Raw genomic sequence first — 72,089 nt, forward strand, 5'->3', positions numbered from 1 at the left:
GTGGTCTTGGGATAATTCTCCATAATTTGTTCACCATTTTTTCTAGTCTAGCAGATTCGAAATGCTATGCTCTTCTTTTTCGTCCAAGTACTCTCAGGGCCTAGTGTGCATCCAAAAGCTATGAATGACAGGGCTCGTTTGATGAAGAAAGTGTCTATCTACAGAGTAGATCGAGCAAAGTAGAGCTTTTCTCTCCTTCTTCCAGACGACGTGATCTCCAACTTCCCAAAACTGAAATTATCCCTCCGTTTTCGTTATGTTTTGTTTTCATTTTCGGTTTTTTTTTTTTTTTTTAATATACATGTTAGCCGATTTCCCAACGGTTGTGCTAGTCGGTGGTATATAGAAGAACTGGTTTTAGAATAATGTTATTTTCTTAAATTTGTGCTTAAAATGAATCTTAATGCATAAATATGTTTCTTTGTAGGATTTGAGAGTAATTTGGATCAAGAAAAAAGAAAGAAATCACAAAAGAAAATCGTAAAAAGTCTAAGTTCGAAACGCACTAGAAGACAGCCTGGACAGACCTTAATGTTGATCTTAACTTTCTACTCACACATTCGATTGATGGGATTCTTGATATGCTAAAAAACTATCTTAAAGGGATACAAATTTGTATCTGATAAGGATGTCTAAATTCTAACTATTGAAGCACGTACGCGGCTATCAATCTGAGCAATTTTTTAGGCGAGAATCAAGAAAACGTTAAGGCTTCTTTTTTATACCGGAGAGAAGCGTATCATTGGGGGAATTGAGTGGAAGGAGGCAAGGAATAATTTTAGTTTATTATTTTATTTTCTTTTATTGATGGATTGCCAAACACCTTGCTAAGGTGAAGGGTATAGCTCAACCATCTTTTGGTATGTTCTTAATAATCTGTTTATAGTTTTTATGTTTAACATTTGACTTTTTCTGATTGATTTACCATTCTAGAAAGGAGATTCATTCTATATAATTTCTTGATTTATCGTAGACTCCGGACACGTTGAATGCTTAGGATTCCCTGTGCATAAATCCTTTAGGTTTGTTTTGCCTAAAATCAATCCAATTCATGAAACTATCTTTAAAAAGTAATATGTGCTTTATTGGCTAAATCATCCGACTAAGATCATCATTCGTATGAATTTTAGTTGAGTTATAAAATAGATTGTTAAAACTATCATTAGATGCATTGCGTGTGAATCTCGAAACCTTAGTGTTTTAAGATATTGATGTTTTTCTCCATAGTTTTGGTTTTTTTTTCAGCAACCCAATCAACCCTTGATAATCTTTTCTATTAAGTTTTCTTGTTCTATTTGATTTTCTTACTTTGGATTGCAAATCTACACCCTTCCCTGTGGATTTGATCTCTGACCCACCGAGTTATTACTATGCGATAATCCTACACTTGGGAGCATTATTAAAGTTGCAGCAATTTCAATGAATAAGTTATAGCATTATATATATTTAAAAAGTTTTTATTTCACTAAATAAATTATAGCACTAATATAAATTTCAGTGAACGTGAGAGTTTTTGTTAAATATGTTTTACTCAGATAATTACAAAACTTAGAAGAGATGTATATTTTATTTAATTTTAATTTTTTAAAGTAAAATAAGAAAAAAAATTAATTACCATAGTTTAATTTTTCAGGAATAATTTTTTTCCAGAGCCTTGGGGCATGGCCACCTGAGCCCTCCTCACCTCGTCAGCCCATCCTCACCCCGTCACTGAATACGAGGTAAGTAGCATGATTGTTCGCTTTCATACTAAATAAACGAAGTCTTTTTAATTACTATAGTATCTAAAGTCCATTCTTGAGAGTCCCATTTTAGTAATATAGTAATAAGTTATGTTAATCGCATAGCATATGCTTTCTAATTACGAAGGCATGTTATTTTATCATTCACACTATTATGCTATATTGCCATGCTATGTTTTGATGTCAATTATTACTTCGTTATGCCATTTATGTTTTAGTCACGTCATTACATGTATTATATGATCAGAAGCATTTCATATATCATGCTACATATATATCAAGATTGAAAACTCTCACGTGATAAGATATGCCAAGATAAGAATAAGAATGATGAATAACTCGTTTGGATATATAATTGGAATATCTCAAAATAGTTGTGAATAATAGTGAAATAATTTGAGTTAAAATGTTTTATTGGATTTTGGGAAATGAGAAAAAAAAAATTGAATAAAAATTTATATGTTAAAAAATTATTTGAATATATATTTTTAATGTATTTTTTTTTTAATTTGAAAAACTTGTATTGTTTTCTTTGTATTGCTTGGGAGTTTGAAAAAGTTGTAATGATTAGATAATAAATAGATGAAAAAGTTGAAGATTTAAAATTAAAAATGTTTATTTTTTAGTGATATTTGGAAAGAAAATATCCGAAAATATTTAAGAGTATCTGAAAATGCTTGTGTTCTTAAATACAACCCAAGTGTTAAGAAATGGCATATGACATGCATGGTACCAATGCAATTTAAAGATAGATGCATGTGCAAACCACACAAAGCCCTTAGTTAAGGTTGTGGTCCACCAGAGTGTGCTATAATAACTTAAGCGGTTCCCTTTGTGTCCACAGGCAATGAGATTAGTGCACAACTTTGCACACTAGGTTAACGTGGGTTGGCCAATAAGATAACAATAAAATAAGTGAAAGGCTAGTTATAATTAAGTTATGCATGAATAGATTAGTAGGTTAATTGTGAATTCTATTGCATATGTTTTTTAGTTACTGTATGATGTAAGGAATGTTGATCGAACATTCATGTGTTTGAAAGAAAACCATGTTTAAATTACGTTTACATGTATGGTGCATCAGTTATTGCATCTTTCATTTCATTTTAGTATCCTTTTTTAAATTATCCAAGTACCTCTGATTATTTACGTTAATGCTAAATAATAGCTATTAGTACGGATTAGTAACCAATATAAAATATTAAGAGCATTAACACAATAATTTGGTTACGGAGAAAAACTATTTGAAGAACTTCTCAAAAGTAAAACCCTACGGGGCAACCAAACCCAAGAAAACCAATTTTATCAATTAAGAGTATTACAAGTAAAACGTTTACAAAACCTTTGTAACTAGACACGTTTACTAAAGACACGCAACCCGCTTGGCTTCTACCACAGTAGGTAGTCAAAACCTCTAACACTTCAATCTTCTTCTTTCCTATTGGAACCTCCAGTGGTTGAACTCAAACATGGCAACTCTCCCTCAGAGTATGCTCTCACTCAATCCCATGAATTGAGCTTTTTCAAAAATCCTTCTCTCAAGAATTTTTTCTTGCACGATCTCTTGAAGTTCTACCCAGATCTTCAAGCTCTCAATATTTGTGAATATGTGTTGTTCAAGTGTCTTGAAACCCTCAACCAACTCCTCTACAAATAGGCAATGATGTGATTGATTTTGAGAAGGATTATGCTGACAGGTTTATCCAGAATCTCAATCAGATACGTTGTTCACTATTTGCGAGCATCTCGGACTGGGATCACTTCTTCTAGATTGCATCGAGTTCTAATCAGTTTCAGTTTCTTCAATAAAGCTTGCATTTTTATCTCTTCAACTAACTCTTAAACTCGTAACATACATATGACTCTTGTAGACTCTTTTCTTATAATATTAACAATATTTGTTAAGAGTTGCAATTCAAACACTTATCCTTATCAGATGCAATTCTAGAGTCCTATTTAAAATTACATTCATCCATAATTCGATTTAAATACAGAGTCATCTAATCCTAGCCAAACATAAATTACATTTACAATATCTCCCTTTGGCTGACTGATGACAAAATACATATCGGATGAATGTGATTTAAACCCGCAAAACCAACTGACCAAACCACCAACAAAGATCTCATATAGAAAGTCATACTTCATAAAAAATTCATCATAGGCAAAATATTTGAAGTATCATAATGAGTCTTAACATAACCACACACATGTCAGTTTAATGTAGCAAGTGAAACCAAAATAATAAAAGCAAATAATTGTGCAATATGCAAACCAAAAGAAACTTTTCAAAAAGAAAAATTAATAAAAGGTGGTGGTGGTGGTGTCTGCAATCTGTCGGCACTGCCCTGCTGCTCCCTGTGTTGACAGATTCATCCCATCTCCCCCTATGTGTTGTCAGCATCAGTCAGAATTTGATTTTTCTTCTTCTTCAGGTGTATTTACTATCTTCAGAATCTGATTCACGTCCAGAACAACTTGTTGCAGCCTATCATTCACCTTTTCTGACTTGTCCTGCAGGTTTGCTAGCATTTGTTCCATTTTTCCCATTTTTTCTTCTCATTTATCCACAAAAGAATCAAATTTTGATTGCAACATCTGAAGTTGTTCAATCACTTCGGTGGATTTTCCTGGGGCAGGATGGGAAGATGTGGATGCCTCAGCGTGGCTTATTTTCTTTCCACTAACCACAACTTCTGACTTGGTGACTATTTTAGAGGAGATCTTCTCATACATCTTCACTGTGACCTCTGTGCTCCTTAAAGGAACTTTAGCATTTCTGGCCAACTTAGTGATGAGTCCTCCAAATGGAAGATTGTCCTTGTCTGTCATGTTAGCCCTGGCCTTGGAAATCACATCAATAATATGGGAGGGAAGATCTATAGGTACACTTTTAACTAGAGCATACATAAACTGGACTTTTTCAATTGTCAGCTCAGTATGCCTAGTGATGGGCCAAAATTTATCAATACAACTTTGGCAATAAATCTATATTTGGGAAGCATTGACTCCATAGAGAGTCTATGAATCTTTGAGGGTCATGTTGGTCCGTTGGACCCAGAAAATAAATATTTCATTTGGGCTTTTGATGGGGTCCCCATACCCTTGCATGGGAAACCTAGGTTTTCCACACTAGGGAGATCATAGAACTTTCTAATAATCTCAGGAGTTATAATCATGTCAACACCCCTAACAGTGGATGTAATGAAGTTGTTGTCCACACTCAATAAAGCGTTAGCATAAAATTGCCTAACAATTTCAATATAGGGGGCAACGGCTCCCTCAATAATTTCTCCCATCCTCTGTCAACAAATATGTGAGTAATAAATTCAAACGCAGGGTCATTCACATCACTTAGAGTTACCTCTCGTTCTCCAAGAACATTCATCTTGGAGAACACAATCTTGTAGATTGTCTCTGCCTCCTCACTTACAAACTTTGGCGGTTTTGGTCCTTTGGTAGGAGTCTTTGATGTACTCCCCACTCCTTTTGAAGGGACAGATCCTTTACCTGCCGCCTTGGATTTTTTAGGGGAGTTCATTGGAGTTCTCATATGAGAATCAGATTCCTCCTCGTTGGAGGAATGTACTAGAGTTGCTTTGCTATCAAACTTTGTTTTCTTTGCAATCGACTTGTATTTCATCTGTAAAAAAAAAAAAAAAAAACTTTCTATGCATGATAAATACACAATGTAACAAAGTAACCAGATTCACTTTTCTCCCAAAATATCGACGTAACAGGGCCAAGAATGTGAAGATAATTCAAAAAATAATAATAATCCAAGCACACACGTGTTTCTAGAAAATTATCCGAAAAACACATAAATGTTCAGTGATTTTTACCAGTTGCGAAAAATATCTAGACCTAAGCACAGAATCAATGTAGCACAGGGTGGACGACAACGACATTGAGAAAAATAGCCAAATAGACTCACATGCAGCCTTTGTTCGTTATCTTCTCCATCAATTACCAACCTCGAATGCTTTCAAAGTCATGTTTAACCCCTTCAAGAAGGTGTTCAAGTTCTAAGCCAACTAGGTTTCCAAAACCCTAAGGATTTCAGATATTTTTAAGGAATCAGAGACTGAGAGAACCCTAAAAAAAGTTCTAAAGCAATGAAAACTTAAGAAATACATTCTAAAGAGAAGACTTACCTTGATTTTGTGCGGAAGATAAACCCAAATTTCTTGAGATGTACATATTGAAAAAGATGCATTTCTCTCTAAGAATGTATTGGAAAAGATGATCAGAGTGAATGGAAGAGAAAATAAAGGTTGAAGGGTGATTAAGAGTGATTGACGTGCAATTAATGATGCAAAGTAGCTTTTTCATTTCCCACCCAAGGCCTAGAACGTGCCATGCACACGGACCCCTCTTTTTCCAACACGTAGAGCATGTTTTAGAGGTAACACCCCACTCCAATTTCAGTTACTCATGCCCCCCATTTTTTAAAAAAAAAAAATTAAGAGAGAAAATAATTTTAAAGAATCAGAAAAGCAAAAATATCATTTTTTTTTTTTATTCACAAAGCTTGGGCCTTTTTTGAGTAATTTCCTTGTCCAAGCTTTGTTACACTTAACACTTTTCCATTTATTTAGGAGAAGTATTCCTTATTGGTCAGTCTTCACAGTTGAGTATTTTTCTTAATTGATGACCTGCCAAGAATTCATGTGTGTGTGAGTGAGGAAAAAAACTTTCCAAAATACTTTCATTATTTTTCTTTCATTTCTGTACTCCTATTTTCTTTTATAATTTTTTTCAAGTTTGCTCCAATAAAGGTGAACTTTCCTTGAAGGTCAAACTTTATACTAAAGCGTAGACACCTGAAAAAGCAACTCCCTCCAAGCACAAAGCCATATTCACTTTATATGTCCATTTTGTATTGTTCATATTTTTCCACAATGATTGAGACAACGATTTTTTCTACAATGACTTTTAGAGTTTAGATCCATGTATGAGTGTTCATCTTTTTCCGCAATGAATTTTGAACACCCGACTTTTTCTATAAGAATCAACCTTAATGCATGGCAAGAGGAGACCTTTTTCGATTGGGTACTAGGTTTTACTAGTTTTAGTCAATTCAAGGCATAGACTTCCCCTTTCATTTGGCATTGTATGAGTATATGCATGTTGTCACCAAATTGTTAAGAGGTCAGATTTAAATTCCTTTCAGTGCAAAGAATAGAATCCTTGTGTTGCCTTCCTTAAGAATTGTGCATCAAAATAAAAAATACATACCAGACAAGATCTACCTCGATTCCAACAAAATGAATTGGTGGAGTCACAAAGCTCAAAGACCCGGTACACTCAAAAAACTTGTACCTTTCAAAATGAAAACAACATGAAGTTTTTGGAGAAACAAGCAAAAACAAGCACCCCTTTTTTTCTTTTTTCTTTTTTTTATTATTATTATTTAAAAAAAATTAGAGCATGTCACACACACCAATGACCTTCCTTAGAAATTCAAACCTTAGACCATCTAAAGGTTTAGTGAACAAATCGGCCAGTCTGTGCTCGGTGTTAACGTATTGCAGAGACACAACCTTTGTTTCAAACCAAATTTCTTATGAAGTGATGTCTTATATCTATGTGCTTGGTTCTTGAGTGTTGCACAAGGTTTTTCGAGATACTAATTGCAATTGAATTGTCACAGTAGAAAGTCATAGTATCTTGAGAGAACCTATAGTCTTCAAGCATCTTTTTCATCCAAAGAAGTTGAGTGTAACAACTACCAGTCGCAATGTATTTGGCTTCATCAATGGATAAGGAGATGGAGTTTTGCTTCTTGCTTATCCATGCTACCAGATTGCTACCGATATAAAAACAACCACCTATGGTGCTTTTTCTGTCGTCAGCATTACCAGCCCAGTCAGCATTAGAATAGCCAACCAGACAAAAATTTGAATCTTTCGAATACCATATGCTGTAGTCAACAGTAGCACTCAGGTATTTCAAGATTCTTTTTACTGTTGTGAGGTGTGATTCCTTAGGATTAGCTTGAAATCGTGCACAAACACCTACACTAAAGAAGACTTCCTATCATGCTTCTATATAGAGTAGGATCAATGCTCTTACCTATTGAATCCAAACATATTTTAATTGAGGTGCTCATTGGAGTGGGAGCATGTGCCTTCCCTTCCATGCCAAATCTCTTAACAAGATCTTTAGCATATTTAGATTGCGAAATAAAAATTCATTTTTCAGTTTGTTTAATTTGAATCCCAATGAAGAAATTTAATTCCCCAATCGTACTCATTTCAAACTCATTCTTCATTTCTTTGGAAAATTCATGTAAGAGTTTGTCAAGAGTGGAACCGAACACAATGTCATCTACATAAATTTGAGCAATAAGTAGATGCTTACCAGATTTTCTTAAAAACAGTGTTCGGTCAACTTGACCTCTTACAAAGTTATTTTCAAGCAAGTATTTTGTTAGTCTCTCATAACATGCTTGAGGTGCTTGCTTCAATCCATAAAGAGCTTTTTTCAACTTGAAAACGTGGTCAGGAAACAAGTGATTAGAAAATCTCTTTGGTTGTTCTACATATACTTCTTCATTGAGTATGCTATTTAAAAAAGCACTTTTGACATCTATTTGATAAAGCTTAAAACTTAAATGGTTTGCAATTGCTAGCAATATGCAAACAGATTCCAAACGAGCTACTGGTGCAAAGGTCTCGTCAAAGTAAATTCCTTCGACTTGAGTGTATTCTTGTGCTACCAGTCTAGCCTTGTTTCAAACAATGATTCTATGTTCGCCTGATTTGTTTTTGAAGATCCACTTTATTCCAATGATGTTGTGATCATTAGGTCTTGGAACTAACTCTCATACTTGATTTCGAGTGAACTGGTGCGATTTCGAGTGAACTGGTGCAATTCCTCGTGCATCACATTGACCCAGCTTTCATCTTGTAAGGCTTCCTCACCTTTTTAGGTTCAACCTAAAACAAATAGCAAACGTATGAGACTTAATTTAAAACACATTTTCTTAATCTCATACCCTCATCCAATTTTCCTTTGGATGATTGTGGCTAATTCCTGTAGAGGGCTCTTTTTCATGGTGTGAAACTGAGCTTGGTGTAGCAGGTTCCACTGGATCTGTGTCCTCTTGATCGGTTGAGTTTTCTTCAGCCTTCTTGATAAGGTTGTCAAGTTCCATCTAGGTCATCTCCTTAGAGTTGTCATTTACAACTACGTTGACTAACTCCATTACTGTTTTAGACCTTAGATTGTAAACTCTGTAAGTTTTTCTATTGGATGAATATCCAAAAAATATTCTTTTATCACTCTTACTATCAAATTTGTGGGCATTCTCTCTGTCTCTCATAATGTAGCAAGTACTCTCAAACACCTTAAAGTACTTTACCATGGGTTTTTTTACATTCCATAACTCATAGGAAGTGAGTTTGGTGCATGGACGAAAGACTACACGATTCAAGATGTGTCCAATAGTGTTGACAGCTTCTCCCTAGAAGTATAATGCCAACTTTTTGTTACTCAGCATGGTGCGGGCCATCTTTGTATTGCCCTACTTTTCCTCTCGAAATTTCCGTTCTGTTGTGGACTAGTGATTGGAGCTGAGAACTCTTGATGTATCCCCTGTTCATCACAAAAATAAGAGAAATTAATATTTTCAAATTCTTTCCTATGATCACTACGAATACGAGAGATAGAGAAATTCTTCTCTGGTTGTAGTTGTATGAACAGTTTCCTTGCAAGGTCAAAGGTTTTTGTTTTGTCTCTCAACAGAATGATCCATGTATAACTTTTTCTTCATGTCCTTCAATTTGGAATCCTTTTAGCTTAATCATAAAAATGTCCTCTTCTAATTCCCCATTAAGAATAGTCATCTTTACATCTAGGTTATATAATTTCAAATTCATTTTGGCAACAATGGACATGATAAGCCTTACGGATGTAAACTTCACCTCAGGCGAATAAGTATCCACAAAGTCTACACTTGGTTGTTAAGTTAAATTTTCTTCTGAGAACGCACTTGCAACCAATAGCTTTTCTATCTTTCAGAAAATTTGTTAAAACCCAAACTTTATTTCAATTTATTGATTATAATTCTTCTCTAATGGTCTCAAGCCATTTATCTGAATCGATAATATTGATTGCTTCAGAAAAATTTTCAGAATCATCATCTAAAATTTTCAAACTAGTATTTAGAACAATATGATCTTAAAATAATATTGATAGTCATCTGATTCTTTTACTCTCATTATCTTCAATATCAATACCTGAAGATTTATTTTTATCTGACTTTCTCATATGTCCATTACTTTGTGTCTGAGTAATGTCAAGGTTTTGCTTATCAGATTTTGTAGAAATCTGTCGCTTTTCTAGATCATTTAATAAATTTATCTGATCAACTAGAGTAATTAGGTTTGTATTTTTCAAGAAACGGCATCTCTACTTTCTATCAATTCTCTAGTGATGTGATAAAATCTGTAGCCATTTCCATTTTCTACTTAATCGATAAATCTGCATTTTCAGGTTTTACTTTTCAATTTTTTTCTTAATGGCCTTGGGATCAACACTTGTACTGTACAACCCCACACTTTGAAGTTACTTAAGTCTGGTTTATATCATGTCCATATCTCGTAAAGTGTTAGAGGGTTCGCTTTGGCTTCAACTCTATTTAATATGTATGCCGCAGTCGATAATGCTTCACTACAAAAATGTGTTAGTAGATCAACATATGTCATCATTGATCTCGTCATATCCAATAAAATTCTATTTTTTCTTTCTGCTATGTCATTTTGTTGAGGCTTATATGACATAATATAAATGTGTCTTATACCGATCAATTTGCAGAGAAATTATCCAAAACTTTAAATTTACCTCCTTTGTCACTATTCAAACCTTTAATGGGCTTACCCAACTGGGTTTCTACTTCTGCTTTATATTCTTCAAATTTCTCAACTGCCTCATATTTATGTCTAAATAAGTAGATATGTCCATATCTTGAATAGTCATCAGTGAAAGTAATAAAGTACTTCATTCATCTGTGAGTTTTTGTTTTAAAAGATCCACAAACATAAGAATATATAATTTCAAGTAAATCTGTAGATTTCCTACTTTTTGAAACATAGTTCACATTTATCAAAATTATCTGAGTTTATATGTGGTATTAATCCACTTTTATACATTTTTATCATCTTATTTTTATTTATATAGTCTAATTTCAAATGTCGTAAGCATGCACGATTAATAGAAACATTCAAATAATAAAAAATAAATACTTTATTAATATCAATATTCAGCACATACGTATTGTGGATTTTCACGCATTTCACTGATATAACACCATTATTGATAACAACGGTTCCAGACTTAAACTCAACTGTGTAGCCTTTCTGATCTAGTACAACCACTAATACTAAATTCCTACAAATACTATATACATATAATACATCACTAAGTAAAATAATGAAGCAATTCACTATAAATTTACGTTTACCTTGCCCCAAGACATCGTAGTATTTATTCCATTTAATTTTTCTATCATCGAGGGAATGATACTTTTTTTCAGTGCCATAAATAATAAACTTTAAAAAATATCAACAAAAATGTAGAAACAATAAATGTGTTCTATTGTAAGTAAATTAAATACAATAGTTCAATCTATGAGAAAATAAGATTATTACAAACTTAATAATAATAATAATCTTTGGATTTAATCCAAAGTGGCAGCCTAAACATCCTTCTATTATATTTTAAATAAGGAGAATAATGAAAGTGATTGCCCAATTGAGTATTGAAACAAGATTTCCTTGATGTATCTCCTCTTTCAAGGAATTTATGACGATATTTTCAACCAACATGTGCCCTATAGTGATTTGACACAAAATAAGGAGTATAACGACTTTTGAACAAACCAAATCGGACTTGAAACAACCGAGAACAGCCAAAAATACCAAAACTTGTCCGAACCGGTTTAGAAAACCGAGTTAGGCGGCTCAGACCGAGTTCAAGTGCAGAAAACTGGTGGTCAACGGATCGGTACACGGCTCAGTCTTCGGCTTGGGCCTGTGTCTTCCAGTTGTGGGTCAGCTTGTGGGCTAGTGACTTGGGCTTGGGCTTGGGCTTGGGTCTAGTCCCTTACGAGCCCATGGGGTTCAACGAAGTGTGCTGGAGGCAAGGCCCGGATTCTTACCATTTGGTGAAGACCCAGTCTAGACAAAATTGCATCATTCGGTTTGTTCGAAATGACGTCATGTTGTTTCTTACAAGCAGCTTCCAAGGTCCTCAGAACGGCGTTGTTTGGACTCTTGCTCGAAACGGCATCGTCTAATGCACTATTTGGTTTCCCAGATGCACCACTATCATTTTGGTCGGTTTATTTCCCATTTGGCTGAACGACACTGTCGTTTAGCATGACAATTTCTTTTATCTTGATGACTGTTGGTTGAAATGGCATCGTTTAGACCAACACAATCGTCCTCTTCCTCTTGCCCATAGGAGTCCGTCTCTATGAAAATGGGATCTTCACTTCCCTTTGATGAGTTGGACGATGACGACCCTATTTTTGATGTGTCCTCACGATACTCTCAAACCCTGGCAGTGGTGAGAAACTCTAATGACTGGCCAGAACAGTTTTTGAAAAAGTTTCACTTTTCTCTATTTCAGGCAGCATTGATTTTCCTCTTTGAGTGAAAATATTCTAATAGTTTTCTTCAAAATAATAACTACTTACTAGATTTTAAAGATTCCCTATATACTCAAGAGTCAAGACCTCCCATTGTAATTTGGAAAATTTTTCCCTTCAGTTTGAGAGTCTCCGAATATGATTGTAATATGCAAGCACTTGCCTATTGATGGTCTTCTCTATGCGAGAAAACAACCCTCTGTCATGGCAAGGCTCTGATACCACTATTAGAATTTATAGAACAAAAATAGACAAAATTTTGGCAAAATAATGACACTCCCGTGAGAGTATTTGTCCCACAAGTTGATGATGGACAATGAAGTTTTCAAGTAAACGAATTGTGCACAAATGATCTCTATTTATAAACCACAAGGCACTAGTTGGTACAAGGCACAACTATTAACAAGTGACATTTCCTCAACCAACACACTCTCATGGAAACCATCACTATTGAGAGGTGTAATCGGATACACCGTTTGGTGTGATCACACCCTTTAAAATTACAAAAAGCTTTTTTTAACTTTTTGATAGGCCAGTTTTCATTTCAATTCAGCTATTTCCATGCATCGATCGCACAAGTTCCTGCAACTAGCAATGCTAAAATACAGAGCTTTTCGATTTTAATTCCAAGGTATATATATCACCTGCAATTCAAGGCAACTTTCTGCCAAAATAATCTAAAAATTACTTTACAAGTACTGATCCATCAACGTCCCCTAGTCTTATTGCATGCATGCCCACTTCCACAAGAAAAATGGAATTAATTGAGCTCCTAGCTAGAATTTAGAATAATTGGGTTGTCTCGCTAGCTGTGTCTTTATAATTAGACTAATTACTAAAGAGTCTCGCATATAAGAGTTCATTCCAAGTATCAGGCAGCCCTGGGAGACACCAATGGCTGCAGTCGGCGTTGCCACGATGATCACCACTATAAGCTGAAGGATGCGCATCTTTTCGATATTGTGAGAGCATTGTGACATCTAAAAAGGAGACTGGCTTCTTGATTCTACCCAACACTTTGTTTATAACCACCCAAGCCATGGGTGTGCCTGCCGGATACCTTAGACCAAAGAATGGCTGCGTCTCACCGGAGCACGATTTTGAAGGTTCATTCCAATCCTTGCCCCTAGTAAACAATATATATGTATATTAATCATGCAACAACCACCACGTACAGTTAATGAGAACATACACGTAGTACAAAGTAATTAATTAATTATAAGGTACTGATCACGATGATGCATGTGAGTTGGTTTTTGCATACTCGTAATGGGTAGGAGAAACCCCGAGGAAGAAGACCTTGGTTTTGGAAGCCTGAACGTTAAGGTTGACCCATCGAGCCCAGGTTGTGAGGCCTTTATAATACGCTATCATGCGGTTCATATCTTTGTACAATTTATTTCCGTCTTGCATATAATCCCACCTACAACATTATCAGTAAACATCTCAAATTATCATGTATATCACTATAAGAAAGTTGTGTATTTGTGGCCAGTTAATTCTAACGAAATGATTATTTATAATTAAAATAAGTCTGTTTTGATCATAAATGATCTTTTTATCGCAATTAAATGATTACAAAAGTCTATTTTTCTTATAGTGTATTTTACCGGCCTTCAATTTGATTGATATAGATCATAAAGAATAATTAATGATCATCTTACGGTTGGGTTCTCCCAGTGTGGGTCCACCAATGCCACGTGTTAAAGATCAGCATGTCCATGCCCCTCCATGCGTTGCCACTCTTTATGGAATCAAGTTTCAAAACTCGCCCGACGCCCTTCTCTTTAACAAGATCAACCAGGTATGGCGTGCGGTACAGCAGTATTCTAACTCCATAGTCCTGTCCCCGGAGAGTTGTTTTAATTACAACATTCAAAATGATTGCATAAAGCAGCATAATGTCTCCAATTAAAAAAAAAGCTAAATATGAAAACAAATTAACTTATTATATATATAATGTCTAAATACAATCTTAAAGTGTATATAATGTCTAAACTTATTATATATGAAAATTCATGTATTCTTTTTAAAAAATAGTGAGATCTATTGTTAAAAAATTAATTCTTTTATATAAATTTCATATTTATTTTTTTTAAATAAAGTGTATAAAATTAATTTACACTTTAAAATTATAAATATCATTTATATATATATATATATAGAAGGGAATATCACGAATTATTGCTTCCTAGGATTGAGTTTTGCTGGCATGATGTGCATTTTATCAGTTAGTTCCAACTGTTATATATTAGAGTATACGGTGGTCCGATTTGCCACGTTGCAGCTTTTACTTTTAGGAGAAAGAGATGCCGTATAAGCATAGAACTCGATCGGCTTATCAATGTAGCCACGAGGCACGAGTGGTCCTTTTTTGTTGCCCCACAGCTGGGACATTTTTTAATTAATAAAGAAAATAAAATTACATAATTGACTAATATTTATTTATTTATTTATAGTACCGTCTAAGTTACATCAGCTAGCCTATCAGCTAGCTGTACTATATAAGAACAAATCTCATTAAGACCTAAAATAGAAAGAACCCCACCAATGATGCATGTCAGGTTTTAATAAAATTCCTTTATGTTTTTAGATTTATACAATTTTTTAGATAAATTTTATTTGAAAGTCGAAGACACAAATTTTACAATATTGGTATGTCATAATTTAATTTACAAGAGATATTAATTTAAATTTTAAATCTTTTAAATTCAATATGCCATATAAAAGGGATGTGATCATTATCTGATATTTTTGCTTCTAAATATGATATTAGTATCTGATATATTATTATCATTTTTTTATATATAAATATTTTTGTGTATTAATTATATATAGAAGTCAGCTTATAGGCTTATAGATTGTATTTGAGTAGCTAGTAAGATATTTTTAAGTATTCTGTGATTAGTAATAAAAATTAAAATAATAATATAATACTAAATAATAATAAAATAATTTCCTTAAAATATTCTCAATATCCAAATTAATCCTAATCAATTATGACAAGGGACTTTGGCCCCCCTATGCTATCTATATACTTAATTTCTAAGTATTCTTGACCAGGCAAATTCTAGCTGGCTAGGTGATGATTGATCATGAGACCTGTTTACTGAATTAAAAGTTGATTTCCGCCAACTGATTTAAAAATTTTCAAGCAGCAGCAGAATAGTGAAAGTGATCAATTACTTCGTGTGTATTAACATGAAAATCATTAATTACCATGCATGCACATACAAACAACCTGACATGCATGCAGAGTCCCTGTCCCCGGCCCACATGATAGTGGAGGGAAACTGGAAAGCCCTACCACCAATCACGCTCGACTTTTAATGCATTCGCTCCACACTCACACACACATCTACAAAGTTTGAACTTGAGCAGCTTCCCAGCCCATGCTAGCTGCTGCCCTTTCAACGTCGTGTGCAAGGGAAACCCGTGAACAAGCCATATATGAAAAAATCCTCAATTTTTTGTTCCAGAAATAAATATAAAGTAAATTTAATTATTTTAAAGCAGTTTAGAGGCAGGTTTTCACCCTAAAAATAAAGATAAATGTTATGTATTAGTTACCATTCATTTTTACACTTTATACTTATAATTTTTTTTATAGGATGCAAGATGTTTTCATAGGGTGGGGAGATATTTTTCAGTGTGTGAAAGGTGGGATGGTGAATAGTAAAGAAGATGAGAAGCGCAATGGTACCATAAGGTCTCCTATTGGAACAGAACAAAACAAAACAAAACAGTTCATTTCTTCTTCATTATAAGTACAAAAATCAGTGGAATTATGAAATATATATGAACATAAATTCAAAAGGAAGAACTTTACCTTTTGTCAAAAGAGAAAGGGGAAGACGTGCATGCAGATGATGAGACACCATGAATGCATATATGACTCCTGCTAATTATTCAAGATGCATGGAAAAATGGAACCACAAACTAAAAGCAAAAAACCAGAAAGTACTACATCACCTCGAATGTCACTGAAGCCAGCCCCTCTCTCTTTATGAAGGTTGTCTTAGACCTAGGCACCCATGCGTGAATCATGCACGTTAAAGACTGAAACTGATTCAAACTCAGGGAGTCTCCCACGAACATGATCTTCTTCCCCTCCACTTCTCCAAGAAACTTAACCCATTAAACCTGAGCCAATTCAACACTCATGAATCACCTCAGCACATTAATCCACATGCATATATAAATACAAGCAGCATGAACGTCAAAATTAATATAGCAGAAAATGGTACCTGGGTAAGGAGCAGGAGAGAGGCTGCCATCTGTATTTGAGGTAGGAGTTGTCAGGGCGGCCGTACTTCTTGCAGTTGAATTGTGGATCTATGAAGGGACAGGAAGCGAAGGAGTAGAGAGGGTATGAAGAATCGTATACCCATTTTCCACGAAACAAGTTGCAGTTATAACCTGCAAGTTTTCTGGCTGGAGTACTTGAATTGGTTGCATTGCTGAGGGAAATAAGATTTCCAGCTTCAGATTGGTGAGAAAACAGAGACAGGAAGAGAAACAAGGCTTGAAACAATGGCAGGAATCCCATTTTCCTCGGGTTGCGATCCAGAAGAAGTCAAGAAAAGGACGAGGAGTGAAGAAAAAGTTGTCTGAATCAAGTCCTTTTATAATGCGTAATGAAGGGAAGGGTGGTGAGGAGGCTTTTCTATTTTTTTTTTTTTAAATAATTTCTAATGGGAATTGTGAAATATTTAGATGGATTTTTTGAACCGGGGCGTGTGGGGTTGGATCCAATAGTACTACTTGATTTGAAAATTTTGGAATTATGATTACTTTGATTCTCAAATAAGCGGCAATGATGGGAGACAACACCCCCACCAGGAAAAATGCAATTCAATATGCTTTTTATAGCTATTTTCTGGTGTGCGATTCAACTTTCAAGAGCCCTTTTCAAAGAAAACGGAGATAAGTAGAAAAATATCATATTTGCTCTGCCTACAAGTTGCATGCATATAATTATATGATTTGAAATTTGTAGGAATCAAGGTATAATATTGTGGGGTTGTGCCAATTCTCTCGTACTGGAATTCTAATAACTTTAATTTCAGACACCTTACATAATTCGAAAAGAGATAGACATAACGTGTATGCACAATTGCATTCAAAACTACATGTAGACTCCAAGGGCAACATTAAGTACAGTGGAGTTTACATACTGGGTATATCTCTCTCTAAATTGTAGAATGTATTTGGACTAGGCAATTATAAGAAATCCTCGTCGAGATGCCTTGCTTTAAGGCACCATTCATGATCTCATATTATCAACCCCCTTTCTTCTCAGTTTTACCATCTTTGGATACAACAAATGCTACATTCTCTATTCTTGGTGGTTGGGGACTAATTACCATATAACAGGTCATACTGATGATCATAAGAGAAGTAGTAAATAAATATTTAAGAAAACTAGAAAAGTAATAAAATAAAAAGTTCGAGAACAATAGTGATGAAAACTAAAAAAAATCAACAATAATTAATAAAGAAATTAACATTTATAGAAAAAAGGGATGTACCCATGCGAGTTGGTCAGGACTCGAAGAAGTGTTATTTAATTACTTTCTTGGAGAAAATATTAGGGGAGAGATAGACCTTCGACCCCAATGAAAAGAGGGTACTGGCTACTGCTAGGGTGGTGGTCACCCTCTCTCTCATCTTGCGATTCTTTATAAGGGGAGGGCGGGCTAAAGTACCAATGGACTACCCCAAGCAAATTAGGAGGTGGAAGCCCCCTACAAAACCACTCCTTCACCCCTCGCAAGGTAGATTCCGTTACCTCATGAGGCGGCGCTATAGTCGGAGAGGGCCAAATTGGATTTGGGTGTACAATCCATTACACTATTTTGAGTTAAACAACAAGAACATAAGGAATAGCGGCTTCCCTTTTTTTTTTTTTTTTTTTTTATAAAAATGTTTAATCTTGATGAGAATGTATTGTTATTTGGTTTCTATTTTCATTTCTCCAAAAAAGTAAACAAAACCAACATTTTTATTCAAGTGATGAACATTAGGTGTATATATATATATATATATATATATATATATATATATATATATATATATATATGTGTGTGTGTGTGTGTGTGTCTGTGTATATATACCCTTTGGATAATGATTGGCTGCCCGAAAATCTTGCACCGATCGGTACAGTTGGGGGCAACATCCTCGGTCCCCTAGCAATGCCCATACCCTTTATATATGTTCTCTTCATGAAATGTTGATTATATATAAATATATATATATATAAGCGAATCAAATAATTTGAGTTTTCAAGAAATAGTGAAAAGTTCTACTTATCATCTCCTGCACCACACACTAATACGTGATTTGTTATTTTTGTTATTATAATATATATATATATATATATATATATTAATCTTTCCTTTTTAAAATTGATATTACGGAGAAATAATTATTTTTGTAATTTCTCTCTTTCAAGAGATTTTATAACCTATGTGCCATTTGTCATGATACATCATACTGATTTCAATTACGAGAGGGTGGGAGAAAGTTATGACTCTATTTGGATAGTGAATATGTCATATTTCATCTCATTTTATCATTATAATTTTTTTAAATTCTTATATAATATATAATAAATCATTTATTTACTTTAAATTTTAAAATAATAATAATAATAATAATAATTTTTTATTTAATTTTTTTACCCTTTATCTTTCATTTCAACTTATTATTCAACATAGCCAATGGATTATTTCGTCCTTTCATGGTTAGTTAAAGAGATACTGATTTGCAAAGTCGTAATCTGGCATTTATTCGGTGAATGTCCTTTCAATTTTTCCTTGTTAACACGCATTATAAATTTGTTATGATGATTGGGGTAGTAATTCTAAGTAATTTGAATGACAAGACATGCACAGAATGACAAGGCATGCAATTAATTTAGTCTCTTTTCAAGGGCAGACAGCCAGACCAGTTTTTATATTCAAAGATGGCTGCTTTATTAACATAATATAAAATAAAACCAGAGAATAAAGAAACCAATCGAAAGAATGTGCCCTTTTCATCACCCTCCTACCTGTAACCAATCCAATGAGGGATAATGTAATGTAAGCTGGCGATATTTACAAATTATTCAAGTGAACACTAATGGATCGACGTTGAATGGCACCATCTCTGTTAAGATATAAAATAATAAAATTAATCTCTCTATCGGTTTAAATTTTTAAAATAAATAATGATTTCACATAATATCAGAGTAAAAATTTTAAATTTGAATCCTAACTCTACACTTACCTCATTTAATTAAATATTTCATTTATTCGGCCTACTCATTGAGGAGAAGTCTGGTCCACAAGTGAGGGATAGTATTAAGATATAAAAAAATAAAATCTATATTTTTCTATTAGTTTAAACTTTTAAGACAAGTGGTTATTTCACAATCTCTATTCCTTAATTAGGGATAATAGAGTCCAACGTTGGGAGTTCAATCCCCACCAAACTATATTAGGATATAGTTCAAAAACATGTCGAAGTTCTAACAAATAAAAAGAAAACCTCCTTTCATCATACGCGCTAGTACTCGCACGGACTTAAGCTTTGAGTGCCACCCAAATTTTGACATGTTCGATCCTCTCCATGATCTATCTATTTCTCATTTTTTTCAAAATTTGAAGTTCAAACATACATCGCTCGGGCCATATCTTGAAAAAAAAAAAAAAAAAATTCTCTCGTGAATTTCCCAATGTTAATATGCATCAATGGGCCTCTTTTTGCTATGGGATCTTAGTGTAACATGACTTAAAACAGAGTATTAATCCATAACATTTTGAATTATTGCATGATCAATCGCTTTCTATCAGCTAAGAAAACCTGAAATTAAAGCTTTTTTTTTTTTTATCGATTTCTTAACTCTTTCTTTCTTTTATTCCGTCAGTGGCATTTGAAATCGATTTCTCAACTCATCTGTACCTTTGACATCATAACATGCTTTGCTTTTTGTTCAAAAACTAAAAAAGAAAGAGAGAGGTGCATACTGCCTTAATTTGTCAAGTTTATATGCGCTAGGTACATGAATATATATAGGACCTCGTGCCATTACAAACTGGTCATTGACATCATTAATATATGATTGTTTTTCAATAAAATAGAGGGGAGAGAGAGAGAAAGAGGTCATTACAAAGAAAGCGGTTTATTTATGATCAGTTATTTCTAACGAAAATAATTATTTTCTTTTAAAATGAATCTATTTTTATCACAAATAATCATAAATTGTAAAACAAACATAAATTGTAAAACAACATAAATTAGTCATTTTCCTTATTCTTGGAACAATAATCCAAACCCATCTTCAAACAAAGTCATGACCAAGAAGATCCCATGCATGCTAGCGGCTTCCAACCCCAACTGTACAGAAATTAACGTTTCTCATTAATGTTCCCCATATATTCTGATCACTTGCATGTTTGGTCTTATCTCTGGATAACCGACCCCAGATTTTCATTTATATCGAATTATATATTATAAATAATGATAGTCTTATCACTCTTTCATTACCCTTCTAATATTTTTTTTTTTAATTTTTCTTTTATTTAATGATTAAGAAATTAATTATTAGTGAAATTATATATTTTTTAAATTTTTTTGTAATGATTAAAAATATTTAAAAAGAAAATAAAGTGGTACCATTTGAGAAACTTGTGCAAATTAAGTTTGACTTTTCTTTAATTTAATAATTTAATCAACCAAGTATATATTAAAAATAAAAAAATAAAAATAAAATCCTACTTTCTCAGCTGGTTAGGAGATCAGGGCCCAGTGTAACTATTGTGTCAGAAAGGCTGACCCAATATTTCTTGGATGAAAAATTGCAAATAAAGTTTCATTCAAAAGACAATAAATAAGAGAAGATGCACGTTAACAATTAATTAATGAATGAATTTGTTGAAGGAGCTTGCATGCTAACAGTACCTTTTCTCAAAACGACAAAGGCATATCATATCGCATTTGGATATAGGCATGGACCGGAGGTGGTTTATTGGGAGTTATGGATAGAAATAATATTTAAATTGCGTAAATTATATTGTGCAATTTTTTTGAGAAAAATTAATAGATATGAAATTCATATGATAAAAAATTAATTTTTTAATAATAATTTTTTTTTTTTAAAGATTACAGAATACTTACATAATTTACGACTATACATATTATTAATCTGTATATAATCAGAAGCTTCCTTGCGTGGCAGCTGGCTACCATTCTAACAGATACAACGTTTGTGTTTTCTTCACAAACAAGAAATAAACATAAGCAATTTGTTAACCCTTCACGAATTCTATAGAAAGAAAATGGTGGTAGATGGAGGTCGAAAGAGAACAAAACTTTGAGGGAAAAAAAAAAAAAAAAAAAAAAAAAAACAATCCTAACTATAATGTGCTAACTAGGAGAATGGGTGATGAGAATAGAAAGGAAATCAAAGAAGATAGAAGATTATAAATAAGTAAAGCTAGCGTGCCCGCTAGCAGCTTGCCGCTACAAGTGACCGCTAGTGCAAAGTTAGTGTTTTTTTTTTATCCAAATTTTTTATTCACATTTTTTTATCGTTTTTAAATATTTTTTAAAAATATAAAAAATACATTAATACAATAAAAATCATTTTCTTAATCATTAAGTTAAAAAAAAAAATTCACAAAGTGGTCAAATATAGCAGTAAGAATTGTGCGGCAAAGTAGCTTTTTCCATTATAAATTGAGTTATTCTATTATTAAGTCAGTGTAATATATAACATATCATTCATATACTTAAATGTTAAAATTTGATTTGTAAGATTCAAATTTTAAAATTTTATCTTTTAAATTAAATTATACGATCAATATAAGCACTTTACTATAACATATCATTTGTTGAAAATAATTAATTACAAATAAACAGTTTTTTTGTTATGGACAATTATTCGAGATTCTCAATTATTTGATATTTCGATGCTAGCAATCATGTATAATATACTACTGGCTTAGAAGGATTGTTTGGTAGCTAGAATCAATCAATGATAATAATTTTTTAGACAGGATGAATGAGGGGGTTGGTAGGGGTGGAGAGTTTGGGCCAAAACTTAAAAGAGAAGGAGGAGAAAGTAAGAGAGAAAAGAAGTTGCTTAGTGAAGGAGTAATAGCAGCTTACTAATAAAGCAAGATATATGACACATGCAACATGATTAATTGGACAGTATATGTATTCTTTCATCTTCAGTCAAACTCAATGATAGCCAGCCATGTGCCCTTTCCCATTTATTTCCATAGAAACAAACAGAGACTTCGAAGAAGCTCCTAGTCTTGGAGTTTTATGTGTGATTCTTGCTTGCACATTTCAATCCTCAACCACCTTCTAGAGTTTAATTAATAAATTAATATATAGCTTTTCCACCTCGTTCAAAAACTCCCATTTTTCAAAAGTAGAACAGAAGCCATTGGTTAATATAGTTAGTTTATTTTTACTTCCCATTTTTCAAAAACTCCCATTTGGCACGATTTACTTACATTATGGAGAATTTTATTAAAATAAAATTAAGAATAAAAGATGAGGAGGTGGGAGACCTCAACAAAAACTCAATTACAATAGATGTAGCATAAACATAAAACATAAAAAATGACAAAAGATTCGTTAAGTTGGATCCAAGATCTTGTTCCTTATCTCTCTGCTAAGGAGAGAACCGCTAAACGAAATATTTTGCAATCCAATTGATAGTTGGATGAAGTTTGAAGTTGCTACGGAGAAATGATCAGTACAATCTACTGTTTCCATATTGATTATACATTTCCACATCCTCTTCCTCTAGAATCTTAATTAGGGAAAGCACTAGTACATGTGGATACTCAAGTCTTACGACCTGGATCAACACCCGTACTCAGTAGAGACACCCGGTGGGTGGTGGTGGCGCGTAGGCCTCACACGTTGTTTTGAATGAGATGGCATGGCCTAGGAACATGGGAAACTCAACCGTCCCGCACATGTAGTTTGTAGAGGCTGAAATATATGGCGACTTGTGAGGGCCACACCCTTATATTTTGGCGGCACTTCTTCCTGGCCTTAAAAGATCGTCGGTCAAAATGCGGTAATTGGGCCTCTTCCGACTTAGTGAAGATGAAAAAAAAAACACCATATGGTATAGAGAGAGAGAGAGAGAGAGAGAGAGAGAGAGGGCGGCTCCCTCGAACTTTGGGTTGCTAAGAGTGTAATATTCTATAGATGATGTTAGGATTTTTAATGGCAAATAATGCCATCTTGCAGGGGATAGGATGGAAAGTTGGTTCTCAAAGATAAATCCCGCAGATTTATTAGCGGACTTGGCAATGGTCCCATACTCGGCTATTTATATGCTGCCCTCCTCGTCTTCCTAACCAAGATCTGTTCTGTAAGGGGGATGAACTCACAAGGACACAACTCAAAGGGCTTCCCTCGAGAAGAAACAATACACATTGCATCCGCTGCTAAAGCTGCTTTGTAGATTTTGGATTTTATAGTCCTGGCCGGGAAACTTCTAAACAAATCAGCATTAGCAACAGATGAAATGGAACGAGATTGGTACACTACATAAAATAATACGGCATTTTATTGACAATGCTGAGCACAAGTATAGACTTCAACCGTTTGTCCATTATATTAGTAGGTATATAAAGATGTGCTGCAGTTAACCCTCATCATGGAGGGCTTGACAATTTATAGACTATTTATAAATTATCAGAGGTTCCTTTTGTTTAATCAGAGTTTACCCACTTGAGTCAATTTCTGTAATAGGTGGAACTTTAGCAACTACTGTCAACCTTCCGCAGAATCATACCTTCATAATCTTTTGCTGCAGCTTTGAAGTTGTTGACTAATATTTACACAAAGTTGCATACTGGAATCTAAAGGAGCTCCCACTCAGTTTCACAGGATTCTTGGGTTTTAGTTTCCTTTGTGTCTACCACAGAATGAGTTGCTATCGAAGTATTTGAGGATGCCTGATTGGATTCTCCATCATACCCATACCAAACTGCTAGCTGCTCATACTCCTTCCTTGCTGACCTCATTCTTGAAGAAAATGCTTCCCGTATCTTTTTCTGAAATAGAAGCAGTAGTTAGAACCAACAAATGCACCCTATGCGCACGCGAGTGCACGCACAGAGAGAGAGAGAGAGAGAGAGAGAGAGAGCACCTTGTATGGCCTGCGTTTGCCTTCCTTGTGTGGTACAAAATGAAGATCATCTCCATCCACAAGAACACAGGTTTCCTCAAGCTTTAATTGAACATATTGTTGGCTGGTTTCCACTCCTGGTTCCGAAAGTGTACTACTCTCAATTCCATCCGAGCCCCAGTCATCTGATCTTTCTGCAAGATTTACAAGTAAAAATGAGCAATATGCAATTGGTAATATGAATACATTCATCACTTTCATATAAAACAAAATCAGAAAGACCGATATGTGCAAACTCTTTCTCCTGTTTTCAAAAATTAGGAGGAAGAGGTTTATGTGAAGGATTTAAATGAGATGTAATGATATACCTGGATGAGATACAACCTCCATATCAGCAAATTCATTGTGCCGTACTTCAGAGTCCAGTAACGAACCCACAAGGGAACTTGCCCCATTATATGTACAAATGTCTACAGCTGCAAAACCAGAAGTGAAAAGACGGCAACCAGCAAAGGTGAAGGAAAACCATAGCCAAAAAGTGACCCAGAAAATACTCACCATTTGACTCCGCTGAAAGGCCATCAGAGTCTGGAAGTCTCATTTCTTTTCCTTCATTTCTAACGAAGCTAGCCAAAACACTCCAGTCAGGTGATGCACTAGCAATTGCAATTGAGGGATCACTCATATGATCACTTGCATTTTCAAGTGCATTGCTACTTTCTGATATGGAGTCAAAGCCTCTAACTTCAGCCAAAGCTGGAGCTGAAATCTTAACTGTGTTGTCACATGATGCTCCATGATTTTCATTCAGAAGTTCAAGGAATGATGATGCTCTGCCCAGATCATTTACCATTGCCTCCGACATCTCAGTTGCAGAAAAGTTGTCATGCCCTAGACCATTTTTGACACCCATGTTTGAGTAATTGGAGATACTTCCATTATTATATTGTCCTGAACACAACTTGGGGCAAGTTCTTTTCACAGAATCCACAGAATGTGGAGATAATTTGTTTTTTCGAAGAGATGGTACACAGCCAAAATCCTTATCCATATCAGCAATTACTTTTGAATTCTCAGTTAGATGATCCACATCAACTCTCACAGAAACTTTTTTAACAGCTTCTTCTGGATTTTTATAGATCCCAACATCGGAATATCGGTCTACAGATAAGTCAGAGGCAAGAGCTTTCACAGGATCAACTGAAGATGGGGGAAGCAAATCTTGCACAACATCGGAATAGAACTTTTTAACACTTTCCCCGACATTCTGGACCTGATTCTCAACATATTTGACTGTGTCCTGCACCAAAATAAAAAAGATAATAATACCATAATTTTTCCCAAAAGGTAATAAAAATTAAAATTAGAAGCAATTAATCGCACCCAGAAATAATTATTATATAAGTTAATGTTTAGCTAGTAATGAAGCTCACAAGCCCAAGAGTTCAGATAGTCACATATACCAAGATTAGGGGCTCTCATACAGATGACCACAGATAACATCTAGAGAGAGAAAGATAATTAATACGAAAAGAGTCTCACAAGAAGACCAAGGCAATTACGGTCAAAGTAGAAATGACAGGTCTGGTAGTAGTAGCAGTACTAGTAGACAGAGCAGTCATGCAAGGTGCAGAAAACTACTGCTACTAAAAATTTTGAGGACAGCTGAAGGCCAAATTAACCAAAAAGCCATACCTGGTACATTACTTCTTCCACCTCTAAGCACATAGCTTCAAACTTCTGGTATATGTTCCCTACCCAGTTTATACCTTTTACATCCATGGTGATCATGCATAAGCCTTCTTAGAAGAGGTTTTGGAATCTTCGACAGTATGGTAATGAACAGTTCCTTCACTTCTTACTGCAGGACATACAGTAGGAAATTAGATCAAACATAGTTCAACCTAAAAAGCAAGTAATACCTAAGGTCCGTTAACTGAACAGCAATATTGTTTACTGCCGAATGATATCCAAGCTAAATAAAAGATTTAACAAAAAAAGTATAGCAAACAAGGAAAAGGAGAAAGGAAAGAATAAAAAATGAGACTTCACCAAAGCGTGAATGTATGTAGGCTGTTTCAATCATTTTCATACAAGTACCCTGGAATACACCACCAAAAGAATAAATAAAAAAATGAAGAATTAAAAATGGGAATAGTAGGTCCACTCAATTTCCTGTTGGGAAGAAAAAGTATGCAACTTTTGATTAATATAAATGGCTAAATACACTTCTCACCCTGAACTACCAAGCGTTTTGCACTTTGCACCCCAAATTATTAAAACCAACATGTTGCACTCTCAAACTATCAAGAACTGGGCAATAGCACCAATCCATCAAAGTCTGACCATTAAGATGTCAGCATGTCACAATTTTTTATGAAAAGTAATAAAGCTTCATTAAAAACACAAAAGGCGCATCCAAGTACACAAGGAGTATATAAGAGAGTCATCTATCTAGAAAGAGTGAAAGAAAAGAAAAGCATGAAGGGTTTAGCCCATTAAAGTCAATAGCTGCTGGCCAAACAAAGAGAGTGCTAAAAAGTAAAATTTTGAGCTCCTCCAACGTCCATACACAATTTTCAAAATTTTTATCATTCTGTTCACTCCATACACACCCTTCTAGGCAAATAAGAACCATCTTCCAAACCACTACAATTTGTGGGCTTCTTCCTAAACCCTTTCTAAGAGTGAAAAAGGTCCAATGCTCTTTTGGGCATGAACTAAGCCAAAACAACTGGTCCGAAAAATTCATTCCATAAAGCGCTAGCCATCTTGCAATAGAGTGAAAGGTTGTCAATATACACCCCACTCCTCTTGCACATGCACACCAATCAATCACCACAAAGTGTATTTTCCTTAGCTTATCTATGATGAGAATATTTCCTGCAGATGCAAAAATAGAAGCTTTGAAGGGGCCTTTCACCTCCAAATGCTATTCCAAGGGAAATGATTATTATCACAAGGGATGAGAGCTTTATAGAAAGAGCGAACCATGAACATCCCTTCTTGGAAAGTGCAAATAAACTTATCTTCGCAAATTCATCTCAAATTAATGGAATATAACTGATTAAAGAATGCAATGAAGGCATCTATTTCACAGTCTTGGGCCAGTCTGATAAAGTTTATATTCCATTGGGGAAAATAACTAGATATCTCCAAATATACCGCCATAGAAGCATCCCTCGCACAATCAACACTATACACAACCAGAAAAGTTTCCTAGAGAGTCCTATCTTCACACCACCAACCATAACAAAATTTGATCTTGGATCCGCCTCCCACCTAAAATTTAGCATGGGTAGACAATTTCCCCCAACCTTTTCTAATATTCTTCCACAAGCATGGTGCCCTCGTACGTCATTAGAACACTAGCCAACCCACATGCTTCCACAATTAGAATATAGTATACTCTACACGAGGACTCTTTCATTCTAATAGCACCAAAACCACTTCCCAAGAGTGCAAGACCGAATACAAGCAGTTTCCAAACTTATCTACCCTCCTCGATCAGAAAACATACTTTTGCAAAATTTACTAGGACAAATATGACCTCTACACCAAAGGGGAGAGAAAAAAGAGACTTCAAATACATACATAGATTAGAAAGGGTGCTCTTGATGCTAGTAATCATACTCCCTTGTACAAATACATCCTCTTCCAACCAGCCAGCCAACACTCAATCTTCTCAATAATCCCATCCCAAATGGCCTTGATCTTGAAGTGGCCCTCAAAAGAAGGCCAAGGTACCGCATCAATGTAGAGGACTCCTTGCACCCTAGAAGACCTACCAAACTTTTCAAACTGATAACTTGACCATTGGAACCAACCCAGAGTTAGCTAAATTAAGCTTCAACCCAGAAAGTTCTTCAAAACACAAGAATAAAGCGGAATCTGACTCAGACTAACCCAGCAAATCAACACAATGTCATCTGCATACAGAAGATATGATATGTTGAGGACACCAGAGTTCCTAGCCCCAACAGAAAAACCTGATAGAAAACCTCCATAAACTAAAGCGGGTAACATTTTCATTTTGATAAGTGCCTCCATGATAATGAAAAAAGCAAAAGGGGCCGAGAGATACAATGCCACAAGAGCTACCAAAGAAACCAAATGGAGTTCCAATCACCGGGGGAAAAAAAAATAAAAACACCATTCGGATACTGGCTATCCAAGATCATCATTTTTTCATACCCAAATCTACTCGGTAAATATAAAAGGAAATCCCAATTGACATGATCAACATTTTCAATGTCTAATTGTATAACACCTCTCCAAAGCTAAGCCTACTATATAGACTTAATACAAGAACAGAGTCCAATATTTTTCTTCCTCTAACAACGGTATGCTAAGGTTTCGAGAAAATCTTGTCTATCACCATACATTCCAACTAGTTAGAACAAAATAAATGATCTTGTAAACCCCACTCACCAACCTAATAGAGACGGAGTCCTTAACATCCACTACCCTCAATTTCTTCAATATGAGAATCGTGAAGGTAGCATTAAGACTTCTTTCAAACTCACAATTGGCATGAATATCATCAAATACCTGCATAATAATCGATCAATGTGGCAAAAATTATTACATCAAATCTTAACGGAATATGCTCTTTGAAAATTGTCAATAGTTGGAGAGCATACTACATGAGTTTTAGCAATGTCAAGTGCCAAGTGAAACACCTGGTAGTTCAGGGGTCAAAAGTGTATTAACCCCATAAAAAATCAGCTTGCACAGAAAAGTCACATCATGGTGAACAAAAACACAACCAGAATTTCAATGTTTATAACTAGCCAGCAGTTCTTATGTCTTGATAATGTTCATGAAGGAACTCAGCTAGCAAATCCCCGAAGCAATACACACTATCAAGTGAATAGCCAAATAATCTTTTATTCTAGGATATATTGCTCACAAAAGGCATAAATCACATGAATTTATCGATTATTATAGCAAACTTTTTGGGAAAATTATATCCGGTTATCTTATGCAAGGTTCTAAGTATTGGTGAATAACAATCCAGTTGGCTTCTTTAATAGCTCTCGCAGTCTAAGGCAAGGGGATCCTCTGTCCCCGCTTCTTTGTCATTGTTATGGAGGCGCTTAGTAGAATGATGTCTGTTATGGTTGAAAGTGGTTTTATGGCTGGGTTTTCGGTTGCTGACACCAATCGGGGTTCTTAACACTTCTCATTTATTGTTTGCAAATGATACTTCGATATTTTGTGAGGCAGAGCAAAATCAAATTCATTCTTTACGAGCATTCTTACTTTGCTTTGAAGCTATGTCCAAATTGAAAGGGAACATATCCAACTCGAAATTGGTTCCTGTTGGAAACGTTCGCAACCTCCGAATGTTGGCCAACACTCTCAAATGTAAGGTCCCCTCGTTTCCCATGTTGGTTTCAGGGCTAAATCTATATGGATGAAGTAATAGAAAAGATTGAACGCAGATTGGCAGGTTGGAAGAGATTGTATTTTTCAAAATAGGACCACACTAATCAAGAGCACTCTGTCCAATTCACCAATTTATTTCTTATTTGTTCCCAATTACAACGTGACAATGAGTGTGGTGATCCGAATTGAGAAACTCCATCATGAATTCCTTTGGAGCAGGTTGGAGGATGAATTCTAGTTCCACCCGGTCAAGTGGGATAAGGTATGCTCTCTAATCTCTATTGGAGGGTTGGCAATTAGAAATGAGGGTATTCAATCAAGCTCTTCTTAGGAAATGGTTGTGGCGGTATAACATGGAGAGGGAAGCTTTATGGAAGTTGGTGAATGATTTCAAGTAGGGAGTTTTTGTGTGAGGGGGGGGGGGGGGGGGGGGGGGGGGGGGGGGGGGGGGGGGGGGGGGGGGGGGGGGGGGGGGGGGGGGGGGGGGGGGGAGGGGGGGGGGGAGGTACAAGGGGCTTATAGAGTGGGAGTTTGGAAGCACATTAGAATAGGTTTGGGGTGTTTTTGCACTACACACTAGAATCATGATGGGCGATGGATCTAGAATAAAATTCTAGCATGATTTATGGTGCGAAGAGAGCCTTTAAGGGCACATTCCCTACAGTTTTCAGGATTGCGTGTGAAGAGGAAGCATTAGTGGCAAACCTCATGGAGATGTCTGGTGGCTCAATCTAATAGAATGGGAACTTTATGAAGGCAGCCCATGATTAGGAAATTGGCAACTTTGCTGATTTTTTCAGACTCTTGTACGCCATGAGATTGAGAACTCAGGGAAATGATAAGTTGTGGAGGATACCCACTAGAAAAGGTACATTTTCTGTTTGTTCCTTTTATAAGACCCTCATAGATCTGCAGCACAATCACTTTCCATGGAAAAGTATTTGGAGAAATAAGGCGCCTCTCAAGGTGGTATTTTTTGCTTGGACTGCTTCTTTGGACAAGATTTTGACTATGGATACTTATGGAAACGCAGGGTGATTGTTGTGGATTGTAATTGTGTGCGCAGAAAGAATGGTGTGATCTCTATTCTCATGCACGCATGTAAACCCATCTCCAGCGCTTCTCGCCGGAGCTGATTCCCTCCTTTGTTTCTTTACTTCCTTTTTTCTGTCTGTTTACAAGTTACCAAGATGGAAGGTGATGGAAGTTTTATGAGAGTGAACAAAATGGGCCTCTCTAAGGAGTTGGTCATAGACACTAAATGTTTTACTCTTGTGAAAGAGGGGGGCAGTTTGGCTATTACAAAGAGGAGTTGGAGGGTGGTGGCTAAGGTGGTTTTGGGACCTTCATCTGTGCAGTGGCTGGCCAAGGCCACGGAAGCGTGTTCAAAGGAAGAAAAAAATGATTTTTACACCACAGTCTGGGAAGGCAGCCGCAACTTGATAGCACAACGTTGTGCGAATGATCGAGGCCATTATATGGCGGTGGTGGAATATGGTGGTGGAGGGAGGAGAAATTTTATCTTCGTTCCTGAGGAAGAGGGTAGTGGCTAGAAGAGGATGGGGGAGACGTTGCGGGACTTTTTCTTTGACAGAAGAAACACCCATAGCGACGTAAACACAAAGAGGAAGGTGGCCACGATTTAGTCACAGAACCATTCCTTCAGGGAGGCACTTATGGTGGGGCAGAGAGGCGTGTCTGTGGGGCTTGGCTCTGACAGAGAGGTGCGTCCTGTACAGTGGCAGGGTAGTGATAACAGACAAGTAGGTGGCGTTACAGAGGGGGAGACTCTGGAACTCTTGCTGGAAACTAAGGCTCAACTGAATGAAATGCAAACCAAAATAGATTGGCTAATAAGGAAGGAGATGGGCTCAGTAAGTATTGGGCCTTGCATGGGTCTGGAAGTGAATGCTGAACAACGTAGTGTTACTAGGGCTGCAGTGGATGCTGAACAATGTAATGGGCGTGAGCCCACAAATACTAGGCCTCAATTTGTGGGGAACTCAAACCGGCTAATGGGGTTTAAGCCGAAAACCTTAGGCCGCAGTGAGCCCACAAGTTACAAGGCCCGACCTGTAACTTCAAGGCCCCAGCCCTCCACTTGGAGAATCCGTAAGGAGGGAGACTTGCCCACCACCAACGGTAACTGTACAGTGGTGGGTCTTATGCCGGTGGCCCAAACAGTGCCGTGTTCAGTGGTGGGTTCTGTGCCGATGGCCCAAACAACGCCACCAATGGTGGTGGGAGCAAATTTTACCATCGCACGTAAAGGAAAAAGAAGCATTACTGCCATCGCCAATGCCAATTTTTTTCCCTGAACACCAAAACTGCCAATCCTCAACATGGAACCAACACCTCCCCAAATGGAGGCTTCATCTGCTTATGTCAAGCACCTTGAGGCGTTATCAGAAGGTGGGGATGTGAGGAGTCTGGATTTCATGGAGGATAGTGTCATGGAGCTACATCAGAGGCTCACGGAGGTTAGTGAGGATATTTTTTTGGTTTCTGACACTCACGAGATTACCCATCCCTCTGATAATGTGGAGATCAACGTGGGTACTGTGGTTGAATGGGAAGGACGTAACCTACTTAGGGAGGAGGGAGATACTAGGAACAGGGATCCATTCCCACTGAACTGTCTGTTACCAAATGAGTTTTGAGATCTCTGATTGGATGCTCATAAAGGTAAAGGACATTTAACATGCAGTGGGAATGGAGTGTGTGGGTTACGAAGAGCAGTTTATGGCCCTCCTCATGGCCATTGAGGTGGGTCATTCTGTGATACCCCATATGATATGGATAAGGGTTAGTGGTATATGAGATCTCACATTGCTTGGGAAGGAAAAATTCTTACTCTTTATAAGGTTCCAATAGGACTCCAATTGTATCATTGACTAGTCCTTTTGGAGAATAGGCCATATGGTTTAAGCCTTCCATTGGAGCGTTACAAATGGTATCAGAGACTATCCCAACCAGAAATGTGGGACTTGAGCCGTGCCACTTACAATGGACAGGCCCGACGAGGACGTCGAGAATTTAAGGGGAGTAGATTGTGATACCTCATATGATATGGATAAGGGTTAGTGGTGTATGGGATCCCACATTGCTTGAAAGGGAAAAGTTCTTGTTCTTTATAAGGTTCCAATGGGACTCCAATTGTATCATTGACTAGTCCTTTTCGAGTATAGGCCATGTGGTTTGGGCCTTCCAACTGGGCGTTACACATTATCAGTCCAAGAAAGCTGGGTCCAAGAAACAGGGGGAGCTTAAAAGACTTAATTGGTCTTTGAATGAGGGTAGCTCAAGCCGTGACAGGTCCAAAGGGAAGGGTACCTTTGGTTCTTTATGAAGCCAAAAATTGTGTCGTGGAACGTGCATAGGCTGAATGAGGGTAATAAGCGCCTTCACATAAAAAACTTGCTTCGGGAATGGAAGGCGGACATTATGTATTTACAAGAAACTAAGTTGAAATGGGTGACCAAAAAACTAGTGAGAAGTGTGTGGAGCTGCCCGTATGCAGATTGGGTTTATCTAGCTTCAAATGGGGCATCGGGTGGTATTCTTGTGATGTAGGATAAAAGGGTGGTGGAGAAAATGGAGTTTGTAGGGAAATAACACAGTGGCCTGTTCCTTTAAGATGGTGGAAGATAATTTCTTGTGGGCTTTTGCAAGTATATATAGACCGAATGTTGACAACATCAGAAGTCATTTGTGGGAAGAAATTGCTGGAATTTATAGCTGGTGGGACCTACCTTGGTGCATAAGTGGTGACTTTAACGTAATAAGGTTCCCTAGCGAAGATCTGGAGACAGTCGTCTACGCCCAGCCATGACAGATTTTTCAGAGTGCATTTTTTACTTGAACCTGGTGGACCTCCCATTAATAGGTGGTCCCTTTACCTGGTCTAGTAGTTAGACGTGGTCTCGACTGGACAGATTCCTAATATCGCCGAATTGGGAAAGCCATTATCCGGAGGTATGTCAGAAGAGATTGCAGCGCCTATGCTCGGATCATTTTCCCACTTTGCTAGATGGAGGTGGCATTCAAGGAGGTCATCACTACTTTAAGTTCGAAAACATGTGGCTTAAAAGCGAAGGCTTCATGAACAGGGTAAGGCTTTGGTGGTCATTTATCAGTTTCATGGTACCCCTATTCTTGCAGGCAAACTAAAAGCTTTAAAGAATGATTTAAAGCTTTGGAATTCTCAAACATTTGGTGACATAGGGGAGCAAAAGAAAACCATGATGAATTACAGAATCTTGAGAGGATTACTGAAGATAGAGTCCTCACCTCAGAGGAAGTCTCACGTAAGGCAGAGCTAGCCTCAGAGTTGGTAAGAGTATTATCTCTAGAGGAGATCTCTTGGCGACAAAAGTCAAGAGCACTTTGGTTGAAAGAAGGGGATCGAAGCACAAAATTCTTCCATAGAGTGGCTAATTCTCACAAGAGAAGTAATACCATTGAGATACTGAAAATCAATGGTAGAGACTGCACAAAGGCTCCTGTGATCCGAGAACATGTGGTGAGTTTCTTTGAACATTTATTTACAGAAGGTGAGGGTTGGAGGCCAAAATTAGATGGACTTGGTTTTGATTCTATTGAGCCACACTCAGTGTCTTGGTTGGAGAGATCTTTTGAGGAAGATGAGGTATATGATGTGGTCAGAAAAATGGTAGAAGATAAAGCACCAGGTCTAGACGGCTTTTCGATGAGCTTTTTTCAAGTATGTTGGAAGGTAGTGAAAGAGGACATTATGAATGTGTTCCAAGAGTTATTCTTGGCTAGGAAGTTGAAGAAAAGTCTGAATGCTACTTTTATTGCTTTGATCCCGAAAAAGACCGGAGCATCGGAACTGAAGGACTTTAGGCCCATTAGCCTCGTAAACAGGGTTTACAAAATCATTTCCAAGGTGCTTGCAAACAAGTTAGGGATGGTCATTGGTAAGATAATCTAAAAGCCACAAAATACTTTTGTAAGGGGTCACCAAATCCTGGATTCAGTCCTAATAGCCAATGAATGTCTAAACAGTAGATTAAAGTTTGGTATTGCATGGATTATCTGTAAACTAGATATGGCAAAGGTGTATGATCATGTAAACTGTGACTTCCTCCTTTAATTTTTTTTTTTATCGGTAAACAAATTATTATTAATCAAAAGAGGAACTGAGAATGCTCAAGTATACGGGACATATACAAGAGTAAGTTTAAGTCTAGCTTAGGGATACAAGAAAATCATGAAAAGACCTGCCCTGGAAATCAATTACAATAGACCAATGTAGTAAAGTACTGAAAAACAAAGTTCTAAGCTCTTCCATTGATCTCTCTTGATCTTCAAAGCATCTTGCATTTTGCTCCCTCCAAATGCACCACCATAGACAAATAGGTAACATCTTCCATATGGATGCAATTTGAAAATTGCCCCTAATGCCTCTCCAAGAGGCTAAGAAATCTCGTACCCTTTCCGGCATCACCCACGCTAATCCCACCCGTTCTAAGACTTCAGTCCATAAGGACGCAGCAATCTCACAATGTAGTAGTAGATGGTCAACTGATTCACCGCTCTTCTTACACATGTAGCACCAAATCATAGCTATAATGCCACGTTTCCTCAGGTTATCTATAGTAAGAATCTTTCCCCAAGAGGCTTGTCCATACAAAAAAAGCTGCCTTTAGAGGTGCCTTTGTCTTCTAAATGCTCTTCCATGGGAACGGGACTGAGGTGTGCTCGTTTAAGGAATGATAGAAAGAGCGGACCGTAAAAACTCCCTTCTTTGAGAGACGCCAATATATCTTGTCTTCAACTTCCCCCAACACACGAGTGGAGTACACAAGGTCAAAAAATGCCGAAATGTCATCCATCTCCCAGTCTTGTGCTTCTCTATGGAAAGTGAGGTTCCATTGGGAGGAGCCATTGGAAAAGGAAACTAGATCTGCAATAGCTGCTTCTTTCCTTCTTGCTAAGCTATAAACTTGTGGAAAATCATCCTTGAGTGCCCGATCACCACATCATACATCATGCCAAAATTTTACCTTAACACCGTTGCCGACTTTGAAGCAAGTATGTGCTGCATAAATGTCCCACCCTCTTCTAATATATTTCCAAAGCCCTACTCCATGACGTCCTCTTACCTCATTAGAACACCACCCTCCCCATAGTTCCCCGTGCTTCAAAGCAATGACGGTTCTCCACAAGGCCTCCCGTTCATGATGATATCTCCATAACCATTTGCCAAGCAAGGCTTGGTTGAAAGATTTCAAGTTCCTTATTCCCAATCCTCCTTCTTCGATAGGGGAGCAAATTGTGGCCCATTTCACCAAGTGAAATTTAAACTCTTCCTTAAACCCTCCCCAAAGGAAATCACGTTAGATTTTCTCCATGCGATGAGCCACCTTGGCGGGAAGCGGAAATAATGAGAGGAAATATGTTGGTAAGTTAGAAAGGGTGCTTTTTATGAGAGTTACCCGTCCCCCCTTGGATAAGTACATCCTCTTCCAACCCGCTAGTTTCCTCTCCATTTTTTCTAATACATCATCCCAAATAGATTTTGATTTAAAAGCCGCCCCTAACGGAAGACCAAGATATTTCATAGGCAACTGAGTTATCTTGCACTCCAAGATGGATGCTAGACTCCACATTAGGTACATGTCCTACTGGCACTATCTCTGATTTAGCCAAATTCACCTTCAAACATGAAACGACTTCAAAGCATAATAAAAGGGCTCTCACAGCTCGAAGTTGCTCATGTCTAGCTTCACAAAAGATTAGAGTATCATCAGCAAACAATAGGTAAGAAATGTTAAGCGAACCTGAACTTGCCCCTCCCACTGAGAATCCTGATATAAACCCTCCCTCTACTGCCCCTGATATCATCTTTGCTAAAAGCTTCTATCACAAAAACAAAAAGAAGAGGAGAGAGAGGATCTCCTTGACGCAAACCTTGGGAACTTTTGAAAAAACCTTTGGACGTACCATTCACCAATATGGAGAAACAGGCTGTGGAAATACAATGAAGGATCCAGGAACACCATTTAGAGCCAAAGCCGCATCTCTCCAGCATATAAATTAAGAAACTCCAATTGACATGATCATAAGCTTTCTCCATGTCTAACTTGCAAAGGAGTCCAGGCTCTCCGAATATAACACGGCTCCCTAAACATTCGTTAGCTATCAATACCGAGTACCTACCTTGAACAAATGCATTTTGAGGCTTCGAAATCAAGCTTTCCATCACCTTACTCAATTTGTTTGCCAATACTTTGGATAAAATTTTGTATAAACCACCCACCAGACTAATGGGTCGAAAGTCTTTCACTTCTACAACACCCAACTTTTTGGGAATGAGTGCTAAGAAAGTAGCATTAAGACTTTTCTCGAACCGCCAGCTTTCATGAAATTCATGGAACACCCCCATGATATCCTCTTTAAGCACATCCCAGCACGTCTGAAAAAAGGCCACGGAAAAGCCATCGGGACCTGGAGCTTTATCACCTGCCATACTTTTAATCACCGACCGAACCTCTACCTCCTCAAAAGGCCTTTCAATTCGTTCCGCAACCTGCGGGTCAAGAACATCAAAAACCAGCCCGTCGAGCCTCGGCCTCCACTCAAATGGTTCCGAGAGCAACATATCAAAGAAATTGACAATATGGTCTGAGATCTCCGCTTGGTTAGATGAGACCGCCCCATCTATCAACAAAGTGTCTATAGCATTGTTCCGCCTATGTGAGTTGGCCATTTGGTGAAAAAATTTAGTGCTTCTATCCCCTTCCTTCAACCATAACACTCATGATTTCTGACGCCATGATATTTCTTCCAAAAGAGACAGTCGTTCAATGTCCGCAATCACTTGGGATTTACGGGCCCGCTCGGTTTCAGAAAGCAACCCCAACTCTTCCACACCCTCCAAATCCTTCAACTCCTCCATTGAGACAGATCCACATTACCAAACTCTTGTATATTCCACTCCTCTAAGTCCTTTTTCAAAGACTTTAATTTGCAAGCCATCTTGTAGCTAGCACTTCCATTGAATTGGTAAGAAGACCACCATTGTCTTATTCTATCCAGAAAACCCTCTGACTTCAACCACATGTTCTCAAATTTGAAGTACCTTGGGCCTCTTCTAATGCCTCCACAATTCAAAAGAATGGGAAAGTGATCTGAACACAACCTAGGTAGTCTCTTCTGAATAAGCTCCGGATAGTGTGCCTCCCATTCCGGTGAGATTAGAAATTTGTCTATCCTCGACCAAGATGGGAGATCTCGGTTGCTAGACCAAGTGAAAGAACCACCTGCAAGAGGAATATCCTGTAAATTCTATTCCGAAATGAAGTTAGAGAAATCTACCATGGGTTGGTTGAAGCCACCACCGCCCGATCTCTCACTTGGGAAGCGAGTGACGTTGAAATCACCACCAATGCACCAAGGTAAGTCCCATAAACTGCTAATACCCGCTAACTCATCCCATAGTAAGCTTCGAGACCGGTCTAGGTTAGGCCCATATATGCCTGCAAAAGCCCACTAATAACCATCCATGACGTTCTTAAACGAGCATGCCACCACATAATCCCCCATGAACTCTTTCATATTTTCCACCGCTCTTTTATCCCACATAACTAGAATACCCCCGGAAGCTACATTGGACGGTAAATAATGCCATCCCACATGCAAACAGCTCCACAAACTCCTAATTATACGAAGAGAAATAATTGCCAGTTTAGTTTCTTGTAGGCAAACAATGTCTACTTTCCAGCTTCGGAGAAAGGATCTAATACGTAGGCGTTTATTCACATCATTGATCCCTCTCACATTCCAAGACAATATTTTAGGCTTCATTAACAGAAGAAACCTCCCTCCCCTTTGCTCTATCTCTCCCCGAAGTTCCTTCCTTATTATCATAGTTAATGGAGCATTGCAAACGTTTCAGCTCTCTCTCCTTTTTAAAGGCTGGCTTCATATTCGTGGATCGACCAGCTTCCATAGCTACTAGGAGGGCCATGAATTGGTCTTCATAACCATCGCAGGAAATTCCCACCCAACCCTGAAGCTCCTCTACTTTTTTTAAAACCCAATCTGATGCTTGAGGTTCAACATGCGGAGGGAGCATCTGTAAGGGTGACGGGCTCCCCATCTCCTCTACCTCACTGCCCACAGATTCCACAAAGAAATCCAATTGACTGGTACCCATCTCTTTTCCATCGACAGAGTCCATCCCGCCAAGACAGAAATCATTTCCTCCCCTTCCTGCACCAATAACCTCTTGTTTGACCCACCCATAGCTTCCTCAACATTAATCGGAACTATCTGTGTCTGATTAGAAGGCATAGACTTGACCACAGTGACCTGAGCAGCCTCGTCTTTTTGTCCCGCAACTTCCCCTTCCTCTAAGTTAGTACACGCGATCTTTTCACTACTCTCAAACGTCACCAATTCCATCATCATATTTTTCTATGCACCGAAATCTTCCTTCGTGGTATTCTGTGCAATTTTCTGGCCTTTGTGAGCGATAACGGCTGCGGAAAATCCACCTCCATGCTCTGGGATTACAGCCTCTTGCGGTAGGCCATCCGTTGGCGTCTCGGCGACCTTCGGCGGGGTTGCCTGAACCTTCGCCGGCGATGGTAGCTCGGTCCCACCCCCCGATGAGCCATCAACCTCCAGGTGGGAACGAAAACTCTTCTGCCTCCAGAAAGATCCAGTTGCCTGTTGGATCTTATTGGGCAAGGCCCATCTCGGCCCGTTAACTTACCTTTCTCCTTGCTTACAGTTGCAATGGGCTCCCTGGGCTGGGCTGTGGCTTCCCCCCCCCCCCTGGCCCAAACTAAATCCCCCCTTCCCTTTTAATTCAACACACCATTTTAACCAACCCACCTTATATATTAAGTCACCTAGCTGCGTCTCCATTTCACACAAAGCCTGCAGCAGATTTTCCTCTTTCAGTGCTGCAAAATCTCTGCCACCCCCATCCCGCGACTGGACACCTCCCAAAGAAGTGACGGGACCTGACTTCAACAAGCCTACTTCCTCTTCACTGTTCACGTCTCGAGACCTCACCAACTCTCTGCCCCCTTGAAGAACGTCACTGTACGACCTGAAATTTGAATACTGCATCTTCGTCGTTGATGGTAACGTCCGCCTTGAACCACCAACACTTCCGACTTCCTTCAGCACCACCACAAGTTTTCTCCAACCCATTCTGTCCCTGTCCCCTGGAATGAAGATGAAATTCCGGTGCCCCCCCCCCCCCCCACCCCCACCCCCACCCCCACCGCCACCATACTCCACCAACGCCATATATTCTCCCCTGGAGTTTATACATCGTTGAGCAATGTATCCCTTGTCTCCATCCCGATGGGCAGTATAGAATCCTTTTCCCTCCACCAACAAGCATTCTTCCAAGGCATTAGAGAACCAACGCACTGTCCCCATACCTAAGCTCAAGTTTTTTACAACTTTCCATCCCCTCTCTATAATATTCACGTACTTCCCGTCCCCACCTACTTCAAACAATTTAGATTCAATGCTGATGCGTTTCATGGATGTCAAACTTTTCTAAAGGAGATTACTAACAATCACACCGTCAAAAACCCGCAAAACTCCATCGGAATCAATGCGTAAAAAGACACAGAAGAAATAGGTGTATACCATACTTCCTCCTTTATTTATTGAAGAGATGTGGTTTTGGAGAGAAATGGTGTATGTGGATCAGATGGTTCATTTTAACGGCAAGATTCTCAGTTCTGATCAATAGTAACCCAGAGGGTTTCTTTAACAACTCTTGAGGCCTAAGACAAGGAGATCTCCTGACCCCTCTTCTTTTTGTTATCATCATGAAGGAACTGAGTAGGATGCTATCAGTTGTGGTTAGCAATGGTTTTATGGCTGGATTTTCAGTGGATGATCCAAATAGGGGCCTTACCTTGGTTTCACACTTACTATTTGTAGATGACACACTTATTTTCTACGAGGCAGAGCAAGACCAACTTAGGGCACTGAAGGAGCTTCTTCTTTGCTTCGAAGCAACATTAGGTTTGAGAGTGAACTTCGATAAATCAGAATTAGTGCCAGATGGGAACATCAGTACTACTCGGCAATTGGCTAGCACACTCGGGTGTAAGGTCACTTCTCTTCCTATGGCATATTTGGGATTACCGTTGGGGGCTGTATCACGGGCCTTATCTATTTGGGATGCAGTTATTGAGAAAATAGAACGAAGATTGGCATGGTGGAAGAGATTATATTTGTCGAAAGGAGGTCGGGTGAATCTTATCAAAAGTACCCTCTCTAACTTACCAACTTACTTTCTGTCTGTTTTTCCAATCCCAGCTTGCGTGGCGGCACGGATCAAAAAACTCTATCGTGATTTCTTATGGAGTGGGATGGAGGATGATTTCAAGTTTCACCTAGTCAGCTGGGACAAGGTGTGCAAACCAATTCTATCAGGTGGGCTGGGGATAAAGAACTTGAAAACGTTTAATCGGGCACTTCTTGGGAAATGGCTTTGGAGATACATATGGAACCGGAAACTCTCTGGAAATTAGTGGTAGATTGCAAACATGGCAGCTTATGTGTTGGGGGGGAGGGGGGTACTAGAGAGGGGAATGGGTCCTATGGTGTGGGGGTTTGGAAGCAAATAAGACGAGGGTGGGGGGATGTTTACTCGCCATACTAAATTTATGGTAGGGAGGGTACTCGTATAAAATTTTTGAGGAACATTTGGTGTGGAGAGGAGGCTCTAAAGGATTCTTTCCCATCCATTTTCCGAGTGGCATGTGATCAAGAAGCTTTGGTGGCGGACCTCATGGTTCGTTCAGATGACCAAGTCCAATGGAATGTCACCTTTAGTAGAGCAGCCCAAGATTGGGAAATAGACAGTTTTGAGGCTTTTTTCAGCCTAGTGTATTCTATGAAGCTGAATGGATTAGGGGACGATAAGCTTTGGTGGACACGGTACTTTCTCGGTTCACTCCTTTTATAAGTCTCTTACACTTCTACCAAATACTCATTTCCCATGAAGAAGATTGTGGAAGAATAAGGCGCCTCCCAAAGCACTCTTCTTCTCTTGGACAATAGACCTAGGTAAGATTTTGACTACCGATAATCTGCGAAAGCGCCGGGTAATTATCTCAGATTGGTGTTGTATGTGCAAGAAAACTGGCATGACAGTGAATCATCTCTTGCTACATTGTGAGACAGCGAGAGCCATGTGGAGCAAAGTGTTCAGTCGAATAGGGTTAAATTGGGTGATGCCTGCCATAGTGGTTGAGTTATTGGCCAATTGGATGATGTCAGGTGGTGCTCCACACATCAAAGTTGTGTGGAAGATGGTTCCAACCTGCATTATGTGGTGCATATGGGGAGAGCGTAACGAGCAGACACTAGAGGAGCTTCGAGCTTTATTTTTTCGCACCTTATTTCTTTGGGCTATAGCTATAGATTTTAATGGCCTAAATGTAAATGATTTTCTTTCTTCTATAGTGACCTAGATAGGGTCTTATCTCTTGTATACCTTCTTGTGTACTTGAACTATGCCTATCGTTATTAATACTACCGTTTACTTATCAACAAAAAAAGAATGGCATGATTGTGGATCGTCTTCTACTGCATTGTGAGGTCACCAGGTCAGTATAGGATGATGTTTTCAAAAGATTGGAGTTAGCTAGGGTTATGCATGCTACTTTAGTCGAGCATCAGGCCAGCTGCAAGAATCTAGGTAGCATTCCACAAATCACAGTTGTGTGGACGATGGTTCCTATATGTATTCTATGGTGCCTATGGAATGAACGAAATGATCGGACTTTTAAAGATAAGGAGCGCTCAGGAGAAGATAAGATTATTCTTTGTTAAAACTTTATTCCTTTGGGTGAAAGCTGTAGATTTCAATAGCCTAGATTTTCATGATTTTCTTGTTTCTATTTCTTCCTCCTGACTGTGTAAACTCTTGTATACCCCTATGTACTTAGGCTATGCCTATTCTTATTAATATAATATGTTAACTTATAAAAAAATGTATAAAACTATTTAGATGGTACCTTACAAATTCAATGATGACAGACAGCTAATGTCTTTGCCACTGCACTCATGTAGTTTTCTGCATAGATGATTTCGTTATATATATGAAGTTATGAACACTTCCAGAAGCTCTAGATTAAATGATATTTTTATGAGATCAAAATATCCCTGACCGCAATGCAATCTTATTTCTTACCCCAAAGGAGCATCTATAAGAGGCAACAGAATAAACTAGGGATTTCAGTGTTCACTAAAAACTAATAACCTGTACAAAGTTACCACACATTTCAGTTCAAATGTTCACAATGCACTAATGACACACAGAAAACCAATGTGATTCAGTATCTAAAATGACAAGTTTAAACAGGCAAGCCACATTTGCTTTAAAATCCTTTCTTATCTTCTTCTTTTTTTCTTCTTTTAATAACAAGCACAAGGTTTTATAAACAATTCTTTCACTTTTGCAGAATTGCAAGCAGGGGAGAGAGAGAGAGAGAGACAGAGAGAAGGACAGGGAGAGAAGAGGTCTACCGTTGCATTCCACCACCAGCCCATGCCTCCTTCACACTGCCACCCCTCTGCCCCATCCCTTGAAAGACTTGGGAAATAAATATATAAAATAAAAATCCTCTAGCTTATCATCTCAAGTACAGTGTCTTAATTATGTTTCTCCTCAAAGAGATGTTGAAACAGATTACTGCCCATCAACCATGACCCAACCTCAATAGCACACTTGCATATTTTTCCTACTTGGGAGGAGCACATTTTTGCTTGTTTTTTGCTTAAATTAGATAGTTATATGAGTGAAAAGAAAAACAGCTATAGCAGCCCTAAGAGGTCTAAGAGATTTTTATCCATTCAAGGTAACAATATGGAAGATGGACTAATATGGACACTCACCAGGAACAAGAAATTTTCAGTCCGCTCTTATTACAAGTTTTTGACGGTTCTTCCCACCAATGCATTTCCTTGGAAGAGCATTTGGAGGAGCAATGCACCCCTTAAAGTTGCCTTTTTTGGCTGGTTGGCATCCCATGGGAAGATATTGACTATAGATAAACTGAAAAAGCGAAGCCTTTACTTAACCGATTGGTGCTTTATGTGCAAACACAGCAGCGAATCAGCAGACCATCTACTTCTCCACTGCGATGTAGTCAAGGCTTTATGGGACGACATTTTCACTAGGCTTGGTATTGCATGGGTGATGCCCAGGAGGGTCTTGGATTTATTGTCATGTTGGAGAGGGATTAAGGGCAATTGTCACATTGCAGCTGTTTGGAAGATGGTACCTCTATGTTTAATGTGGTGCACATGGAATGAAAGAAATGGCCGATGTTTTGAAAATAGGGAACGCTCTCCGGATAGTTTTAGGGCCTTTTTCTATCACACTTTGTTGCATTGGGCTTCTTCTATTGTATTGAATGGGAGGAATTTTAATGACTTTTACGCTACTTTCCGTAGAGCGTAGTTTGTAATTAGGTTTTTTCTTGTACACTTCCCGTGTACTTGGGCATTGCCTTTTTACGTGGATTAATATAATTTCTTACTTATCAAAAAAAAAAAAAAAAAGGTAACAACAACAATTCCAGTTAAGTCCATTGTGGCCCCATCCCCTAATTAATATCATATGCAAAAGAACGCAGCAGCACACGCATGAATAGCGAATTGCATGTAAGATAACATCAATGCTTTTAATAAATTATATTGATGGTACCATTCCCTCAAATTATGTCAACAAACCACAGAGAGGCCATATATGATATAAAAGACATTACATATAACTCCATCTCTTGACCCTAAAAGTCACTAATATATGGATACCATAGCAAATCCAGTACACAAGCCAAGTTTGAGCCTAATTCAGTTCTAATAAACTCCAGACTACCACATTATAGTTTGTCTCACAAAATAAAAACAATAATCACTATACATTCAAAGCAACAACACAACTCCCAAAAATAGATGTTTTGCAATAGTCACTGGCTTAACAATTCAAACAAGTGACGGGGTATGATGTCCTTGGTATGATCAGGATGCCTCATCAATTCCTTGAAGATCACAAGCTCAAAAACGTTTAGCTTGCTTCAAATTAGCAAAGCCCCAAAAATATTAAATCGTATGACATGGGTCCATTTTCTCGAACATGGACAGATACATGAAAAGAGTTAACGAATTAATTTGTGATGTTAATTCCATCATCATACGAGAGTAGTATCAGTATCAGGTCATTACTCTGGAAACAAAACTACTGGCCTTAGCAATCATTCAAAAGACGAAGAACTCACAAATAGAATACCTTTCTTCATGAAAAATACAACCAACCACGGGAAAATAGTAGATGAAACCAACACTGGCCATTTCCCAAGCATACCCATCCAAAAACCAAAACTTCCCATCACCCTTTAAGTAATTTTTCAAACAATAATCACTATACATTCAAAGCAAGAATGCGACTCCGAAAAATAGTCACTCGCTTAACAACTCAAAACAAGTAAAGTGACAGGGTATGATGTCCTCAGTATGATCAGGATGCCTCATTAATTCCTTGAAGATCACAAGCTCAAAAAGGTTTAGCTTGCTTCAAATTAGCAAAGCCACAAAAATATTAAATCGTATGACATGGTGCCATTTTTTTTAACATGGAAAAGAGTTAACGAATTAATTCGCGATGTTAATTCCATCATCATACGAGTAGTATCAGTATCAAGTCATTACTCTGGAACCAAAAGTACTGGCCTTAGCAATCATTCAAAGGAAGACGAAGAACCTTTTTTTTATTTATTTTTTTTTTTTTACAAGAGATAAATATTATTGATATGAATGAAATAGGCATAACCCATATACACAGTATACAGATGAACAAGACGAAGAACTCACAATAGAATATCTTTCTTCATGAAAAATACAAATAGCCACGAGAAAACAGTAGATGAAACCAACACCGGTCATTTCCCAAGCATACCCATCTAAAAACCAAAACTTCCCATCAAACCCTTTAAGTAATTACTACATACAATCCCAAGGTCAGCTACATAACCCCCATATTCCACAATTTCACAAAAAAAAAATATATATATATATATATATATATTATAACAGAGGAATAAAAAAATTAAAGATACTAATTTTACATAATATTTCAACTATTTTAAGACATGATAATCAAGATAAGTAGAAAAAGAAGAAGCAGAAAGTAGTTTCAGCAAACGCAAAAAACGAAAAAAAAAATACCATATATACCATAAAGAAATAATATGATCAAGCATTCAATAACGAAGAGAAAATATGATCAACATACAGAAACCCTTTTCGTATGCATCAATAAAGATGATAATCTGAAGCCTCGGAACTTACGTGCTAAGAGTGATGGTGAACACCTACCACAGAAGCCCTCAGAGCATTTGTATAAAACCCAATTTCGTTCGGCTGATTTATCGGTGGTATTATCATTATTATTTCTTTACTATCGGAGGGGGCGAGGGACAGAGAAACGTAGACAGTCCACAGGGTCTCTTCAAGCTTTGTTAGTTTGACACGTGTATCATTCACAGAATTTAGATTAAGAATACGTTTAGTTACTAAATATCTTTCAATTCATCTTAATTCATCATTATAACTTTTTCAAATTTCAATACAAAATATAATAAATAATTCAATTTTTTTAAATTCTAAAATAATAATAATATTAAAAAATAATATTCTAATAATATTTTATCATCTCAACTCAACTCAATTCAATTCACTTCAACATCCAAACGCAACTTAAAATTATATTCAGGTAGTGAAATATTTTTAAATATTCTGTAAATAATAATAAAAAATTAATAAAAAAGTAATAATATAATATTAAATAATAGTAAAAAATAAGTAAAAATTAATAATAAAATAATAAATAGTAATGAGAATATCTCAGTATCCAAATTACGCTTAGATACATTTGGACAGTGAGTTGATTTTAAATATTTTGTAAATAATAATAAAAAATAATAATAAAATAATAATAAAATATTAAATAATAAAAAATAATAATAAAATATATAAAATAATAAAAAAATAATAATAAATAATAGTAAAAATAATCTATTGTCCCAACTAATCTTAAAAAGAGGGCCGAAACAACTTATGATATATTGCTGACGCTTGCTTATAGGAGGTCTAAATTAATTATGATCCATTTTGCTTTTGGGATTTGTCTTTTTTCTAAAATCTGTATTTTTTTTTCATCAGCTCGGTAAATATTGAATAAGTTCTATGATAATTTGAAAACGGTTTTCAGCCATATATGACCGAATTTTTCTTGTTTTCTATTTTTTATTTTTGAGAATAGAAAATGACTTTTTTTAACTGTTTTTTTGTTTAATAAAATTTGAAAATTTAAAATAAAATAATAATAATAATAATAAACTCGATCAAAACTTTGGTCATTTAAAGGACGAGTAGGATAATTCCGAATATAGTATCATTTTAAACTAGGGATGACAATCCGTGTCATATGATACAGATTCGTGTTAGGTCATTTAGGGTAAGGATCACGAAAAACTCAACCCTAACTTGATTTAAATAACTAAAGAAAAATATTAATTGTACTTAATAAAAATTTATAAAAAATTATCAATTGACAAAATTACTCATATAACTTTTACATAATTACAACTTTGCTCTTATCTTATGCATAATTGTATTGTTATTTCACTGCATCGTTGAAATGATGTTTTTCATTATAATTAATGAAAATTATTTTAGATTATTTTTGTTATTTTTTTATTATAAAATTTGATTTCTATTAAGGATATCATCATAATCTTTAAAAAATCAAATGACCTTTTGTAACAACCCACTAGAAATTCATTAGTAGAATTTCTATTGATTTTAGGAACTTCGTGAAAACTCTATAAGTTTTTACGAATCGACCAATCACGTAGATTTTAGTCTGTCAGCATAGTCAGTTTATCACTCACTATGATGCTAGATTTATGAGTTTAATTATTTGAGGTAGTTAGAAGTGTCAGAATGTATTTTGATCTACGCCATTAGACTCAGTTGATTATTTAGGATTTTATGGCGTAATAGTCAATTTTCATAATTTCAGACAAAACGATTGTTCGAAATTGTGAAATTATTTTTAGGGACACTTTGGAATTGAATTTCGGTAAGCGATTTTCACTATAGGTTAATATGAATATTTAGAATTTTTCAGCACTAAGTTTATTATACATTTCTTCGGAGTGAATAGTAACCTTGATAAGCACACCCGGTACAGTGTTTTCAAAATCACAATATGGAATGTCCAAATTAAGTTAGAGAAGTTGTATTTGGACACTTGGCAAGATCTTGGCCACACATAGTGAATGGTATTAGACACTTGGCACAAAGAGAAACCATTAGATAGATTTATGAAGGAAATTAAGATGTGAGATTATGCCACCTAAGCAAAACTTTTTTTCATCTGTTCAACTAAATTGTGCCAAACCAAAAAGGGTTTCAACCCTAGAAAAATCTTAAATGGTTGGAATTCAATTAAAACCCCAAAAGCTTGGTTGAAACCGAAACCCTAAACGGTTTCACAAACCCTAAAGTTGGCCTCCAAACCCTTTCTAACCCGATTTCTAGCATTGTGTTTAATCACTTGATTAAATCACTTCCACATGTTATTAATTAATCAAATCATTGTTATGACATCATTATCCAACCTTTTTAAACCTTGGAAATTTGATTGGGCCAAGAAAAATTAGTTTTGGACTTGATAGCACCTCAAACCCTAACCAAACACTTTTTAAACCCCAAATTGAAGCCCACTTGGTAGGGGCCCACCAAGGCCCACGAAATTGGCCACATTGGCAAAGCCTCTTGGAGAAGTTTCCTCCCCCACATGGCAGACCATCCGCTGCCATTGGCTGCACCCAATAGTGCCTTGATGTGAAGGAGAAATCCACTCAATTAACCTCCATCTCTCACACCTGCAGCAAGCAGTCCATGCCTCTCACTATTCTCCACTTTATGTCACATAGTCAACTCCAATCAAGGGTCTTTCAAGCCCATAACTTCCCCCTCCAGGAGTCTAAAGTCGTGCAAAATACACTTCTCTCCATTTTATCACTTCTTTCTCTCGTTCTTAGAGAGAAACCCAAAAGTGCTCTCTGGGGCAGATTTCTGTGTCTTTTTGCGTGGCCATTTTCGATCCTTTGTAAGTATTTTCTCACAATAACTCCTTCATAAAAGTTGTTCGTCTTGGAGTTTAGTTTCAGTGGATATCTTATCAGTCTCAATCCATGCTCATTTGATCAGTCAAAAGTATTTTTAACCAAGAAAATGTCATTCTAGGCGTGAAACTGGAGAGTATGATATGTTTTGAAATTTTTGACCAAGCTAATGGACATATCTTGGTCCGAAAATTTTATGGAGTGTTTTTATCATGTGTTTATGAATGTTCATTGAGATTTTATTGCATGGATAAAGCTTTCGATGATAGATTTTTTTAGATTTAGAAACTTGAAAACTGGAAGTGGAAAATCAGTTTTTGTTTTGTGAATGTTGGAATATTTCGTGGTTTGATCTTATTCCAAAGGTTTTGATATTTTTATATGATGATCCTAAGCCTCTTATATACATGTTAGGATGTTATTTTGAAGATAGTTAGTATTAGTTTTAAAGGTATAATTTTTCTATGCAAGAGGATTTCGGTTAGGCCTAAGATTTGATGTTTTTGGGTTAGATCCATGTTTTATTGAGTTTTAGCCATGTGATTTTAAGTTTGAAGGTTGGATCTTCTTTAGGACACATTTTTAAACCATGAGATGTTTTAGTTTGAAGATCACTTGTGTTTAAGCCATGGATCAAGATATTGATCAAATTTAGTGGAGAGAAAAGTTTCTGTTTTGGATTAAGTTTAAAACCAAAAGCTCCAAGTGTTATTTTGTGATTTTGGTGGCTTTTGTTTGATGATTTAAAGCATGGTTGATCTTAGAATGATGTTATGAATGTGTTAGAAGTAAGATTTGTTTTTTTTTTAATTCTTGGAGATGTTTTTATTAAGGCCAAAACTTGTGATTTAAGGGTTTACTTTTTGTTAAAAAGTTTGGGTCTTTTTACAAAAAGTTTGGTGTTGATGATTAATTTTTCTTAATGGATATTTTAAGTATATTTTTTTAAACTTAGGATAGGAAGATCCTTGTTACAAAATTTTGGTTTAATCATGGGTTTTGAAGATGAAAGAAATTGCAACCAAAATCAAGAGAAATGACCTATGCATGTTTCGGCCATTGTGAGTTTTCTATTGTTATAAATGGTTTTAAATTTTTCTGAGTTGATATTTGAGTCTAGGACAAAATTTACATGAAGTAATTTCTGGAATTAAGATGTGAAATCCTTAAGTTAGGAGTAAAATGGTCATTTTCCTACATGTAGAGGGTAAAATGGTCATTTTACTCTAAGTTGTCTCTTTTCACATTTCTAATTGTTAGTAATTAAAGTTCTAACTTTTAGAATACCCTCTTACAGTTCCTCGTGTTTCGCACTTTAATCTCGTAGAACGCAACGATCGAGGTAAGTTAATTCTTAACTTACTATCAGTTTACGGTGTATGTGTGATGGGTAAGAGAACTACAGTTTATGTTCATATGTTGTTATATATGCCATGTCATCACATGTTTATCTATTACATGAATTATGCTGTCACGAAAATCTTATCTGTTACACAATATATTCTGTCACATGTTACTATCTGTTACAAGTATGTCACATTACGTACGACATCTGTTACATGTATATCATGTCACATAATATTCACTGTCATGTCACATAATATTCACTGTCACATGTTATGCTATGTTACGAAATATTGTCTGTTACATGTTATGCCATGTTACGAAATGTTGTCTGTTATATGTTATGCCATGTTACGAAATATTGTCTGTTACATATATGCCATGTTATGAAATATTATCTGTTACATTTATGCCTCAAAGTATGTCATGTCTGTCGTCCTGTTACATTTATGCCTCAAAGTATGTCATGTCTGTCGTCTTACGCTCATGTCACATTACGCTACGTCAGGACTTCTGTCATTTATGTCACGTCACGTTACGAAATGTCATGTATGCCAGTTAATTTATTCATGTCAATCACGACCCTAAGTGTTAGGATGGGGTAATATCCTAGTGGAACTCCTTTGTTCACGCTGGAGTGTTTAAATAGGTGTGAAATTCCCTAGGTTGACGAAGTACAGTCAACAGGTTACGAATGGGGCCTAACTAGCTGGTCACCGGAGCGCGCCAGGCACTAACGCCGATGGAGCCACACATTATGTTACGTGTGTCCAAGCAAGTGTGGCACAAACAATTCATGGGGCCACAACAACTGTGGAGCATACACTATGTGAGACACAACAATTGTGACACGTAGAATACGTAGGGCCACAACAACTATGGAGTACATATTAAACCACTCACAGCTGGTATAGACACATGTGTTGTGATGCGGTAATCGGCAGGGACACACGGCTCAAAGGGACCCGTGTAGTACCCGTATAATCACTTTTATTAATTAAGTCTATTGAATAAGATTCCAAGTTCATGTATTTTACGTTCAAGTAATGTTTCACGTCATGTTATGTTCAAGTTTACGTGCATGTCAAGTTTCAAATTCATGTCAATCATGGTAACTCCAGGAGACAAGAATATATTTCAAGTTCATGTTTATGTCATGTTATGTTCAAGTTCATGTCATGTTCATGTTCAAGTTCACGTTCACGTTATGTCATGTTCATGTTCACGTTATGTTCCAAGTTCACATTAATGTTATGTTATGCTCAGGTTCATATTATGTTCAAGTTCACATTCATGTTATGTCATGTTCAAGTTCACGTTATGTTCCAAGTTCACATTTATGTTATGTCATGCTCAGGTTCATGTTATGTTCAAGTTCATGTTCAAATTATATATGTTCACGTTCATGCTATGTTCAAGTTCACGTTCATGCTATGTTGCTAGTCCATGTTATGTTTTAAGTTCACGTACATGCCATGTCACGTCAAGCTAAGTTTCAATTTCAATTCAAGTTATGTCATTTATGTCATGTTGTATATTAAGTTATGCTATGTTTATTTATGACTTTGATTATGCATTCATGCTTTTACTACCATGCATGCATCATTAACCTGTGTGGAAGTTTCCTGTTAACTTGCTGAGATTTGTAATCAAATCTTACCGTGGTAGTCCCAACTACCATTCCCCCAAATGGTAGGTGATGTGTCAAGATCAGAGCAGAGAGCAGACACTGGCAGACTGGAGGAGGTTGACTAAACGCCGTAGACGCAACCCGGAGCTTGCAGCCTCTGTAGTTAGGTCTTTGGATAGTATTCCGGTATCGTTAGTCGAGTTACGCGAGTTACTCAACGAACTAGCCCAATAGTATATTTTGGCAATGTAATTATGGTCTTCGTTGTTTTGAGATTACAGTCTTCTAAGACCTGTACTGTAATCGTGGATATTTTAAGTAAGCATGGTTTATGTTTTAACTATTTGGGATATTATAAGTTTGGTGCATAGTATTGCTCAAAAAAAAAAATTATCCGCTTCGAATATTGCATAATGCTAGATGCATGTTAGGAACATTGCATCTTATATGTCATGAACGGAGGCAGGTAACCTTGTGTTGCATGTTCAGACGCTTCATATGTCCGTCCGATCCCAAGCAGAATCTGGAGGCGTCACACCTTTTATGTCATTTCTACCTCAAAATATACTTTTTAAATTTGGTTCCAAACAAATGTAATTTATTTGAAAGTGCTTTAGACATATGGTTCTCAAACAGTAAATAACATTGTAGCGTTTATTACTTAAACTCTTCAACTAAGCCTTAAGCTAAAAGTTAAATTAATCACCTCAATCCCAAAGGGCCAAACATGCACTAATACTTATTAATAGACAATTAAAGCTGGCAACAAAGTATAAAATTTTTATGAGTAATGTTATATATACTTACAATTTTACGTACTAAGACCTATTTTCTCAATTTTCTTGTTAAATTCAAGTTTTGAATTTCTATTTTTATAATTTTCAACAAATCAATAACTAATAAGTCAGTACGTATTGTTATGGAAGTAAAAATTATAAGTACAAATAGCATTTTCCAATTTTTATTTAAAACTCTATATTTACCAATTGCTTTGTATATTTTCATTGTCTTGCTAAACACAATCCTTTAATCTTTTATCATTTTCCATCTAAGAGAAGGAAAATGATCTTTTATCATTTCTTATCCTCTCCTGATTGAGCATAGTTTGTTTCTTCTTGTTAAATGTAAGAGATTAAACGAGAAAGCTAAAATGAACAACCGTTTTAATAAACTTCCACAAAATTTAATCATGCAAAAAGATAACATAAGTGTCCAAAGCATTCATTCAAAACAGTATTAACATTGCAAAACGACTATTTCCAATAAACTTTAACACATTTTAATTATGGTGGGTTGGTGGAAAAGGCTTTCAGGGCTTCACTACTATCACATAAAAGACAAGAGTGTGGGAGAGACTTAGAGGGGGTGTTCCCTCCTAATTGGTAGTGATAACCGGTGAAGAGTGAACACTCTTCGTATCTATATAAACAAGTAATATTAGATACAAATCTTAAATATACAAGTCTCATGTAAGTATTTTATAAAAAAATAGATCATACTAATAAAAATAATTTTTTTACAATTTTTCAAGGTGAAATCTTTTTTTTACAAAAGTTTGCATATGACTTGTCTATTTAGAATTTGTACACATTTCTCAATCTAAATATATGCACAATCATAATCTTACTAATTTTTATGTCATTTTCATGTAAGATTCAAGTGTTTAGTGTCAAAAGATGTCAACCCTAAGGACTCATTTGGATACAGAAATCATCTTACATCATCTCATTTTATCTCATTATTATAACTTTTTCAAATTTTTACATAAAATATAATAAACAATTCAACTTTTTCAAATTTCAAAACAATTAATTAAATAATATTCTAATAATATTTTATTCAATTTATCTAAAATTATTTCATCTCACTATTTAAATCAACACTAAATTAAACTCACAATAAGCTACCAACCTATCACTACTCAATAGGATAAAAGTAGGCCGTTTTCGGGCTTGAATTAGAACCCATACCCATAAAGGCCTTTTCTAAGGTTACTTTTATTTTAGGGTTTTTGTGGGTTTGAGTTGGATCTACACTTGTGTTATTTATTTATGAAGTTAGGAAATTAAGAAACAAAATGATAATAAAATCTTGAAGTAACCAATAAAGTAAGGTGCTGTTTTCGCTTGGAAGGAATGAACTCGGACAATACAGATGTCATGCCCTGGCCTATTAGAAAAGAAAAATTATTTCATTTGATTTATGAGGTATTTTTTAAAAATTAGTCGTTGGAATAATTATAAAAATAAAAGAGAAACATTACTTTGCCTACCCATTTGTAACGCTCCATTTGACCGCTTGGCAAAATTTTTTTTTTTACTTAATAATTAAAGAAGTGATTTTAAGTATATTGATATTTTTTTATTTTTTAAAAATATTTAAATGTATTAAAAAAATTTAAAAAAAAAATTTTTACGCTGGATAGTACGCCCATCGGTGAACGTGGGATGGCATAATATCCGCACCCAAAATAAAAAGGCCTGAAAACTGTCACTTTTCACATCATAATCAATCATGTAAAAATAAATTTACTTGGGGTGGCTCTACAGCCACCACAGCTCCCGCTAGTTGATCATACTTGTTTTTTGTTATATTTTTTTATCTGTATTTAAAAATAAAATCAAAACATTATTAAAAAATAAAATCAAAACTATGAAAAACACTCCAAAGTTATAAAAAGATAATTGAACCTAAGAAAATAAAAAATAGTAAGCATTCAAAAGCTAAAAAAAATAAATGAACTTAAAAAACATAGTAAATATTTAAAAAGCTAAAATTAGAAAAATAAGTAAATAAAAGAAAAGGCTAACAAAAAGAGGCGATAAGTTATAACCATGGGGTTCTTTTCACTTTTTTTTTTTCTTTTTTTAAGGAATCAAAAGTCACTTTTGGGAGGCCAAATAGAGCCACTCATCTAACCATTGTACAATGGAAGTCCCATTTTTTTATTTATAATTTTAAAATATTTTAATTTAAAAAATTCTACTCATCATCTTCACATTATATATTACACATAATTTTTTTTTATTCTTTTCTCTCATCAGATGTGTGGTGCATGGATGATGAGTATAAGAAATCAATTAGTTTAGGAAGAATAAAACCAAAAGAAATTAAAAAAAATAAAAATAAAGATGGAGTGTGGTGTGTGGAGATGATGAATAACAAAACTCTTTTAATTTTTGTTTATCTAAGATTCGAAAGTGGTTTTTACACGTTTTGAATTTATTTTTATTTAAATATATGTTAATTTTTTGGTTTGTTTATAGCTTTATTTTTTTTAATTTTATGTATTTTTTATTTAAGTTTATTTTTAAAAAATATTAATTTCATTTTATCTTATTTCTTTTTATTTTAATTTTTACCGACATAACATGTTGGCATGGCACTTTTTATTTTCAAGATGTCGATTGTTATTTGTTTCAACATTTTATTTTGATATTTTTTTAAAAATTTTTTGTTCATGTCGCCACATGGGGCATGGAGACATAAAATAGGGAAGAGAGGGATGGTATTACTCTTTATTTGGTGTATTTATCTCTTTTTTCCGACTCGGTTCCTCCACCACAAAATATTTAAATATATTAATGTATTTTTTTTTATCGAATGATGAAGAAAGTGATTTTAAATATATTGATGTCTTTTTTTATTTTTTAAAAATATTTAAATACATTAAAAAAATATGAATAGAAAAAAAAAATTAATTTTATAACTAGCTGTAACACCGAACGGTATTACTCAGACGGTAGAGTAGCACAACTCATTGATATAACACAATTTGATTCGTAATATTTAAATTTGTGAATTTCTCTTATAACCTAAATACAGCCATGCCAGCAGTATGCCGTACGTGTACTCTATGCTGGCTTATGAATAAAAATTTTTGTTCTAATATTTGTAATTTGTTGAACTAGCCATATTCTTGTGGTTTGATAAAATGAAGCTATTTTTTTCAAACTATATACGTTGTAGGTTAGTAATAAAAATTTATATAATAAATCTTTACTGATTTTTTTTTCCTAAAGCAATGCTCTGAATTATATCAATCCCAATTAACAAGGTAGCCTGATAACATTCAGGTAGGTGGACCCAATTATTCGTACAATATCTTCTGCTCCCAATTAACAATTATTTTTTTTAAACAAGCTCAATATATTATAATTAAAAGATATATAAATACATGTATAAGAGGTAGGGGATCCAACAAACACCATTTTTTAACTAGTGCAACATTATAGAAAAAGAAAAGAAATGGACAATGAAAATAAATAAATATACCCTTTCTCGCTAAGGGGGAGCTTCACAAAGTCCCAGTTTTTATAATCTAAGAGTGGGATTGTAGTTTCACGAACGAAGGCTATGGTGATTGTAATGACTGCATTTTGTCTTGAAGTGGCTATTGAGGAAGTCCATTGCTTTGTTTTCACGATCATGTGTCCAAATGAGACAACTCTTATAATAAAAAGTCAGATAAAAAATCATAACTCTATTGTATTATACGTCGTCGCAAGACTCCACACTCTTTCAAATGAATACATGTGATTCTCGTACAAATGGCAAAAGTAAAAACAGTGGGACTCATGCGTTGTGGTGGAGAGAGACTGCCAAGGGACTAAAAAGGGAGCGGTGATCATCAGGTGCTAATGATTCAAATTCTTTACTACACTCTTTGGATATAAGAGTATGCCAACAAAATTTAGAAAAATTGACAAGGAAAGCAATAAGATAGAGATGAAAACGGACGAATTACAATTTGGACCAACTCCGGTCGACTCTAGAACTTGTGATGATGCGTGGGATCCACGCGCCTATCTCTGTGCAACCACAACAGTCAGATTTGAAGGATTTGATGATGGTGAATCTATTGGTTTGACGCATGTGGCGAGAAGAGCTTCTGGAAGAGGAGATGAGTGAGGCCCATGCGTGGTTGTGGGGGCACGTGAGTGTCATGCACAAAGATTTTCAGGAAACCGATGCTTCTCTCTACAGTATTGGCGACCTGGGTGCCTTCTCATACATCGCGTCTTATGGGTGTTGTCAAAAAACTGCAGATCTATCTTTTCAACCTTAGAGGAAACAAAACAACTAAGAAAGTAGAACTAAGTTTATAGACAAAGTAGGTAGATAGAGAAAAAGGAGAAGGAAAAGGAGGATGAATCTTTGTGTGTGTGTGTGTGAGAGAGAGAGAGAGAGAGAGAGAGAAATGCAAGCTTATTTCTTGGAAAATAAAACTATGCTAACAAAATAACAATTAGAAACAAAAATTGTTGATGTCGTATTTCGTAGCTCAAGCAATTCCACGAAGGCCCAGTTCACCCACCTGCAACTATGAAGAAATGAAAGTTTCGGGGCGGTAGGGAACACCTCTGATGCCAAAGTCAGTTTACAATCTCCTTATGAGAGTTATGGAATCAAAGTATCAAAGTGTCTAAACCCCTCCCCTTACTGAGGGAGGGGGTATCTATACCTGGTCGAGGGCAATCCTTGGGAAGGAGATTGTGGATGGGTCGCTCCGTACTTGAGTTGTGTGTCCCTTCTAGCTCCTTATTGTGCAACAAATTTGCCAGACTTGATCGTGGCAACCACTAACAACCCAGGGGGCACTTCGTGGCATACTTAGCCTCGGGCTTCATTAAATGTAGCATGGCTTCTTGTCATGGTGTGCTCGATTCCACCCTTCATTAAATGCAGCGTGGCTCCGGTCAGATGCGTCCACTCCTTAGGCCTGTATAGACGATGGGGTTCAGGGATAGGGACTGTCCTTGACCTCGTGCGCTGGGGTTGTCAGCTAGTAGTGGCGTCAAACAATTCTGCCTACCATCCTCTGGCCAGTGCGTGTTGCCCAAGTACTTCTCCTCCCAAGCCTCTTGGGCTGACCCACCCCTTGTCCTCGGGCCCTAGAACTGCTTAGGCCCAATGTGCCAGTCCTGTTCATCCTTGCCCAGCCTTAGGGATTACTCCGGGGGGGGGGGGGGGTCTCCCCATGGCAAATATCTAGTTCCGGTGGATTACTTTCTAATCGATTACTAATCAGTAGAGATCATTTATGTTTATTCTGCAACTCCAAAACCCCAAATGCCACCATGGCTGTGAAGCTAGATCAGTACTCTCACCACAACTCAGAACACGGTCTTGATAAGAATGATGTTTCTGTGGAATCGAAGCTTTCTTACCAGTTTCAAAGCGAGTTTGACCAGGAGCTAGTTTCAACAGAGTTAATGCTCTTTTGTGAGATTCAGATAGAAGTCAAGAAAAGCAAAGCACCCGAAGGTAGAGACTCTCTTATCTCCATTGCCAAGATCCAAGAGCTATTTACTGAGAACCGACATGAAGGAGTTTCAACAGAGTTGAAGCTGCTTAATGAATCATGGATTGATCCCAAGAAGACCAAAACTGTTAAAAACACAAGCGAAGATTGAGGAGTTTCATCGGCATTAAGGTTGTATCATGAATCATGGATTGATCCCGAGAAGACTGAAACTATGAAAGGCACACTTGAGGGAGTTTCAACGTCGCTGAAGCTGTTTGATGAAACACTAAAGATTGATCCTAGAAAGAGCGAAACTGTGAAAAACTCTGTTATTGTTATAAAGTAGATATAATGCACGCTGCTCACCTAACATGAGTAAATGAAATTCTAGTAGATCAAAGTCTGTAGCCAGTGTAGAAGAGTTAAACGACGATGTTCCTCTAATTTTTCTCATTAGATCGGGTAAAAATTCACCCAAAATGAAATCAGCTTAGTCAGGAAAGCAAAATATTTGTACTTAGCTATTTGCATGCATTACATGTTGGCTGGATACATCTTTCTTTAAAGTAGTAATGTAGGGGATCATTATGTAAATCGGAATTGCTCCACATTACTATTTTCATTTTGACCTTTTGTTCACTGAAGTGTTTTTTTGCCAGTCAAGTATGCATTTAATTTGTTTGTTACTTTTTCAGGATGGGTCCCAAAAGCTTTTGATAAAACTGTACATTGACAGCTGCAATGAGTTTTCTGATGTACCTAACATGAAGTTGCTAAAGAAACCATACATTAGGTAAATCAATCCGATCTGGTTCGATCCAATGTTAGAAAAGAGAAAACTTAAATCAGATCGATTTTTAAGAGATAAAATTTACAATTTTTAGGATACGTAAATCTTGTGTCCTTTATTTAAAAAAAGTGAATAAATCTAAAATTCATATAAAAAAATTATATTTTTAGTAACAAACTCTATTTTTTTCTCAACAGAAGTACGAAGAACATGTACACTAAAAGTGTATAATTTAGCATTACTCTAAAATTAATTTGCATGCATACAACAAGTTCTACCTCAATGGTAGGAGATATATATTGAAATGAATTTCTAGGATTAGTTGAATTGCATCAATCCTTTCGACGTAAAGATTTCTTGTCGTGGTAGCTTTAAGAGATCTCTTGCGCCTATATAAGTCTCGCTCCCCTCATAATTAGAACCCAACAAACATGTATATACTGTTTTAATTTCTCGGTTGTTTCTTTCTCAATGTTATGGAGAATTCATGTTCGAAATTTTCCAGCAAACCTAGTTCTCATTTATTACTTTTTGGTCGATTACTGATCACTGGAGATCGTTTGTGTTAATTCTGCAACCCCAAAACCCCAAGTGCCATCGTGGTTGTGAAGCCATATCAGTTGTCTCACCATAACTCAGAACACAATCTTGATAAGAATGATGTTTCCATGGAATCAACGCTTTCTTGCAGGTTTCAAAGCGGGTTTGACCAGGAGCTAGTTTCAACAGAGTTAAAGCTCTCTTGTGGTGTTCAGATCGTAGCCAAGAAAAGCGAAGCACCCGAAACTAGAAACTATCTTGTCTCCTTTGCCAGGATCCACGAGCTATTTACTGAAAACCCATATAAAGGAGTTTCAATAGAGCTGAAGTTGTTCGATTAATCATGGATTGATCCTAAGAAAACCAAAATTGTTAAAAACACAAGCAAATATCGAGAAGTTTCATCAGCATTGAAGTTGTACGATGAATTATGGATTGATTCCGAGAAGTCTGAAACCGTGAAAGACACACCAGAAGGAGTTTCAGTGGCACTAAAGTTGTTTGATGAAACACGGAGTATTGATTCCAATAAGAGGGAAACCATGAAAAATTCTGCTATTGTTAGAAAGTAGGTGTAACGTATGTTGGTCGCCTGAGATGAGTAAATGTAATTATAGTAGATCAAAGTCTGTAGCTAGTGTAGAAGAGTTCAACGATGATGTTCCTCTGATTTCTCTAATTAGATTTGGTAAAACTTCACCCAAAATGAAATCAGCTTAGTCAGGAAAGTAAAATATTTGTACTCAGTTATTTGCATGCATTACATGTTGATTGGATACATCTTTTAGACAGTCTTTAAAATAGGAATGTAGGGGCTCATTATATAAATCCAAATTGCTCCACATTAACATTTCTATTTTGACATTTTTTCTCATTGAAGTGCTGATTTTGCCAGATAAGTATGCATTTAATATATTTGTTACTTTTCCAGGATGAGTCAAAAAGCCTTTGATAAAATTATACATTGACAGCTGCAATAAGTTACCTAAGGCACCTAACATAGAGTTGCTAAAGAAATTGTATTTTATGTAAATCAATTTGATCTCATTCAGTCCAGTGTTAGAAAATAGAAAACCTGAATCGGATCGATTTTTAAGAGAAATAATATTTACAAATTTTAGGATACGTAAATCTTGTGTCCTCTATATAAAAAAAAAAGTGAATAAATTGAAAATTCATAAGAAAAAAAAAATCATATTTTTAGTAATAAACTAAACTTTTTTTCAATTGAAATATGTAGAACCTGTACACTAAGAGTGTATAATTTAGCATTACTCTAAAACTAATTTGTATGCATTCAAAAAGTTCCAGCTCAACGGTGGGAGATATGTATGAAATGAGTTTCTGAGATTAATTGAATTGCATCAATCCTTTTAACGTAAGGATTTCCTGTCCTGGCGGCTTTAGGACATCTTTTGCGTGTATATAAGTCCCGCTCCCCTCGTAACCTAGAACCCAACATACACGTACAAACTGTTTTAATTTCTTGGTTGTTTGTTTCTCAATGTTATGGAGAGTTCACGTCCGGACTTTTCCTACAAATCTAGTTCCCGTTGATTACTTTCTGGTTGATTACTGATCAGTGGATATCATTTGTGTTTATTCTGCAACACTAAAACCCCAAGTGCCACCGTGGTTGTGAAGCCAGATCAGTACTCTTACCACAACTCGGAACACGGTCATGATAAGAATGATGTTTCTGTAAAATCAACGCATTCTTGCAAGTTTCAAAGCGGGTTTGACCAGGAGCTAGTTTCAATAGAGTTAACGCTCTCTTGTGAGGTTTAGATTGATGCGAAGAAAATCAAAACACCCAAAGCTAGAATTTGTCTTGTCTCATTTGCTAGGATCCATGAGCTATTTACTGAGAACCCATATCAAGGAGTTTCAATAAAGCTGAAGTTATTCAATGAATCATGGATTGATCCCAAAAAGACCAAAACCGTTTAAAACATAAGCAAAGATCGATGAGTTTCATCAACATTGAGGTTGTACGATTAATAATGGAATGATCCTGAGAAGACCGAAACTGTGAAAAACACACCTAAAGGAGTTTCAACGGCGTTGAAGTTGTTTGACGAAACACGAAATATTGATCCCAAGAAGAGTGAAACAGTGAAAAACTCTACTTTTCTCAGAAAGTAGGTGTAATGCACATTGCTCACCTGGGATGAGTAAATGGAATTCTAGCAGATCAAAGTATGTAGCCAGTGCAGAAGATTTCAACGACGATGTTCCTCTGATTTCTCTCATTGGATCGGGTAAAAATTCACCCAAAATGAAATTAGCTTAGTCAGAAAAGTAAAATATTCGTACTCAACTATTTGCATGCGTTACATGTTGGCTGGATGCATCTTTTAGGCAGTCTTTAAAGTTATATGAGGCACCTAACATGAAGTTGCTAAATAAATTGTACATTATGTAAATCGGTCCAATCAGGTTCGGTCTGGTGTTAGAAAAAGGAAAACCTGAATCGGATCGATTTTTAAGAGAAATAATATTTACAGTTTTTAGGATATGTAAATCTTGTATCATCTGTTTAAAAAAGTGAATAAATATAAAATTCATATGAAAAAAAATCATATTTTTAGTAATAAACTATACTTTTTCTCAATAGAAATACATAAATCTTGAGCACTAGTAGTGTATAATTTAGCATTACTTTAAAATTAATTTGCATGCATGCAACAAGTTCCAGCACAATGGTGGAAGATATATATTGAAATGAGTTTTCAGGATTAATTGAATTGTATCAATTATTTCAAAGTAAGAATTTCTTGTCCTGGTAACTTTAGGAGATCTCCCGCGCCTATATATGTCCCACTCTTCTCATAACCTAGAACCTAATAAACACGTACAAACTGTTTTAATTTCTCAATTGTTTTTTTCTCAATATTATGGAGAGTTCACGTCCGAAATTTTCTTGCAAATCTAGTTTCAGTAGATTACTTTCTGGTCGATTACTGATCATTAGAGATCATTTGTGTTTATTTTGCAACCCCAAAACCCCAAGTGCCACCGCGGCTATGAATCCAGATCAGTACTATTATCACAACTCGGAACACGATCTTGATAAGAATGATGTTTTTGCAGAATAGACAGTTTCTTGCCAGTTTAAAAGCGGGTTTGACCATGAGCTAGTTTCAATATAGTTAACGCTCTCTTATGGGGTTCAGATCGAAGTCAAGAGAACCAAGCACCCGAAACTAGAAACTCTTTTGCCTCCTTTGCCTGGATCCATGAGCTATTTACTAAGAACCGACATGAAGGAGTTTCAATAGAGCTGAAACTGTTCAATGATTCATGGATTGATCCCAAGAAAACCAAAACCGTTAAAAACACAAGGGAGGATCGAGGAGTTTCATCAGCATTGAGATTGTACGATGAATTATGGATTGATCTCGAGAAGACCGAAACCGTGAAAGACACACTGGAAAGAATTTCAACAGCGTTGAAACTATTTGATTAAACACGGAATATTGATCCTAAGAAGAGCGAAATCATGAAAAACTCTATTATTGTTAGAAAGTCTGTGTAATGGAATTCTAGCTGATCAAAGTATGTAGCCAGTGTAGAAGATTTCAACGATGATGTTCCTTTGATTTCTGTCATTGTATTGGGTACAAATTCACCCAAAATGAAATCAACTGAGTCAGGAAAGTAAAATATTTGTATTCATCTATTTGCATACATTAAATGTTGGTTGAATACATCTTTTCAGTAGTCTCTAAAATAGGAATGTAGGAGATTATTATGTAAATCGGAATTGCTCCACATTAGTATTTCCATTTTGACCTTTTGCTCACTGAAGTGTTTTTTTGCCAATTAAGTATGCGTTTAAGTTGTTTGTTACTTTTCCAGGATGTGTCTAAAAGCCTTTGATAAAACTGTATATTGGCAGTTGCAATGAGTTATCTGAGGCACCTAACATGAAGTTGCTAAAAGAACTGTATGTTATGTAAATAAGTCCGATCTAGTTTGGTTCAGTGTTAGAAAATGGAAAACTTGAATCGGATCGATTTTTAAGAGAAATAATATTTACAATTTTTAGGATATGTATATCCTCTATTTAAAAAAAGTGAATAAATCTAAAACTCATATGAAAAAAAAAATCATATTTTTAGTAATAAACTATACTTTTTCTCAATAGAAGTGTGTACAACTTGTACACTAAGAGTGTATAATTTAGCATTACTCTAAAATTAATTTACATGCATGCAGTAAGTTCCAGCTCAACAGTGGGAGATATATATTGAAATGAGTTTCCAGAATTAATTGAATTGCATCAATCCTTTCAATGTAAGGATTTCTTGTCTTGGTAGCTTTAGGAGATCTCCCGTGCCTATATATGTCTTGCTCCACTCATAATTTAGAACCCAACAAACACGTACAGACTATTTTAATTTCTCGACTGTTTCTTTCTCAATGTTATAGAGAGTTCATGTCCTGAATTTTCCTACCAATCTAAATCCCATGGATTACTTTCTGGTCGATTACTGATTAGTGGAGATCATTTGTGTTTATTTTGCAACTCCAAAATCCCAAGTGCCACCGTGGCTGTGAAGCCAGATCAGTACTCTCAATACAACTCAGAACACGTTCTTAATAAGAATGATATTTTTGCGAGATAGACAGTTTCTTGCCGGTTTCAAAGTGGGTTTGACCATGAGCTAGTTTCAATATAGTTAACGCTCTCTTGTGGGGTTTAAATCGAAGTCTAGAGAAGCCAAGCACCCGAAACTAGAAACTCTCGTCTCATTTGTCAGCATCCATGAGTTATTTATTGAGAATCAACATGAAGGAGTTTCAATAGAGCTGAAACTGCTCGATGAATCATGGATTGATCTCAAGAAAACCAAAACCGTTAAAAACACAAGTGATTATCGAAGAGTTTCATCAGCATTGAGGTTGTACGATGAATCATGGATTGATCTCGAGAAGACCGACCTGTGAAAGACACACTTGAAGGAATTTTAACGACGTTGAAGCTGTTTGATGAAACATGGAATTTGAAACCAAGAAGAGCGAAACCGTGAAAAATATTGTTATTGTTATAAAGTAGGTGTAATGGAATTCTAGCAGATCAAAGTATGTAACCATTGTAGAAGATTTCAAAGGTGATGTTCCTCTGATTTCTCACATTGTATCGGGTAAAAATTCACCCAAAATGAAATTAGTTGAGTCAGGAAAGCAAAAGATTTGTACTCAGCTATTTGCATGCATTACATGTTGGTTGGATACATCTTTTCGGCAGTCTTTAAAGTAGGAATATAAGGGATCATTATGTAAATCAAAAATTAGTATTTCTATTTTGACCTTTTGCTCACTAAAGTGCTGTTTTTGCCAGTTAAGTATGCGTTTAAGTTGTTTGTTACTTTTTCAGGATGGGTCCAAAAGCCTTTGATAAAACTGTAAATTGACTGTTACAATGAGTTATATGAGGCACCTAACATGAAGTTACTAAAAAAACTGTACATTATGTAAATCGGTCTGATATAGTTTGGTTCAATGTTAGAAAATGGAAAACCTGAATCAGATCAATTTTTAAGAAAAATACTATTTACAGTTTTTAGAATACTTAAATCTTGTACCCTCTATTTAAAAAAAGTGAATAAATCTAAAATTCATATGAAAAAAAAAATCATATTTTTAGTAATAAACTATAATTTTTCTCAATAGAAGTATGTATAACTTGTACACTATGAGTGTATAATTTAGCATTACTTTAAAATTAATTTACATACATGGAGTAAGTTCCAACTCAATGGTGGGAGATATATATTGAAATGAGTTTCTAGAATTAATTGAATTGCATCAATCCATTCAATGTAAGGATTTCTTATCCAGGTAGCTTTAGAAGATCTCCCGCGCCTATATATGTCCCATTCCCCACATAACCTAGAACCCAACAAACAGTACAGACTATTTTAATTTATCGATTGTTTATTTCTCAATGTTATGGAGAGTTCATGTCCTGAATTTTCTTGCTAATCTAGTTTTCGTGGATAACTTTCTGGTCGATTACTGATCAGTGGAGATCATTTGTATTTATTCTGCATCCCCAAAATCCCAAGTGCCACTGTGGCTGTGAAGCCAGATTCATACTCTCAGCACAACTCGGAACACGGTCTTGATAAGAATGATATTTTTGCAGAATAGACAGTTTCTTTCCGGTTTCAAAGTGGTTTTGGCCATGAGGTAGCTTCAATATAGTTAACGCTCTCTTGTAGGGCTCAGATCGAAGTTTAGAGTAGCCAAGCACCCGAACTAGAAATTCTTTTATCTCATTTGTCAGGATCCATGAGCTATTTATTGAGAACCAACATGAAGGAGTTTCAACAGAATTGAAGCTGTTCGATGAATCACAAATTGATCCCAAGAAAACCAAAACCATTAAAAACACAAGCGAAGATCGAAGAGTTTCATCAACATTAAGGTTGTACAATGAATCATGGATTGATCACAAGAAGACTGAAACCATGAAAGACACACTTGATGGAATTTGAACGGCGTTGAAATTATTTGATGAAACAGAGAATATTGATCACAAGAAGAACGAAACCGTGAAAAACTTTGCTATTGTCAAAAAGTAGGTGTAATGCACGTAGCTCACCTGAGATAAGTGAATGGAATTCTAATAGATCAAAGTATGTAGCCAATGCAGAAGATTTCAACGGTGATGTTCTTATGATTTCTCTCATTGGATTGGGTAAAAATTCACTCAAAATGAAATCAACTGAGTTAGGAAAGTAAAATATTTGTACTTAACTATTTGCATGCATTACATGTTGACTGGATACATCTTTTAGGTAGTCTTTAAAGTAAGAATGTAGGGGATCATTATGTAAATCGGAATTGCTCCACATTAGTATTTCTATTTCGACCTTTTGCTCACTGAAGTGCTGTTTTTGCTAGTTAAGTATGCGTTTAAGTTGTTTGTTACTTTTCCAGGATGGGTTCAAAAGCCTTTGATAAAACTGTACATTGATAGTTGCAATAAGTTATCTGAGGCACCTAACATAAAATTGCTAAAAAAAATGTACATTATGTAAATCTGTTCGATCTGGTTCGATTCAGTGTTAGAAAATGGAAAACCTGAATCGGATTGATTTTTAAGAAAAATAATATTTACAGTTTTTAGGATACGTAAATCTTGTATCCTCTATTTAAAAAAAGTAAATAAATCTAAAATTCATATGAAAAAAGAATCATATATTTAGTAATAAATTCTACTTTTTCTCAATAGAAGTATGTAGAATTTGTACACTAAAAGTGTATAATTTAGCATTATCTTAAAATTTATTTGCATGGATGTAGCAAGTTCTAGCTCAACGGTGGGAGATATATATTGAAATGAGTTTCTGGAATTAATTGAATTACATCAATCCTTTCAACGTAAGGGTTTCTTGTCCTGGTAATTTTAGGAGATCTCACGCGCCTATATATGACCTGTTTCCCTCATAACCTAGAACCCAACAAACACGTACAAATCGTTTTAATTTCTCGATTGTTTCTTTCTCAATGTAATGGAGAGTTTATGTCTTAAATTTTCTTGCAAATCTAGTTCCCATGGATTACTTTCTGGTCGATTAATAATCAGTGGAGATCATTTGTGTTTATTCTGCAATCCCAAAATCCCAAGTGCCATCGTGGCTGTGAAGCCAGATCAATACTCTCATCACAACTCTTAACACGGTCTTGATAAGAATGATGTTTCCACAAAATCGACCTTTTTTTGCAGGTTTCAAATCAGGTTTGACCTGGAGCTAGTTTCAACAAAGTTAACGCTCTCTTGTGGGGTTTCAGATCAAAGTGAAGAAAAGTAAAACACCCAAAGCTAAAAACTCTCGTCTCCTTTGCCAGAATCCATGATGTTATAATTTTAGCCTCTCACAAACAAATACTTAAAAAAACCAAATTAACGTAACTAGTTGTGATATACAATTTAACATCGAATATCAGACAAACAAGTCTCAAGAAAATATATTATTAACTTGATCGGTTTAGTGTTCTATTTAAATTAATTAGAAAATCCGAAATCACAATTTATACTTATGCAAGATCAAAATAAAAGTAAGAATAACAAAAGAAATGCGAAATCAACACAAAAAATTACGTGGTTCGATCCAAATGGTCTACATCCACCGCAGGACCAATTTAGGAGTCTTTATTATTGAAGAATGCATCAAAAAACTTGAGTTTTCAATCACTTACAGCTATTGATCACCGCACAAAATATAGATTGGTTTTTTCGTATTATCCTCTAACAAAACCATACCATAAAATATACTTGATCATCTCCTCAATCTCCAATTTGATCTTGATAAAACTAAGGTTTGAAAAACCCCTTCGTTTCTCTCCAAAATTGCGTGTGGCTTGAAAGGAAAGGTAAAGTTACTTTTTGCTTATGCCTTCTTTCAATTCCTGTAGCTTGACTTTATATATAAACTTCATAATTATAACTTTGCCATCACTTAATATTACAAATTTGCCATTAATCAAATATTACAAGTTTGCCATTAATCTATTTACAAAAAATGCCATTAATGAAATACAAACTTAAAAGCTTGACACATCTTCAACAAATCTCCACCTTGACAAGTCTTTTATCCTTGTAAAGTAATCCGAGCTCTAATAACTCTCCATATTGAACAAATTTAGGCAATTTGGTAGCTGGTAGAGATTTTGTCATCATATCATAAGGGCTTTCCTTAGTTGGAACCTTTTCTACTTTAACCTCTCCAGATACTATTACATCTCTTACAAAATAAAGTCCAATGTCTATATGTTTAGATTTTTTATGGTATACTGAATTATTGGCAAGATGTATAGTGCTTTGAACTGTGATAACCCCTTTAAATATGCCTAACTCATGTGAAAAATCCTTTAACCACATAATCTCCTTTATTGCTTCAGTCATAACAATATATTCAGTTTCAGTTGTTGCTAAAACAACTACAGATTGTAAATTAGCTTTCCAACTAATAGTCCCTCCAAATGCTATAAATACATACCCAGTCAAAGACTTTCTGGTATCCAAATTACCAGCATAGTTAGAATCCACAAATCCCTCTGACTCACTCTCCTGTTGCACATTCCCTCCAAACCTCAAACTTAGACATTGAGTTCTAATTAACTACTGTAATACCCAATTCATAGCATGCCAATGTGGCTTCCCAAGATTACTCATAAATCTACTTACTATGTTAATAGCATAGGTTAAGTCAAGTCTAGAGCACACCATAGCATACATGATGCTTCCCACCATGCTTGCATAAGGTATATCTTGGATAAATCTAATGTCTTCCTCGGTTTTAGGGTCTTGATTTATGGACAGTTTTGAATGATGTCCTATTGGTGTGCTAACTAGTTTTAAATTAGACATGCCAAACCTGTTGAGGATCTTGGTGATATAGTTTTTCTGAGATAGAAAGAGAAGTCTTCTTTTTCTATCTCTAACTATTTCCATACCTAATATCAACTTAGCTGGCCCAAGTTCTTTCATCTCAAATTCTGTTTTTAGTATGCATTTGACTTCCTCAATTAGATCGACATCTTTACATTCTATAGGCATGTCATATACATACAAGAGTAAATAGATAATGTGGTCCCCAGAATGCCTAAAGTACACACAGTTATCATAATGACTCTTTTTACACCTATTGTCCAACATGTGAGAGTCAAATCTTTTGTACCATTGCTTTAGTGACTGTTTAAGTCCATACAATAACTTTGTAAGTAAACAGACATAATCAATATTGGACTCATTTACATAACCTTCAGGGTGTTGCATGTAAATAGTCTCGTCTAGTTCATTATGCAAGAAAGCCGTTTTTACATCTAATTGCTCCAAGTGTAAATTTTCATAAGCAGTATAGAATAGAATTAACCTTATTGAACTGTGTTTAACAACAAGTAAAAAAATTTCATTAAAATCTATCCCTTCCCTTTTAGTGAATCCCTTTGCTACTAGCCTAGGCTTATACCTAGGACCCTCAACTCCTGGTGTGCCCTCTTTCCTTTTGTAGATCCATTTAGACCCTACCAGTTTAGCCTTTTCAGGCTTAACAACCATTTCCCAAGTATGATTCTTTTTCAAAGAATCATTTTTCTCATCCATGGCTTGAACCTATTTATGAGACTCAATACTTTCCATGGCTTCCTTGTAGGATCTAGGATCCATTTCTACAACTTCATCTGCTACGGTCAAAGCATAAATAGTCATCTCAGCTTGACCATACTTCTTGGGGGTTTTATGAACTAACTCCACCTTGATCCTCGTCACCTAAAGTGGAAGTTTGAGTCTCAGCATCCTGGCTTTCTAATTTTCTCAAATTATTGTCAGGTTGCTCCATCTCAAGATGTATCTTCTCAGGGTTAGTATTCTGTGTGGATTCAAGTCTTTTAGTTTTAACCCAGGCCATTTCATGTTCATTAAAGACTATATCTCTACTAATGATACACTTTTGTATCCCTAGCTCATCAATCCATAACTTGTACCATTTTACTCCCTCAGGGTACCCTACAAAGATAAATTTCATTGCCCTTAGTTCCAGTTTGTCAGTTTGGGTGTGAGCATACGCAACACACCCAAACACCCTCAAGTAGTCATAGTTAGAAGGTTTTCCAGTCCTCATTTCTTGAGGAGTCTTAAACCCTATGGCTGAAGAAGGACTCCTATTAATTAAATGGACTGCAATTGTGGCAACTTTAGCCCAAAAAGACTTGGGAAGTCTCGAGTTCGATAGTAAGCATCTAACCTTCTCCAATATGGCCCTATTCATCCTCTCGGCAAGACCATTCTATTGAGGGATTTCCCTTATTGTTTTATGCCTAATCATACCATTCTTCTGATAAAACTGAATAAATTCACTTGAGAGATACTCAAGTTCATTATCAGTTCTTAATTTCTTAACCTTCCTCCTTACTTGAGTTTCTACCAATTTCTTCTATTCCTTAAATTTCTCAAAAGTGTCACTCTTATTTTTAAGAATGTATAGCTACACTTTTGTAGAATAGTCATCAATTATAAAGAGGAAATAACTTCCCCCTCCATGTGAGTTGACCCTAGCTGGACCCCAAAGGTCCGAGTGCACATAGTCCAGGGTTTGTTTTGTAGTGTGAGTGCTTCTTTAAAACTTACCCTTTTTGTTTTTTAAAGGATGCAATTATCATGAAAAGGTAAAATTTTCAGCTTTTTCTCACCTAGCAACCCCTGTTTATAGAGTTCTAAAAGTTCATTGTGACTCATGTGACCTAACCTTTTGTGCCATAGAACAACCCTATCCTCACCCTACTCTAGGATAGAAGAAACCTCACATATAACAGTTTTCCCAATGAGGGTATACAAGCCATTTTTAATGACTCATTTCACATGATAAGTGAATCATTAGCAACCCTCAAAGATCTAGATTCAGATCTAAAAGTGTACCCGGATTGGTCTAACACACACCTAGTGAGATAAGGTTCATTTCTAATTCAGGTATGTATCTAACCTCAGTTAGGAGTCTTTCAATACCATTATGGAGCCTTAGTGTCACCGATCCTATAGCCTGGATTTTACAAGACTTATTGTTACCAAGCATCACAAACCCCCCATCTAAACTAGTAAAAGTTTCAAACCATATTTTATTAGGACACATATGAAAAGAACATCCTGAATCAATGATTCATTCTTTTCCTGAATCAACCTCGGACACATTTAGAAGTTGGCACTCTCATACCCATCACTCACAACTGAGACATCCCCCTCTTCCTTAGACCCATTTCTTGTGTTAGATCTCTTATTAGGGCAATCTCTTTTGAAATGCCCCTCTTTGTGACATAGGAAACATTTTAATTGCTTCCCTTTAGACTTAGACCTACCCCTCATATTGTTTTTACTGTTCTTTCCCTTTTGACCTCTCTTTTCAGCTCCTCCCCTCACAGTCAAGCCCTCCTCAGCTTCAGATTTTATTTCATACATGGCTTGTAATTCCCTGAAGTGTAATACGACCTGAACCTCATCTAAGGTCAATGTTTCCTTCCCATACATCATGGTCTCTTTCAAACTAGCATAAGAATTATCAAGAGAACTCAACAATAAAATTTCTTGATCTTTATTGTCAATTTTAATATCAATATTAGCCAAATCTAAAATAATTTTATTGAAAGCATCGAGATGGTCAGAAATCGATATACATGTGGACATCTTGAATCTTGAATGTGTAGAGCTTTGTTTTCTTATACAGTCGGTTGGCCAGAGATTTTGTCATGTAGAGACTCTCTAATTTCAGCCAGATTCTAGCAGCGGTGTCTTCGTTGGCTACCTCCCTCAGAACTTTGTCTTCAAGAGAAAGAATGAGTGTGCCGTGAGCCTTCCTCAATATTTCTTTCTTATTCTTCTTTTCAACAGA

General features: G+C 36.1%; 3 protein-coding genes and 1 long non-coding RNA gene across 9 annotated transcripts; 2 read left to right on the forward strand and 2 right to left on the reverse strand.

Moving 5' to 3' along the window:
• Window positions 1-12,979: 12,979 nt before the first annotated feature.
• Window positions 12,980-17,084, reverse strand: LOC121251813 (protein trichome birefringence-like 39). Its single transcript, XM_041151180.1, is given in 6 exon segments — window positions 12,980-13,522; window positions 13,661-13,819; window positions 14,061-14,239; window positions 16,369-16,529; window positions 16,532-16,539; window positions 16,644-17,084. Coding segments are annotated over 6 exon segments (1,107 nt in total). The 5' UTR covers window positions 16,946-17,084; the 3' UTR covers window positions 12,980-13,224.
• Window positions 17,085-24,006: 6,922 nt separating this feature from the next.
• Window positions 24,007-46,478, reverse strand: LOC121251814. 6 transcript variants are annotated; one of them, XM_041151182.1, is made up of 9 exons: window positions 46,298-46,472; window positions 43,140-43,208; window positions 42,964-43,022; window positions 28,980-29,095; window positions 26,240-26,405; window positions 25,103-25,844; window positions 24,913-25,020; window positions 24,566-24,738; window positions 24,007-24,470 (listed from the first exon to the last, which is right to left on the reverse strand). In XM_041151182.1, exons 5-9 carry the CDS (start codon window positions 26,333-26,335, stop codon window positions 24,276-24,278), a joined length of 1,314 nt encoding a protein of 437 aa, XP_041007116.1. In that variant the 5' UTR covers window positions 26,336-26,405; window positions 28,980-29,095; window positions 42,964-43,022; window positions 43,140-43,208; window positions 46,298-46,472; the 3' UTR covers window positions 24,007-24,275. The 6 variants fall into 6 exon arrangements, with proteins under 6 accessions (XP_041007116.1, XP_041007115.1, XP_041007117.1 ...); XM_041151181.1 differs by lacking the exon at window positions 28,980-29,095; XM_041151183.1 differs by lacking the exons at window positions 28,980-29,095; window positions 43,140-43,208.
• On the forward strand, window positions 40,762-41,472 carry LOC121253433. The gene has a single exon (XM_041153444.1). The coding sequence runs from the start codon at window positions 40,762-40,764 to the stop codon at window positions 41,470-41,472; it is 711 nt and encodes a 236-aa protein (XP_041009378.1).
• On the forward strand, window positions 43,857-57,665 carry LOC121251815. Its single transcript, XR_005938124.1, has 3 exons — window positions 43,857-44,513; window positions 46,463-46,466; window positions 57,655-57,665. It is a non-coding gene; the product is annotated as an uncharacterized LOC121251815 (long non-coding RNA).
• The last annotated feature ends 14,424 nt before the right edge of the window (window positions 57,666-72,089 follow it).

The sequence above is a fragment of the Juglans microcarpa x Juglans regia genome, chromosome 2S (genome assembly GCF_004785595.1).
Source record: "Juglans microcarpa x Juglans regia isolate MS1-56 chromosome 2S, Jm3101_v1.0, whole genome shotgun sequence".
NCBI lineage: Eukaryota > Viridiplantae > Streptophyta > Magnoliopsida > Fagales > Juglandaceae > Juglans > Juglans microcarpa x Juglans regia.

Excerpts from the sequence above, each read along its gene's own strand:
- LOC121251814 (XM_041151185.1), bottom strand. The coding sequence starts at position 26,335 with ATGATCACCATGGATGTAAAAGGTATAAACTGGGTAGGGAACATATAC. Across the intron at positions 25,845-26,239 it reads TGGAAGAAGTAATGTACCAG|GACACAGTCAAATATGTTGA; the intron begins GTATGGCTTTTT and ends ATTTTGGTGCAG. Across the intron at positions 24,739-24,912 it reads GGAGGTTGTATCTCATCCAG|AAAGATCAGATGACTGGGGC; the intron begins GTATATCATTAC and ends TAAATCTTGCAG.
- LOC121253433 (XM_041153444.1), top strand. The coding sequence starts at position 40,762 with ATGAAGGAACTGAGTAGGATGCTATCAGTTGTGGTTAGCAATGGTTTT.